The sequence below is a fragment of the Diabrotica virgifera genome, chromosome 5, assembly GCF_917563875.1.
Source record: "Diabrotica virgifera virgifera chromosome 5, PGI_DIABVI_V3a".
Taxonomy (NCBI): domain Eukaryota; kingdom Metazoa; phylum Arthropoda; class Insecta; order Coleoptera; family Chrysomelidae; genus Diabrotica; species Diabrotica virgifera.
Window position 1 is genome coordinate 148,269,986 of NC_065447.1, and position 72,089 is coordinate 148,342,074.

Consider the following 72,089-nt stretch of genomic DNA (forward strand, 5'->3'; position numbering starts at 1 on the left):
GTTCCATATACAGTTTTGTTTTTCACTAAGTCAATATTTTTCGAGTTATTTGCGAGTGAGTATGTTTATTTTTCAACATAAAAACCACGGCTTTAGATGGTTTTTCGCAAATAACACAAAAAGTGTGTATTTTACTGAAAAAAAGTTCTTAGCAAAAATATAACTTATAAAAAAGTAAAAACCTTGTGCACGCATGAAGTCTGTAGATCTAGTAGAGGAAGAGTTGTAGCTCGAGAAAAGTGAGTTATTTTTCGTCAAATTCCAAATCGAATATTACAACGTGAAATAACCAAAAAATGAAGCACTTTTCGGGCAAAACTATAACTTTTTTAAAGTCTTTAGAAAAAGCTTTATTTTTGTTTTTTTTTTAGTCTCTAGCAGCAAAAGTAAGCCAGTAACGCTGAAAATAAAATTGGTCTTTTTTTTTGGTAAAAAACATCGTAAAAATATCCGTTTACTTACAATCCCAAATGAAATTAATCGTTACAGCTTTACAATTTACTTTACTTATGTATATTTATACAGTGCGCTGGAATAAGTGTTACTCCCCCCTTATTAACTTATTTATATTTAGTACATAAACAAAACGCTCGGGCAGGTCGATTTTCAAAATAGTCATAATATATTATAGCATCAATGTTTCGAACTGTACGCGATCCCTCTTCAGGTGACAGCCATAACTTTGATTTTTTTAAATGGGAAAGTACATCATGTAATACCTCATTTAAAAGCTTTTGAAATACTGATTACAAAAATGTATAATTCTTTCTAAATGCAATAATTTTTGTCGAATCATGAAAAAACTAATAAATATTTTTGAAAAATTTAAACGCGGAATGAAATATTCTATTATTCTCGATAGATAGTCGAAAGTCCCTGAGAACTCCTATAATGTTTATTAAGTCACAGGGGTGAAAAAAAAAAGAGAAAATTTAGTCTGATTTTTAATTTCAAATATATCATTCAAAAAAAACTTTTTGTTTATTCTAAGGGACTCTCAGCCCTCGGTAATAATGCCCTTGGTAATCATTCTGCGTTTAAATTTTTCAAAAATACTTATGAATTTTCTCAGGATTCGAAGAAAATAAATGCGTTTAAAAAGAGTTCGACGACCGAAATTTTGCGCCTACGCTCTCAAAAACAATTAAAGTATTATACATTTTTGTAATCAGTATTTCAAATGCTTTTAAATGAGGTGTCAACATGATGTACTTTCCCATTTAAAAAAATCTCAAAGTTATGCCTGTGACCTGAACAGGGATCGCTTAAAGTTCGAAACATTAATGCTATAATATACTTTAAATAATTTAAAATCGACCTGTCTGAGCGTTTTGCTTATGTACAAATGATAAATAGGTTAATAGGGGGGGGGGGGGGGTAACACGTATTCCAGGGCACTGTATGATCTGCAAGTTTCACCATTTCAAAGTGCTTATTAAAAAAATTGGTTTTAAATTAAAAAATAATAATTTGAAATTTTCGCATTGGCAATGGCAAAAAAAAGCAATGCCTTTTTTTTCAAAATTTTGCCTAAGAATATATTTTTGATCAAATACTTTTTGAGTTTACTTTTTGCAAAAAACCGTCTAAAAACGGTTTGTTTGTTTTTATTGTGGATTTTTTGTTGAAAAATGAACATATTCTTTCGCAAATAACTCGAAAAGTAACTCGAAAAAACACTTAAGTAATATAAAAACTTTATAGAAGAACTTAACTTTATAGTTACTTACAATTAGTCAGCTTATCCACTTCCGTACTTATTTTGAACGTATATTTTTTCACCCCTGTGAAGGAGTGCTACTCTCCTAGGGCAAAAGCACACGTCGACACAATATCATTTTCTTCTTTGACATGTTAGCTATGTGTATGCCAAATTTCATGTTAATCCGAGCTGTTCTTTAAAATTCAGAGGTTTTGCAATATTTTACCGTGAGTGAATGGAGTTATAGTTCGGTTAATGAGATAAATAACGGTTCGTAAACTTAGGGGATCAATATAATAATAATTGCTATTTTACTTTATCGTACTACATACGCAGTATGAGTATAATTTTCAGGTGCAATTAGAAGTTATATAACATATAGATCTATATCATATATGTGTATATATATATATATGTATTTTCTTTTGTTATTGTTAGTCTGTTGTTTTGTTTGTTAGTTTGTAAGTTGCCATCACCTGTGATTACCATTGTAACATTTTTTGTTTATTACTGGTGTTTGTGATGTGTACCAATAAATAAATAAATAAAATAAATAATAGATAAAGTTATAGGATCGTGCAAAAAAAAATTTTTCAGATTTCACTTTTTTTCGACGTTTTGAGTCCCCCTGAGTCTAAAAAGCAAATAAAAAAACATGTCGGAAGTATGTACGTATGTACGTACGTATGTCGCCACCGCCCAGCAAAAACTACTGGACCGATTTTGATGAAATTCGGTATGAGTAAGTTTAAGAGAATTTTGTCGAGAAACTAAGCTTTTGAAAAAAACCTCTCAAAGGGGGGCCGAAATAGGGGGGTTATTTGGGGTCCATTTTTGCAAATTTTGACCGAAACGAATGAAATTTAACTTAAAGTTAGCTCATCGATAGGTAAATACAAATACGGAATTTGACATTTCCAAATCCAAAATGGCGGCATGGCCGACCGCCCACCCGATACATTTCCCTACCAATCTAAAAACTTGTTTAAGATAAATTTAATTTGAAAAAACATTTATATAGCCTAAAGATGGGGCTATAACAAGAATATTATCGTTTTTCAGAAAAAGTTATGGGTTGCCTATATTTAAGGGGTCAAAATTTGACATAAATTTGAACTAAATTTTCTCAAAAATGACTCCAAGGAATTTGTTTATTTTTTAATATATTTTTGATATCCTATCGGTAAATTGAATAACATTGGTCAGATTTCTTAACTCCTCATAGGAGGGGAGTTCCGAATTTCTTATAAAAAAATATTCGAGGGCCCGTAACTACCTCTGTAATAGAAACTAAAATTTGAAATTTGGCAGACATATATAGTGCTTTGTTATCTATTAGTGCAATAAATTTTACCCACAATATGGCTTCCGGTTTAACCGGAAATGAAAAAAAATCTTAATTTTTTACATACCCTGTATATTTTACATATTTTGAAATAATGTAAAATTATCTTTCCAATGACATAAAACTCGTTGCTGTAACTCAAAAACTCGAAAAGTTACAGAAAATTGAAATTTTGCTAGAATCTTGTGTGTGTGTCCCCTCTCACGCGATCATAGCAGAGCATTATTATAGGGCAGTCAATGAGGGTATTTGGCTCCGAATTCCATCCTACTACATCGATGTACTTGATATTTTCACAGTAAGTAGGGAATAGCTCAAGAAACAAAATCTACCCTATATACTATGGCGCATTTATCTTGGGGCAATTCCCACCCCTTCAAGGGGGTGGAAAATTTATTGGTCAAAATAAGCATGGAAGTGGCTAGAGAATCTATTTTTAAGCAAAAGCTGATCTATACTTTTTTTTGAAAACTCAATACTTTTTGAGTTATGCGTAGTTGAAAATTGGCCATTTTCATTTAAAAATGACACGTTTTCGGACGGTTTTTTGTGAATACCTTAAAAACTATGCATTAAACTAAAAACACTATATAATTATTTTTTTTAATTATAAATAACAAAGAGATTCGTTCCTTCGTAAATTTTCTATTTATAATACAAAAGAGATATGGTAGGTAAAAAGAGTTTGTTTTTTGGTGCATGCTCAAAGTGCTCATGCTTTTGTAGTGTTTGAAAAGGCCTTTAAAACGAGCACCGTTAAATGTCGGTTACATTCAAACTAAGCGAGATATGGTGCAAAAAAATATATGACTAATGTACTTTAAGGAAAAATGAGAAGTACATACATTTAACCCCTCATTCACCAGAATTTAAGTACATTGTTTTTCTTTTGCAATACCTCTTAATATAGTGTTATTTCTACTTTCAATAAGTTGGACGGGTGAAAAAAATAAGATCAAATTATAGAGCGCATTTTTAAATTTTCTTAAAATTCTTCCTTTTGCTCCATGCAATTCGAAAATAAAAATGTTCTATCCCCGAAAAGTAGTGAGAACCGCCCCCATGATAAAAGCGCCATAATATATAGGATATACTTTGAATTAGGAGATTGGGCTTTGGGCTACTCCCAAAATTTCATTACAATCCATGCAGTAAAATGCAAATATTGTAAACTATTAATTTTTCAGAAAAATGGACTAATTTGAAATGAAATTATGACTAATATTCTATTGATTTATGCAATAATCTATAGTGTGTCCCCGAACATTTTCTCAAATGCGGGAATTAATGATGCGTAGAACCATAAAATATTTTCAAGTATACAAGGTGTTTCTAAAATATCAAAATAACGAGTAACTTTGTTATTTTTATAGAATGCCAGTATCCAGTACGATAACGATAATAGATCGGTACGATAAAGTTCTCGGGCGGCCCTTCCGTCCAGCGTTTTACTTATCTACATAAAATCCTTTATAAAAGGTATATTTGTTAAAATCCCTATACAGGGCTACATCAAAGACAGAACTAGTTTTCGATCGGTTGACCGATCATCATCAGTGCAATCTTAGAATCTACATGCAAGCCACCAAAGTAAAAATAACAGGGTAAAAACCCTTTACAATTGATCCGTCATCGGAACATATGACAAAGATGTGAATTATAACATGGATGATTAAGATATCCAATGTTTTTCGCCCGATGTACCAATGAGCTCTATCTGACAAGTTCACATCATGACTGTATGGAAGCAAGTATGTTCCGATGACGGATCAATTGTAAAGGGTTTTTACCCTGTTATTTTTACTTTGGAGGCTTGCATGTAGATTCTAAGATTGCACGGATGATGATCGGTCAACCGATCGAAAACTAATTCTGTCTTTGATGTAGCCCTGTATAAGGATTTTAACAAATATACCTTTTATAAAGGATTTTATGTTTTTGTACTGGTATACAGCCAACTACAGGAAATTTTTCCTCGTGGATTTTTATATCTACCTACGATTGGTAAATTTTCAATTTTACAAAATAATAAAATATTACTAATATTTCTGGTAATTTTATTGTCAAATTTTTTTTCGGCACCTACCGGCGCCTTTGTGGTTCGGCGCCGGGGGACATCGCCCTTCTCCGCCCTTATGGATGGCGCGGGCCTGGTTGCCACCCCATCTCGGGGGTGGAAATTCGTTCTTATATTTTAAACGAAAAAGTTGGTAAAAACGTTCATTCTAAGTAAAAAACGTTCTATACATTTTTTTGATAAAATTGATAGTTTTCGATTTATTCGCTAGTGAAAGTATTAGTTTTATATCGAAAAAATCAATGTTTTTAAAAGTTTTCTGCTAATAATTCAAAAAGTTTTCGTTTTATCAAAACAACTTTACTTAACAAAAATGTACCTTTTGAAAAAATAAACACAACCGTTTTTTAAAATTTTCTTTAAGACCAATAGTAATCGAGCTATACTTTATTATATGATAGCTCTTCTTCGTCAAATGCTAAATATTGTAGTTTCAAAGTCAAAAGTCGGGAAAACTATGCATTTTTACAGAACAACTTGTTGAAACTAATTTAAAGTACTTAAAAATATCTATCTGCAGAAATAAAAAAGTCTCTAGCTTAAAAATTAAGTGACTTATAATGAAAAGAATGTCAGTCCATATTTTTTCATCAAAAAAGTGATCGCAAGCAACCCCGTAATCACCACCCTAATTAAAATTGGTCATTGACCTTATTTGACCTTTTTCATTTATGTATTATTAATACGTTCTAGAAGTTTGACTGGCTTAGAATGATTAGTTTTTAAAAAACTGGAGTTAAAAGTGAATGACGAATTTTTGTAGTTTAGAAAAAAATGGATTTTCTTCAGAATAGCAAGATTAGCATCAGAGATGCGAAAAAATGTTTAAATATGAAATTGTAGTTTATTTAATTCTCAAGAATATGGTTTGCAAAAATTTTTTCTACGGTAAAAATTGAGTGAGCTATTAACAATTAAAGCTTGTAATAACATGCAAAAACCACCTTTACCAACCCTTTCAAAGTCACCTCTTTTTGCGATTGAGGATTTTAAAAAGATTTAATATTAACAGTCTTATAGATCTTGTAAATACCTATCAAATTGTTTTCACCAAACTTTCTAAGATAAAAAATAAAAAAGTTACGGTTAAAATTTTTTTATAATTTTCTGAAAAAAAAAGGAGAAATCCAATTGGAAACACAATAATGTAAGTTAGAGGTGTTTTTAGTCATTGGCGTTATTCATTCTTATTTATTTATGTATTATTAATAGATTCTAAAGGTTTGACTGGCTTACAATGATTAGTTTTTAAAAAACTGGAGTTAAAAGCGAATAACGAATTTTTGTAGTTTGGTAAAAAATGCCATTTTCTTCAGAATAGAAAGATTAGCATCAGAGATAGGAAAAAATGTTTTAATATAAAATTGTAGGTTATTTAATTCCCAAGAACTTGGTTTGAAAAAAAAATTTTCTACGGCAAAATTCAGTGAATCATAAATAAGTAAGTACATCGAAAAACATTGATTTTTTCTATACAAAATTAACACTTTCGATAGCGAATAAATCGATAACTATTAATTTTATCAAAAAAATATATAGAATATTTTTTGCTTAGAATGAATGATTTTATCAACTTTTGCGGTCAAAATATAATAAAAAATTTCCACCCCCGATATGGGGTGGCAACCACCCCCATGGTAAAAGCGCCTTTCGGCATCATATAGATTTTGATCGTTGGACTATCCACTACTTATTCTCAAATTTTCAAGCAAATCGATCCATTCTGTAAAAATTGCGAGGTGAAAAGCTTCGGTTCCTGGCCTATATGTGACGTGATCTAAGCCAGGAGCTGAATTATTTGATTTTTTTATAGCAAATTCTAGTTCTTTGTAGCTAATTGGATTATCGAAAAGTGAATTGGGAGATTGGTTAATGCTACATAATTCTACAAAATTATTACATACAATGGGTGCAATTTTTTGAAAAAAAAAAGGTTCTTGCCAATCGAAGAATTCGGTAAGATTATTTCATGAATAAAACTGTCTTTTTAAATAATTTTAACCACTATTTTATTGATATCTTCGCCTGAATATTTGCTAAACCTGTTTCTTGTTGTTTTCTGTGACAAGTTGTAAAACATTAATTGACGACGAGAAATTATCAAAAATTATCAGTAGTAATTGCACAAGAGCTCTAAAATTATCGATTTGTTTCCCGAGTGACACTGACAGTTTTAATTTCAAGGCCCGAAGGGGAGTGAAATTATGTCAAAGTGGCACGGGGGCAACAAGTCAATAAAAATTTTAGAGATCGAGGGTAATTACTACTGATAATTTCTCGTCTTCAACTGTTTTACAACTTGTCACAAAGAACAACAAGAAACAGGTTTAGCAAATATTCAAGAGAAGATATCAATAAAATAGTAGTTAAAATTATTTAAAAAGACAGTTTTATTCATGAAATAATCTTACCGAATTACTCTCGAGCTCGAATTATCGATTTATTTTGCCCTCGTGACACTTTGACATAACAAAACTGTCTTTTTAAATCATTTTAACTAAATTTTATCGATATCTTCACCTGAATATTTGCTAAACGTGTTTCTTGGTGTTCTCTGTGACAAGTTGTAAAACATTAATTGTCATTAATGTCACTGAATGTTCATTTTTGCATAATAACGAAGGGAATTTGACGTAATGCTTGACGACGAGATATTATCAAAAATTATCACTTTAATTTTTATTTCTGTAGCTTTCAAAATCTCATATGAATGAAATAATCGCTGTAATTTTTATTCTTGTACGTAAGTTTCTATTGGTCAGAATCTGTATGAATGAAACAATCTGCGTTATTTCTTTAATTTTTAGTCTACTTTTATACAGGGTGTCCCTAAACTCTACCGACAAACGAAGACAGAAGATTCCTCATATAATTTTAAGACAGTTTAACCCAATTCATCTAGTCCGAAAATGCTTCCTAAGGGAGCTAGAGCTCTTTGAAGATGACGTCTTGTCATTAGTTTTTCTTAAATACCTCCAGAACGCTTCTATTTAGAAAAACAAAAATTGGTACACATATTTATCTTCCAGAGATAAATCGATTTCATCCATTATGAATTTCTAGTACCGGTCATAGGCATCCGTTTTGGGCATGGCAACGCTTATTTTATCGCATAACTTTTTTGTCTTTAACTTTTAAGCATTTTTGATACTGGATTATTATATTGTGAGATATTCTAGTACCTACTAGAAGATATTCTTGATTTAAGTCGGTAGGACACACAGTTTTCTAGAAAAATCGATTTTAAAATTTTTCGATTTTTGAATTTGAGAAAAAATTGAAAATTTTTTCAAAAGAAACGGTGTATTTTAACATCTTATAGCAAGAGTAACTTTTAGTGCTAATATACCTCACAATTTAATAATCTAAAGTAAAAATTCTTAGAAATTAAAGACAAAAAAGACATAAAATAACCTTTCACCTACCCAAAACGGACGCATATGACCGGTACTAGAAATTCGCAATTAATGAAATCGATTCGTCTCTGGAATATAAATAAACGTACCAGTTTTCGTTTTTCTAATTGGTTTTTTTTGAAATTTTTTTTGGAAATTCAAAAAACGAAACATTTTCAAATCAATTTTTCTAGAAAACGGTGTGTTTTCGACTTAAAAGCAAGAGTACCTTTTAGTACAAGCATACCTCATAATTTAATAATCCAGTGTCAAAAATGCTTAAAAGTTACATAAAATTTATGCGATAAAAAAATAACCGTTGCCCTACCCAAAACGGACGCATACGACCGGTACTGGAAATTCAAAATAAATGTAATCGATTTATCTCTAGAAGATAAATATGCGTACCAATTTTTATTTTTCTAAATAAACGCGTTCTGGAGTTATTTAAGAAAAACTAATTACAAGACGCGATCTTCAAAGAGCTCTAGCTCTCTTAGGAAGCATTTTCGGACTAGAAGAATTGGGTTAAAATGTCTTAAATTTATCTGAGGAATCTCCTGTCTTTGTTTGTCGGTAGAGTTTCTGGACACCCTGTATAAAAAACAGTTGTTTGTAGAACTTTTTAGCGACGTATTAGTATATGTATGGGGTCTATTGAATAAAAATAAGTATTTGCTTTTACTTCCTCGTATTAAGTATTTACTTAATAGTAATTGAATAATGTATTAAAGAAATGACTTTATTCAATTAGTATTAAGTAAATACTTAAATACTTGTAAGTAAAAGCAAATACTTCTTTTTATTCAATAGACTCATTGATTACCGCTGAAGGCCGATATGATCAATCAAAAAAGATGTATTTAGTGATTTTTCTAGTGACTTTCTTGGGTATGAATCTGTCTTTTTAGTTTACTCCTCTTGGTTTAAAAACAAACCATAGACCTGTAAAAGCTAATACAGAGTTTCAGAATTCTAGAATGGGCATCACGAATAGGGGAACTTGCATAAAATTTTAAATTCGAAAAAAAATGTTATAAATTATGACAGAACACAATTTAAAACATGTATCAAAGATAAAAAAGTTTTGTTTTTCTTTCGTTTAGCCCCTAAAGACGATTAAAAATTCAAATTATACCAGCCAGCTCAAAACGCGTCGTGACGTCATCCGGTTATATATATGTTTACATTCTGCTCCGACAAAGTAAACAAAATTGTATATAATTTTAAATTAGACATTATAAACGTCAGTAGAAAATACAGTTATGTGACGTCACAAGTGTTTTTGATCGTTTGAACTATTCATAGAAAACTTGTACTTTTACAAAATGGTTTTATTTTCCATAGTAAACCTTCTTCCCTTTCCTTCAAAAACTGTATCAAACTCCAATCTCAACAAACTGGTATATATTATTACAATGACATACGATAAATGTCATTAGAATATAAATATTTTTCTCTTATTCCGCGACGATAAGCTGGCCAAATACCCAAGTAGGTGGAAGCCAATAAACTAAAGAAGGAGAAGAAGAATATACCTAAATATAACCATAATCATAACTATATAATAAAACTATGTGAAGAAGACTACTACCGCAGAAGACTTTAAATTTGTATTTCTAAGTTATCACGAGTTTTTGAAGCGTGAAATTTTGGAAATCTCATTTTTAAACAAAACTGAACATTAATATGTAATAAAAAATGTGCAAGTTCCCTATTAATGAATTGGTTGAAGTACGACCGGTTAAACAGATGACATCCGAAAAGTCTTAACAAATAAAAACAATAAAAAATGATGAAAAAACTTGAGAAACATTCTTTTTACAAATAAATAAATTTATTATAAATTGTTCACACATATAAAGTCTTTGACATTCTTATTATTAAAAAGTATAATTTTTGTATATGACTGAAGAAACTTATTTTATTTACCAATTGGTTATAATTTACAGGATTGGAACGATTTAATTTGTAACTTACAATCTAATAATTATGACATGTACATATAAAACATTACTCAAAATACTTATATCTTATAGGTTGCCCTTTAGAGCCTCTTGTAACTTCTTCCTCGCTAATGCAACTCTCTCCTCTTGACGTTTGATATCATCCTCTGATATATTTACAGCGTGTACTAATGGTTGTTTGGGATCGAGAAATACTCCTGGATTTTTTTCAAGTAGTGTTTTTGTACTTGTCTGGCCTGTCACTGGTTGAGAAGAAACATGGAGTGCTGTAGCAACACTCTGGATAATGGTGTCTTCAGTTACATTAGGTCCCACTGGTTTTAAACCTAGGAAATAAAAAACAAACTTAATAGAATGTCAATAAAGGATAAATAATAATAGTAACGTTTAGTATTAATCTATAATATGTAATGCCTGCACTAAAGAGTATTTAAAAGCTCCTTAATAACCTGATCTCAACAAACTATACTATGTGGGGTCTATTATTAATATCTTAGAGTAGGGAGAATTTCACACTTCCCAGGAGAAGTGACATGCTATATTCCCTTCGATTAAAAGTGAGGCTTATTTTGATCGGTCCGCCATTCGTTTGGTGGGCGTTTGAGGTTTGACACCACTTGTTTTATTAGTGATTTTTGTGCGATTTCTGAGTGAAAACTAGCAATTTTTTTAACTTTTTAAAATAGTGACGTGTCCGGCTTACGGTTGTAAAAGCGACAGCAGAAGGAAATAAGTGGGAGTTACATTTCACAGGTAAATAAATATTTCTGTTATGTGTGCGTAGATGAAAATTCAATAAATACTCCTTTATTCTTAGATATTGCCTCTTAAACGGTTAATAATTTGAAAATTAACACTTCAATGTACCTTACTACATACAGTGGAACCTCGATTATCCGTCTCTCTATTAACCGTCACCTCTGTTAACCGTCAGGGTCCATACCTACATAAAATATATTGACTACATAAATAAAAATTTAGTCATCAATTTATTTTTTTTGAGCATTGCGATAAGCCAAACGAAATTCGTTGAAATGTACACGTGCAGTTATGCCATCACCGCATTTTTTATGTAAATAATTTTTGTTCTTATTCAGGGCTCTGGATTAGATTTCAATTTAAATAGGTGATAAATGATACCGTGCTGTTAGAGTTCTATTTTTAGAATCACAAGCCGAAAATAAAAATGCACAGCACAATAATTATTATTACAGTCAATATCTGTGTGTCACCATAATTAAATTTGATTCAAATTCGAACATTGATTGTGTCACTTAGTCGTTTGATCAATTAAGTTTTGTTAATGTTCTGTTAACCGTCTTTTCGATTATCCGTCATACCCTTGGTCCAGTGCCCTGACGGATAATCGAGGTTCCACTGTCATTAATATTACATGTTTAAGTTATAAAATAAGAAAAATTTACATGTAAAATTAAAAGTAACATAAAGAATCACCATTTTACCAATGGTGTAGGTATGAAATACATGAAATTATAAAATATACTGTGGCAACTACGGAAATGGAATTAATAGCGTTTACTTTTTATATAGGTTTCCAAAACACGAACCAAAAAGAAGTCTTTGAATTGAAAATATGAAAATTAAAAACTTTATACCCACAAAAAAATAATTATTAAAAATAGTTAATAATTACTATACAGAGAGAGTCTGTAAAGTGGAAAAAATTCAATATCTCAAATACTAATTGTTTTTTTGGAAAATGCTTAGACCCGTCGATTAGTATTTCAAACTGTCCTTTTTGACATTCAATAAAAATGTATACAGGGTGTCCCAATTTAGAGATATGACGTCATCGTCGATTTTCTTAAATGGCAACACTGTCATTTTGATAGCTTCTTTGATAGGGTTTGTAAAGTTATACATAACTGCAAAATATCAAATTTTTATTCTCTACCATTTACAAGATAATAGAAAATAACAAAGTTATATCTGTAATTTGGAATATATTCAATAATTAAAATACTAACTGTTTTTTTGAAAAATGCTCAGACCCGTCGATTAGTATATCAAATTGTCATTTTTGACATATAATAATAATGTATACAGGGTGTCCCAATTTAAAGATATGACGTCATCGTTGATTTTCTTAAATGGCAACACTATCATTTTGATAGCTATTTTGATAGCGTGTGTAAAGTTATACACATCTGAAAAATTTCAAAATTTTATTCCCTACCATTTACAAGATAATAAAAAATAACAAAGTTATGAAGAACAAGAAGTAATCAAATAATAATTGAATTTATTTATTTCAATTAAGCAAATGCTCATAACGTTGCCCATTGACAATTTGACAATAATTGAGGGCAACATTATGAGTTTTTGCTTAATTTATTGAAATAATTAAATTCAATTATTAGTTGATTACTTCTTTTTCATAACTTGGTTATTTTTTATTATCATCTAAATGGTAGAGAATACAAATTTGAAATTTTGCAGTTGTGTATAACTTTACACACCCTATCAAAATAGCTATCAAAATGACAGTGTTGCCATTTAAGAAAATCAACGATGACGTCATATCTCTAAATTGGGACACCCTGTATACATTATTATGTCAAAAAGGACAATTTGATATACTAATCGACGGGTCTGAGCATTTTTCAAAAAAACAGTTAGTATTTTAATTATTGAATATATTCCAAATTACAGATATAACTTTGTTATTTTCTATTATCTTGTAAATGGTAGAGAATAAAAATTTGATATTTTGCAGTTATGTATAACTTTACAAACCCTATCAAATTAGCTATCAAAATGACAGTGTTGCCATTTAAGAAAATCGACGATGACGTCATATCTCTAAATTGGGACACCCTGTATACATTATTATTGAATGTCAAAAAGGACAATTTGAAATACTAATCGACGGGTCTGAGTATTTTCCAAAAAAAACAATTAGTATTTGAGATATTGAATTTATTCCACTTTACAGACTCTCTCTGTATAGTTAGTAATTTTGCCATTTTTGGAAAAAATTGGCCAAAAACAAAAAAATTACTGACTAAAATCACTAGCCAGTTGTGTCTGAGTTTAGCGAACCGACTATAGTAAAATTTTCACTGGTATGGATACGTACATAAACATTACTTGACAATGACATTGTCACCATTAACTTAGAGATGACTTTTGAATGTTCTTGGATAACTGTTACTTGTATCATCGCTTAAATTATTAATTCACTTAATTAATATGATAATTTTTCACTAACTATGTATTCAGTGATTATAATAATTTATATACTATGCAATAATTATAATACTTAATCGAGAAAAGAGGAAAAGTGATTTTTTTAATAATATATTGTTACTATGGAACGCTTAGATAAATTTTGAATATCTTTAACAACAAAATGCTTATATCACATTAAATATCCTGGTGTAGTCTCTGCTTGGGATCTTCCTTAAATAATAAACAATAAATAACTTTTTCTTAATTTCACGTCTTAAATCAATTATTTATCAAATACACTATCAATAGTTTTTTAATAAACAACTCAAGATATTTTAATTATTAATAAAGCCGTGTCAAATATCTAAAATTGTCACTGTCTTGTCAGCACATTCTGTTCGACTGAGTGCTTTGTATGACAAAGATAGCGAATGTTCGATTTGGAAAATATTACGACTGACATGGTGTTCATTTTTTTCCAATCCTGAAAAAAGTAATACTTTTGAAAATTTTAAACGCAGTATGAAAGACTAAATTAGTACCGAGGGCCGAAAGTCCCTTAGAATAAATGAAATAGTTTTTTATGAAACAGTTCGTGAAGTACGCTTTTTGCGAACGCACGCGATGTTTAGAGCACAAGCGACAGCGGAGCGAGTGCTATACATCGCGTAAGTACGCAAAAAGTACTTCACGCACAGTTTCATGCAATATTTTATCTACGATAAACAAATAAAAAAACTGTAACTCTTCGTCACTGGAAATCATTTCTATTCTACAATTTTTAGAACATTGACATTTAAAAATTCTAACTTCTCTCAAACCACAAAACTGTCAAAACTTTTGTTGTAATTTATTGCTCACATGTATCACCATGACAAAGCGAAAGTCAAGGATATTTGATTATATGAAAGTGTGCCAAAAAACAGTGCGAAAAAGTAAATCCCATTTAAAATACATTGTTACTTCACGCCTTCACCCACACTTTAAATCCTTCACGCACTGCGATCTATAATGACAGTTTTCATAAACTAAAAACTTATACTTTGCTTATACATAATATGAGATAGAGTAGATAAAGTTTCTTTTGAATGAGATATTTGCAATAAAAAATCACACTAAATTGTCTCTTAGTTTTTCACCCCTGTAACTTTTTTCTCAGAATTAGAAAAAATAAATACCATTTAAATAGTATTGGAGCCGAAATTTTGCGCCTATCCCCGTAAGTTAGAATGTTTTTGTATACTAGGTAATAATATACCTATTTGAAATAAAGATATGTATCTATCATAAATCAATAATTCAAAAAGTTGTTTGCTTTCGTCACATCCCCAAATTCCTAATCCTGTTTTATTTTGAGTGGGTATAAAAGTTCAACATACTAAAATACTGTTTTTTGTTTATTAAATATTTCTATGTAAGCCATGCATAATATTATGTAATTAATAAAAATAGAAAATTGAACTAAAACTACGAGCAATATTATTTAATTATGTAGTTTCATATGGTTTCTTCTGGCCTACGCGATACTAATATACTGTTTTTTGTTTAAATATTTCTATGTAAGCCATGTATAATATTATGTAATTAATAAAAATAGAAAATTGAACTAAAACTACGAGCAATATTATTTAATTATGTAGTTTTATATAGTTTCTTCTGGCCTACGCGATACGACACTGGCACTCGTGTTTGGTGTGCATTTCGCTTGTTATCGTTGCGGTCATTCCTGGGGAAGTGTGAAATTCTCCCTACTCTAAGATTAATATAACAGGGTGAAATTTTGACATTACACAGTGTCAAAACCGCTTATGAAATAAAAGTGTTTCGAGTCCTTATTTGAGAAAATAAAAAAAAACGCTGGTACATGTCACCTTTTCTGGTTTTAAAAGCTCCTTAATAACCCGATCTTAAAAAAACTACATTATGTAGGGTCTATTATGAATAATACAAGGTGAAATTTTGAAATTATGTATAAAATTTTTGTCAAGACATCATTGAATTTAAAAAATTTTGAAATTATTAGGTAATTTGTCAAACTGTAAATAATGGGATTTTTTAAAATTAGCTAAATATAGACTTCAATTTTTTAAATTAAGTATCAATATATTGTATTGTACCTATCAGTTTTGTATTTAACTTCTAGACGAAAATTATACATAAGTTCACCTTTCATAGGTATTATTTTTATAATAGACCGTACATAATATAGTTTAAGATCGGGTTACTAAGGAGCTTTTAAAAATAGAAAAATATACAGGGTGTTCCATTCAAAATGCAGCTTATGGACTATATTAGTATTATGTGAATCACTTTGTATATTTAATCTTATATTTAAAAAGAGCCGGTTTATATTTCAAAATCGATGGGTCTCAGAATATTTTCTAATTTATTAAAACAACGACGGCAATAATTTTATTCCATAGCTGAGTTCCACGCTCTACAGGCAGTCATTTGAAATTTTGATTGCGGGGGGAAAGTATTATACAGGGTGTAACAAAAATACAGGTCATAAATTAAATCACATATTCTGGGATCAAAAATAGTTCGAATAAACCTAACTTACCTTAGTACAAATATGCACATAAAAAAAGTTACAGCCCTTTGAAATTACAAAATGAAAATCGATTTTTTCGAATATATCGAAAACTATTGGAGATTTTTTATTGAAAATAGACATGTGGCTTTCTTACGGCAGGAACATCTTAAAGAAAAATTATAGTGACATTTGTGCACCCCATACAAATTTTATGGGGGTTTTGTTCCCTTAAACCCCCCCCAAACTTTTGTGTACGTCTCAATTAAATTATTATTGTGGTACCATTAGTTAAATTCAATATTATTAAAATTTTTTTGCCTCTTAATATTTTTTCGATAAGGCAGTTTTTATCGAGTTGAGGCTTATTCTTTAATATGTTTACAAAAAAATTTTATGGGGGTTTTGTTCTTTTCAAACCCCCAAATGTTTGTGTACGTTCCAATTAAAATATTACTGTTGTTCTGAAGCTATTTCCTTGTGGCATTTTTATAATTAACTATTTTCTATGGGAAATAAGCCACAATTTTACTAAAAAAAAAAATTCAAAACAACAAACACATTGAGATCTATTCTATCTAAAACTAAACCTAACAATGAACAAGAAAGAACAAATAATTGCATTTATAAAATACTTTGTGAATGCGAACAATTTTATTTAGGTGAAACATCAAGACCATTAAACGTTAGAATAAGTGAACATCAGTCTTATATTAAAAATAGAGAATTTGATAGATCTCAAATATGTCAACACGCATGGGATAATAAAAATAGAGTTCAGTGGAGAGATTCAAGTATAGTCCTGAAAGAATCAGATAGTCAAAAGAGAAAAATCAAAGAAGCGGCTCTAATTATGCCAAATGAAACCAATTGTGTCGCAAATTCCTCGGTAGAATGCAGTAGGATGTGGTTACCCATACTGAAAGAGGAAGTCAATAGAAAGAAAATACCACGATTAGTAAGTCAATAACATATCGAGTTAGTACAAATTTTATATTTTAGTATTACTTATTGTATATCTATGTATTATTAATATTATTTATAATTTAAACATATTAAAGTCAGAATTTGATATTAGTTTTTTGAAGGTAAATTAAATGTAAGACCAAATACTTACGAGGTCGGGATAGTATCACGAGGTTTTTTCCTGGTTTTTCCCTCGTGATTTACTATGTGATCTCTAACGCGAGAATTTTACTGTCATCGTTTCATTTGGTTGTCTTTTTAAAGACAGATCACATGCTATGATTTTCTTGCGACGGATATTCTTGAGTTGGGATTGATTTCATGTAATCGAATGAACTATCTTTTAGTAAAGTCGTCCCAGGAACGCAACTCATAAATATTGGCGATATCATTTTAAAGTCTTCTACTTTAAAATGTATAATATACGTCTGAACTGTCAATATAAATGAGTCAGATTAAATAAATTATTAGAAGAATTTTTTTACTTAGCAACAACATTTTTGTTTATTTTAGAAGTATTTTGTATTTTGACAACGAAACCCGATTTGGGCTTCGAAACGTTAATAAATTCATTTTTTTAGTAAAATTGTGGCTTATTTCCCATAGAAAATAGTTAATTATAAAATATTACTGCGGTACCATTAGTTAAACACAGTTAGACCAGGGCGCATCTGTAAAAATATTAGTACATTTGGACGTTGAGAGGTGACTCAAATTTTTTTTGCAGAAATTGCTTGAAAATAAATCAAATAATAATATTTGAGTTATCCTCCCTCTCAAAAAGGTCCGGAACATTGTTTAAATAATCAAAATGTCAAAAAATTAAGGAAAAATTCGATTTTTTTCTTGGTTTTTTGATTATAACTTTAAAAGTATTCATTTTCGAGAAAAGTTGTACTGACATAAAAGTTGCGTAATTAAATTTCCTATAATATAGAATTAGTTAAAAATTTAAAAAATAGTCACCCTTGTTGCAAAATAGCAATAATTGTGAAAAAAACATACAAAAACAAGTATTCGCATTATACGCTTTTCAACCATTTATGCTACACTTAGGACCTTCATATTTCACCCTGAAAAACTATATGATACAGTAAAACAATACTGTATATTTCATTAAGATCGGTTCAATAGAATTTGCAAAATAAATTTTGCAATCCAGCTTTCGTAAAAAAAAATTATTTTTTCAAAATGTTACAGGACTGAAAATAAAGCAGATAGCAAGTTGAAAATTTTTTTGCTTATAGAAGTGTACTGTACCTTTCATTTGCAATTTTGCAAAATTAAAATTGATTAACACCACGGCGTCAGGAATTTTTTTAAATAAACATTAATTATTGGTGCTACACGCAGGACAGCGGATAGTTTGTTTTGATTGGGCATTCCAATGACCTTTGATAATGATTGATACATTTTAATTTTTATTACATTTCGATATAAATAAATAAATTGTTTATTGCAAAATAAAAACACATACTCTATCCTTTGAAATAACACTTTTATTAGCAAAAACTTTCTTTGTTAATATATTTTAACTTAAATAATAAAAGTTTATTATTTTTAAACATATGCAATTGTTTAAACAATATTTCACAAACAATAATAAAATTAGTTTGATTTTTGTGGAATTAAAATATTAAAATACAACAAAATATAGAGTAAGAAAATAATATATTAGATAAAGATTGGAAGAAATTTTGGTGGAAATCAACTTGTGTGAATCGAGCACCGCTGTCATGCGCGTAGCACCAAAAATTATTGTTTATTTCAAAAATTTTCTGACGCCGTGGTAATTAATCGATTTTAATTTTGAAAATTTCAAATGAAAGGTACAGTACACTTCTATAAGCAAAAAAAATTCAACTTGCTATCTGCTTTATTTTCAGTCCTGTAACATTTTGAAAAAATGAATTTTTTTTGCGAAAGCTGGATTGCAAAATTTATTTTGCAAAATCTATTGAACCGATCTTAATGAAATTTACAGTATTACTTTACTGTATCATAAAGTTTTTCTGGGTGAAATATGAAGGTCCTAAGTGTAGCAAAAATGGTTGAAAAACGTAAAATGCGAAGACTTGTTTTTGTATGGTTTTTTCGCAATTATTGCTATTTTGCAACTAGGGTGACTATTTTTTAAAGTTTTAACCAATTCTATATTGTAGGAAATTTAATTACGCAACTTTTATGTCAGTACAACTTTTCTTGGAAATGAATACTTTTAAAGTTATAATCAAAAAACGAAGAAAAAAATGAATTTTTCCTTCAATTTTTGACATTTTGATTATTTAAACAATGTTCCGGACCTTTTTGAGAGGGAGGATAACTCAAATATTATTATTTGATTTATTTTCAAGCAATTTCTGCAAAAAAATTTGAGTCACCTCTCAACGTCCATCTCAAAACAGATGCGCCCTGGACTAAGTGTTTTTAAAACTTTTTTGCCTCTTTGTATTTTTCGAGAAGGCACCTTTTATCGAGATGTGGCTTCTTTTTTAATATGGTTCAAAATATACCTAAAAATGCAAATCATAAATAAATTTTCATATTATTACCAAGTCTCCGTAATCGTACTTAACCATATACCTACAAATAATATGTGGTGGATTTGACAAATATTCAAAATATCTCGATAAAAACTGACTTTTCGAAAAAGTACTAAGAGGCAAAAAAAAAGTCTTAAAAACAGTGTGTGTAACTATTGGTACTACAATAATAATTTAATTGGAACGTACACAAAAGTTTGGGGGGGGGGGGTTTAAAGGAACAAACCCCCCATAAAATTTTTATGGGGTGTCCAAATTTCACTATAATTTTTTCTTAAGATGCTACTGCCATAAGAATGCCACATGTCAATTTTCAATAAAAAATCTCTAATAGTTTTCGATATATTGGAAAAAATCAATTTTCATTTTGTAACTTCAAAGGGCTGTAACTTTTTTTATGTACACATTTGTACTAAGGTAAGTTACGTTCAATCGAACTATTTTTGGTCCCAGAATATGTGATTAAATTTATGACCTGTATTTTTGTTACACCCTGTATATAGGGTGAGGCAGATAACTGGCCTATTAGAAATATTTAGAGAACTAAAGGCAACAGAATAATGAAAATTGGAATGAAGGGGTTTTGAAGGGTGATCTATTTAATGAAAATATTTTCATCAATTTGCCACTTCCGGTTATACCGGAAGTTGCTTAAAACTTCGTTTTTTTTAATGGGACACCCTGTATATTTTTACATTTTTGGATTCTCCTCGATGTCTTCTTTGTTAAAATATGCGGTTTTGTAATTTTATACAGGGTAGTTTAAAAGCTAATTACGTTTTTTTATTAATTTCGTAGCAACTTTCACACCCTGTAGAATTGTAGTAGTTGGATAGCAAAAACTCTATTTATGTTAAAATGATTTTTAATATAGTCTACTATTATTAAAAATTATTAATATAGCAAAATATTAAATTTTAGTATACAGGGTTGGTCGAAACTCGGAATGAGGATTTTCTGAATTTTCTTAAATGGAACTCCCTATATTTTAGTATTGCGATGAAAAGACATTTTATGGTACTTTTTAATTTCTTAAGCATTCCCTATACCTAAATGCTTTAATTTGTGCTTAATTGTTAATCGCGCCAAGAATGTTAACTACGTAGGTATTTTGATAGCTCAACCATTATTGGCAATTTTAAAGATCAGTCTAGATTAATATGTATTTATTTCCGAAAAATTATTTGTGGTTGAATATTTTCACGGCCAACCTAATAAAATTTCACGTATTTTTTGTTGAAATTAATGTTTGGCTTGAATCACCAATAACTCACAAATTAAAGTAGTTAGGTATAGGGAATGCTTAAGAAATAAAAAAGTAGCATAAAATTTCATTTCATTACAATAATAAAATATAGGGTGTTCCATTTAAGAAAACTCAGAAAATACTCTTTTCGAGTTTCGACCAACCCTGTATAGTACAATTCAACATTTAACTATACTAACAATTTTTAACAATAGTAGACTATATTAAAAATTATTTGAACATAAATAAAGTTTTTGATGTCAAACTACTACAATTCTACAGGGTGTGAACGTTGCTAGGAAATTAAGAAGAAAAAAAAACGTAATTATCTTTTATACTACCCTCTATAACATTACAAAGCCTCATATTTTAAGAAAGAAGACATCCAGGAGAATCCAAAAATGTAAAAATATACAGGGTGTCCCATTAAAAAAAACGAAGTTATAAGCCACTTCCGGTATAACCGGAAGTAGCAAATCGATGAAAATATTTTCATCAAAGATATCACTCTTCAAAACCCCTTCACTCCAATTTTCATGATTCTGTTTCCTTTATTCACGAGATATTTCTAATAGGACTTTTATCTGCCTCACCCTGTATATACAATACATTATACAATACCATAGTAATAAAATTGATGTATTTTTTGTAAATTTCAGTCATTTTCAGGGCAGGGGGGCAAATGCCCCCCTGCCTGACCTTGTCAAATGACGCCCCTGTCTACAGGGTGTTTCATTGCGAAATGGAAATACACTAATCACAAAAAGTATTTCATAATTTTTGAAACAGAAAAAAAGTTTAAAAATAATTTTTAGCAGAATGTTATAATACTCGTCTATCGTCTCCTTAAGGTGTCTACTAGTGATGTAACGAATGTAATTTTATATGTAATATGTAATATATGTAATACAAATATCTGCTGCCGACATTCGCGAATGCAGGTGCGAATGTGAATATTCGGTTTTTTTTAATTTGTTTCTATTTTTGTAATATTTTCTAAATTTATAATAAGAAGTTAATTGATATTTAGTGTAAATCAAGCTGAATATAGTTTTATTACATAATACCAAATAATAAACTTCTCCAAAGAAATAACGTGCCACCTTAAAAATGGGTAATTTTTGATGTCTCGAATTGCTTAAATCTGTTGTCCAATTTAAGCTATTTTTTTTTTAATATGTTATAGCCTTATTCTTTAACAATGTCGATGTAATAATATTGTTGCTAGACAGGTAAATTGTCAGGTAGTATATACCGGGTGTAGCAATCAAACTGTTTTTCCCCAAAATTCGCAACACCCTGTGGAATATTCTAGCATTTATAAAGTACTGAAATTTAAAACTAACTATAGCCTCAGGTTTCCTTAACATCTTTTTTTTTATTGATTCGCATGTTAGATAAATAATAAAGAAGTTAAGTACTTTAGCAACTAGACATGTTTTTCAGCAATACAGGGTGTTTTTAAATAAGTATGACAAATTTTAAGGGGTAATTCTACACGAAAAGATAATGACAGTTTGCTTTATAAACGTATGTCTGAAAATGCTTAATTTCTGAGATAAAATAAAGTGAAGGCTAATAATGTGATTATACCAGGTTAAGTTACCTTTTCTTAATAAAAAAAAGATGAGAGGTGAATAGATTTCGATTTTATTAACCTAATATTATCTTTAAATTATTTTTTTTCCTGATATTCATATTCACATAACATTATCACACATAGAAATACGAATATTCTTTACATCACTAGTGTTACAAACCCATTACATTTCCAGTTAAAGCGTGTTTTTACAAAATAAAAACAGTAAACAAAAAAAAAAGAAAGAGAGAAAAAAGATAATATTTATTTGGGACATTTGTGTTCGAGAATTAAGTCTGTGCATTATACAGGGTGTTAGTAAATAAGTATGAAAAACTTTAAGGGATAATTCTACATGAAAAAATAATGGCAGTTTGTTCTATAAATGTATGTCCGCAAATGCTTTGTTTCCGAGATACAGGGTGTTGAAATTTTTATTTCAAACTGCCAATTATTTTATTGCTCTAAGACCGGTTGAGATATGAAATTTACATTTGGTGGGTTTCAAGAGGTAGTTATTGCGCATTTTTTGGCAAACAAATAACAATTTTATATTCATCATTGGCGCGCCTACGGGTAATGGTATGAATTTTTTAAAGAAAATAATGGTACGCCGCTGAGATATTTCAAATTAAAAATTATTTTTGTATTCCATGTTTAATTTATGAAAAAGAGCCTTTCTTGTATTTTTTTTTCTATTGTGCGTGTTATTTTGGACCAAAAAGGCATATGATCCCAACCACCAACATATTTATTTATCACACCATGAAGTACTAATCCTGTCGCCAGGGGGGGTACAACGGCCTCGTTAATTCAGATGGACTTACCCAAATTTTTTTTATGTATTTTGACCCGTAGAACACGAATTTTTTGGGTAACAGTTGATCCGGATGTCGATAAGATTGTTATAGACCAAGAACTTGAGGAATCAAATAACAGCGATTTTTGGCAAAACAAAACAATATTTTGTATTTTTTGGGTCATTTTAAGCAAAAAATATTTCTACAAGTTTTTTAGTAGGATGCACAGTTTTCGAGATAAACGCGGTTGAACTTTCAAAAAATCGAAAAACTGCAATTTTTAAACCCGAATAACTTTTGATTAAAAAATAAAATAGCAATTCTGCTTAGCGCCTTTGAAAGTTCAAGTCAAATTATGTCGGTTTTGATTATTTGCATTGCTAAAAATTTATTGTGTTATTGCTAAACAAAGCTACAAACAACTAGTGCGTGAGTGATGTTTCTATGATTTCTCATTTAAAATCGAACGAGTAGGTAGAATAGGTACTAGTGCAATCAAGACTATTTCTACGTTACATGCGTTAAAACGCATGTAAAAGCACGGGAAACCCTACGTGTTTATAGCTTTGTTAAACAATAAAAAAATAAATTTTTACCAATGCAAATAATCAAAACCGATATAATTTGACTTAAACTTTCAAATGCGGTAAGCAGACTTGCTATTTTATTTTTTAATCAAAAGTTATTCGGGTTCAAAAATTGCAATTTTTCGATTTTTTTAAAGTTCAACCGCGTTTATCTCGAAAACTGTGCATCCTACGAAAAAACTTGTAGAAATATTTTTTACTTAAAATGGCCCAAAAAATACAAAATATTGTTTTGTTTTGCCAAAAATCGCTGTTATTTGATTCCTCAAGTTCTTGGTCTATAACAATCTTATCGACATCCGGATCAACTGTTACCCAAAAAATTCGTGTTCTACGGGTCAAAATACATAAAAAAAACTTGAGTAAGTCCATCTGAATTAACGAGGCCGTTGTACCCCCCCTGGCGACAGGACTATACAGACTGAAATGAACAAGGATAAGTTTGTGCCTACCAGTGACCACATGGATTGAACAGGAAACTTAGTGTGCCCATGGGACGATGGGAGCTAAAGTGTTAACCTATTCACTGCCCTTGTAAAATTTTAATAGAAAACTACTGGTGCTATCATCTACTACTTCAAAACATCATTGTCCACAAACCTGTACACCACTCCACTATGGTGTAGAGAACCGAGCACACCACATTGGTGTGGTGTGCAGTAAATGATTTAAATATGAGATACAGATTAATTATAAGTATTGGAATATATTTTAGTAATGTTGTTCATATAAACCAAGCTTTAGAATGTTTACATAAAAAAATTAAGTAGGTTGTTGTTGATAAAATGAATGAATGAATGTGAATGAATGAAAAGAGAGTAACACATCAGGTGCTCCTGAAAGAAAGTCAAATTAGTGGTGAAATAGTTTGTTTTCTAAATTGAAAGTGGTATCAAATTAATTCTTGAAGGGTAGTACACAATTTTCCAATAAAAGAAAGTGAAAATGGTGACGATTTAACCTAATTATATACGTTTTTCATCAAATTACAGCAAATTTAATTAAAAGTTGTTTGTGTTAAATGCATTAAAATCCCATTAGCCAGTACTATTCTTATCTGGGACCCATATTTCAAATTGCTTTATCAGCTTTTTATTAACTTTTTTTCTATCAGATACAAAAAAGTTAAAGGAAGATATTAAATCAGCTGTTGTTAAAAGTGTTCCTTAGAATCCAGTGGTGTACAGTTTTGTTTTTGAATAGGGGTCGCTGTTGCAAAAATGCCAAGCAAAGGAAAATGTGCAACATGTGATGTTGTTTTCAGCGAAAAGGAAAAATTAGTTGTCTGTGATAGCTGTTTTGAATCTGTTCATTCTACAGAAACCTGTACTAAATTGACTGCTTCTGAATATCGTGCAGTCATTATTCAAAATAGATCCCTGGCCTATTACAGTATGGAGTGTCGAGAGGCGATTAAAAGGGTGCCTAAACTTTTGATAGAAATGAGTAAGTTGAAGCAAGATCTTGAAAAGCTTACTAATAATATGAAAAATTTGTCGTCTGAAGTTGAGTTAGTAAAACAGGAAAATGTTGAATTAAAAAAGGAAATTCAATCGTTTAAATCAATCCAAACAAACTTAGTAAATCCAGAAAAAGAAGAGGATATTATTTATGAAGTGATGGATCGACAAAATAGGACATCTAATATTATTGTCTTTAACATAAATGAATTGAATAAACCGATTCAAGCAGATCGTACTAAAGAAGACAGTGAAACAATAACAAACATTTTGAAGGACTTCCCAGTGGACTCAAATAATTTAAAATTGTTTACGTTGGGTAAGTTTGATAACAAAAAACTCGTCCCATCAAAGTTATCCTCCAATCAAGTGAAGATGCCTTAAAGGTCCTAAAAAATAAAGCATCAATAAACATTCCTGGAATCAAGATTTTTGCTGATCAAACCAAAAGACAAAGAGATTATTATTTTACTGTAAAGAATCAACTTGATGAATTGATTAGAACAGGTGACTCAACAAAAACTATTAAATATATTAACAATAGGCCTACCATTGTCCCTAAATTTATAAATAATAAACCAAATACTGTTAGCAATTCAACTTCAATTGATGAAAAAAACTAAATGCATACCCTAATTTACTTTTCGTACTTCCGGGCCTAAAGTGACAACTTCACTCCCTTGTGACAGGTACTAAAGTGTCACATTTAATCCCTCCGGGATTAAATATTGACGAAACTCCCGGAACGATTAAATCACAAACAAACGAATTTAAGGGATATTTTATTGAAAAATATAATTAATTAGAATGGTAATTAACGTTAATATTCAAATTAATATTGTGACAGTTCGTCATATTGACCAGTCTTTCCTGGGTTAATGCAGCAGGTAACTGACGAGTAACAGATAGGTCCTTTTCATATTGAACTGGTGTTTGTTTCGAAGATCCTGCGGAAACAGGAAGCGAGAATGAGGACTGTGGCATAACTATAGTGGACGAATCGGCGACTTGACCAAATATTTTATCTGAAATTTTTTGTTTATTTTTAATAGACGATTCAATATATCCCTCGGCCACGTTGGAGGATTTCCATCCTCCATGTCTCTTCAGCACGTCTATTGTTGCTCCCGAATCAGCTAACAAAGACGCAGATGTGCGTCTAAAACAATGTCCCGTATAAGACGTCGCATTTTCTAATTTCAAGAAAGCTGCTATTTGCCGTGGAATTGTACCAAACATGTTTTTTCCTACTACTCGCGTAGTACATTCTTTGTTGATGTATTGAACAAAAAATTTTGAATGAGTTGTCCCTGTCTTTCGCAATGCCACATATTTCCGAAATATCGCCACAAAACTGATGGCACTGTTTTCTGAATTTTTGATCACAAAATTTCGGTCAATTTTATTTTTGGTGTTTCTAATCGCAATTAGGAAGGAATCGCCCAAATCTCTCACATCGTCGATTTCTAAATCAACCAACTCTTTTCCACGACAAGCTCCCGCAACGCCCAAAATAAGTGCAACCTACAAAAAAATTGATTTCTTAAAATTTCTGAATATAAACAAATTTCCAAATTTACCTTAAGCATTAAATATTTATCATCCGGAGCCTCCCGTAAGAACTGATCTACCTGCTCAGACGTGAGAATTCTTGACTTCTTTGGCTTAAATCCCTCATTTCTTCTCTTCAAAAAAGCTAATAATTTTGGAAATTTACTTATATCAATATCTTCTCTAATGTTAATAACCGATTTCAGCATTGAGTAATGTGCCCAGAGAGTTGAGGCACAAACCGCTTTTGATTTATCATCGAAGTAGACTAACAGCGCATTTTCAGTAGGTTGTCTCACATTTTTTAAGCGGCACCACTTTTTAAAAGCATCGTACTGCTGCTCGTATAGTTTTCTAGATTTCGGTGGTAACAATTCTTCACCTACTTCGGCTGCTCTTTTATCAATATCAGATACACCTTCTTCACTGATGATACCAATAATTATCAATAACAATGTTTCTTTACAATGACACTAGTAATGACAATGTTTCTAAATTATAACTGTCACAACGCAATGTTACTATGGTAACTTATTTTAAAGACAGTTTATTAAATGAGTTGAAGAGAGAAAAAACTGATTGAAATTATTGAAATAAATAATAAAATCATACCGGAAGTACGAAAAGTATCGTATATACCTTGCGACTGAAGTACATTTAATCCTTCAGGTAAATTATGGCCCTCCCTGCGGTCGGGCCATAAACTTTACCTTCAGGATTAAATGTACTACTTCAGTCCCGCGGTATATAATGTACTATTTTAATACCGATATTATATATTTAAATGCACAGAGCGTTTTAAAAAATATTGATCAAATAAGAACAAGCATTGCAAACTATAACCCAAAATTAATTTTGTTAAGTGAAGCAAGAACCACGCAAGATACAATATATATGATAAAGAGATCATGATAGAAAATTATAAATGTATTAGATGTGATGCAAATAGTAGGTACACTGGTGGTGTATTGTTATATATTCAGAATAATTATGAATTTTCTTATGTTAAGTCATTTGTCTTACATGGTAATTACTGGTGTAGATTTATAAGGATAAATTTAATTTCTTCCACTTGGATTGTTGGATGTCTTTACCACTCGCCGTCAAGTTCAGATGCGAAATTTTTGGAAGATTTTGAAGAAATATGCGATAGTGTATTGTCTAGGAATAATAAGTGTGTATTAGTAGGTGATTTTAATCTTGATTTTCTTAGTGATAGTTTTTATACTATAAAGTTTAAAAATCTAGTTTCAATATATGGCTTAAATCAGCTTGTAACAAAACCAACTCGCATTACCGAAACCAGTAAAACATTAGTCGACTTTGTTTTAACAAACCAAAATAATATTTCAGTGAATGTGCATGATTGTCCAAAAGTAACTGACCATTCTATTATTTCTCTCAATTTATTTAATACAACAGCTACTGACAGTATCATAAAAAAAATATAGAAATATAAATGAAAACAATTTAAACACTATTAAAACTAACTTAATGATGGTTAATTGGAACTTAAATAGGTACAACAAATATTGACACTATCTTTCATGATATTATAACTAATTGCGAAGAAGAAATTAATAATACTGCGCCTATTCAATCGTGTAAATATAAATCCAATATACCATGGTTTGATAATGAGGTGTTTAATCAAATTAGAATTCGTGATAAAACATATAAGGAGTTCAAAAATTGCCGGGAAAATGAGAAACAAAATAAATGGTCATTGTTTAAAACTCATAGAAACCATGTCGTTAATTTATTAAAAGCTAAAAAAGATAAGTATTATCTGGAGAAAATTGATAGGTTTAAAAATGATCCAAACAAAATGTGGAAAACATTAAAAAGTTTAATTAATGTTAAAAACTTTGATATTCCTAGCTGTATATGTTTTGATATAGATGCGGAGCATAATGTATTAAGAGAACGTTTGGAGATTGCAGAAAATTTTAACAAATATTTTGTCAGGAGTATAACAAATATTGTCGAAAATATTGATTCAATAAATTCCTGGACCAATACCAATAATAATTTATATTTAAATTTGAGTGAATTTAAACCACTGTCAATGTTGGACTTACGTAAAATAGTTTATAGTATGGACAACAAGTTCTCCATACATGAAATATTAAATCCAAGGATGGTAAGGGGAATTTTTGAATCAATTGGTCACATTATACTGAATTTTATAAACACTTCTCTAATGACAGGTAGAATTCCTACACTTTTGAAAGTGAGTACAATTGTTCCTATTCAGAAGATTTTGAATACAAATATAGTTGAGTCCGCGAGTCTTTACCCGTGCGTCATTAATACCTGGCGAGAAAAAACACATACTTTTTATCTAGCATCATTCTCTCCCACGCACGAAACTCATGACAAACCAGCTGCCGTTTGTTATTAAGTAAAAACACATGTTATTTTTATGAACCATCTAGACTCAGTGCATTGAAAAGAGATAGGTACAAAAAAAGACGATTCGGTATGTTTTCATATTTTAAGCACAATTTGTTTGACGTTTCTGCAGTCTTTACTTTTGTGGCTGTCAGTCAGTTGAATTTTTTGCGGTTTTTGTCGAATTTTTGCGTTTTGAAGTTTCTTTATATTACACAAACTGTTGTTTTCACAACTAATTTTATATTGGGCTTTGAAATTTTAAGGTAAATACATAATTATATTTTGGCAATTAATATTTAAAACATACAAAGCTAACGTCATTCACACAGTACAGAAATGATTGTGTTTAGATATCTGTCAAAGTGAATAAAATAACATGCATAAAATATGTTATGGAATTTTTTTATAAATTGTTTATTTATTTATTAATCAATAATAATAAAAGAATTTATTAAGCTACTTCAAATGTAGCTGTAATTCTGCACAAAAATTTTGAAGCAAAACTTACATTTGACATTCTATATATTTGATAACGTCAAATTTTATAATAAAACCCGTAATCGGAAAAGTAGCCACTTTCTGTCAGTTGTTGTTGCGTGAAATAGATTTCCGACTTATTTCGTATGCTTTAAATAATGACGCACGGGTAAAAACTCGCGGACTCAACCTAGTGAATTTAGGCCCATTAACACATTACCCCCAATTGAAAAAATATTGGAGATAGCAGTTTATGACCAACTACTAGAACACGTGGGAAAAATTCAATTTTAATAGATACTCAGTCCGTTTTCGACAGAAACATTCATGTGAGTCAGCTTTACAATTGACTCTCTATAAACTTAAAAACGATATTGATAAAAACCGATACGTAGTAGGTGTTTTTCTTAATTTTAAAAGAGCTTTTGAAACCATTGATCGCCAAATACTCCTGACAAAACTACAAAATTATGGGTTTGTAGGTAAAGTACACAAATGACTAAGTGATTATCTGAATGATAGGAAGCAGATAGTATGTTTTGATGGGGCATTATCCTCTGAACATTATATCAATGTTGGGGTACCACAAGGCAGCGTATTGGGCCTCTCTTATTTATATTGTATCTAAATGACATATACCTATATGTACAAAGTGAATTTATTAATCTTTTTGCAGATGATACTTTTGTAGCTTGTAGTGATACTAACCTTGAAGTAGCGATTCAAAAAATGAATAATACATTAAAAAAAATGGCTAAATACTTGGCATCAAATAAATTAAAATTAAATATTTCCAAAACTAAAGCAATGATCTTTACAACAAAACACAAATATAGCCAATTAAATACCGATAACATTCTGCTACAAGTAGAAAATGAAAAGATTGGTATTGTAAGATGTGTTAAATATTTGGGGTTTCAAATTGATAGTTGTTTGAATTTTGATCATCATTTTGATTATATTGTCCGGAAAATAACAAAAAAACTATATTTTTTTAGCCGAATATCACAAAATATATCGACTCAAGCTAAAATTACAGTTTTTAATTCAATTATTCAATGATTTTGGTTTATAAAATACTTAATAATGTAGCTCCAGATTACTTTAAGCAGTGTATAGTGTACAATAAAAATGTGCATGATTATTCTACAAGAAATATGGGGAATATTTACATAGCAAAAACAAATTATAGAATGACGATGAACTCATTAGTATTCAGGGGTTTTAATGAGTTTAACGCTCTACCGGGTGAATTAAAAAATACGATGTCACTAAAATCTTTTAAAACCAAACTTAAGCTGTATATTAGAAACAAGTGATGTAATACTTTACTATGTTAATTTTATGGGTGGGTATTGTATGGTATTATATCGTCGGGATACTACGAAAACCAGGTAAATGTCGAAATACCGAAATCGAGAAAAAACGTTTTTAAAGTTTAGTGCTTTATTTTGAATTAAGCGGACCAGTTGTGTTTGATATTCGATATGCTAGTGAAAGATGCATATATCAGAAATAATATTCTATCATTAGTTTGAAAAAGTTAAGAGACCTAGCTGATTAAACCTAAATTTAAGATCCAGGTGGAATCACTTACCTGGTTTTACCTGTAAATCAAAATAAATCACACTGTATTAAAGACACTTATCACCTTTTTACTGAATATGGTAGATATACAGCAGTAGAAATATATTGTTGTCCGGCTAATATAAATGTGCGCTTAGTTGGTTTTACATGCAACAGAACTTTGATTTTATGGAAGTAAGTAGCGATATATTGTTTTATTTGAAAATGAAAAATTGGTTAGGTGTAACTTATTTGTTTATTACACAAATTATCTGCTGAATGGTAAGTCGTATCATTTATTGAGTTTTACGTGTGTGTAGAGCGTAAAAAGCTGAGAGTTTTGGTATACTTAACTCAATATTTTAAAATTTGTCATTTATCTGGTTTTCGCAGTATACCGACGATATGTTGTGAAATTTATTTAAAGTTTGTTTCATTTGATTTCATTTGATGTTGCTTAGTTATATTCGATTTTGTAAATTATTTGTAATATCTATTCTCTACATTGATTGTATATTAGGGTAACCTATTTAAATGAATAAATATCTATCTATCTATAAAAATGAAAGGTGTAGTTGTTGAATAAAAAAAGCAGTTTTTATGAAAAGTCAAATCTCTAGTTCTTTCTTAAATTAAATATATAAAATCTAATAGGTTATGTGGCCCCAGGTCATACTTAACTACTGCATATATTTAGTTTAAATGTATCGGTGTGTCCGAAAAGCAAGAAAGTATATTTAAGGACGTTTCTGGTGTGTCTGAGTATAAGGGTTTGTCCCAGTGAAAGAAAGAACTAGAGTGGCGTGTGTCGCCGTGAAATTTGAAACTGAAAAAAAAATGGGTGACAAAATAGATTTAACCACAGTTAGTAAATTTGATGGCGTTAACTTTCAACAGTGGAAGTTCCTACTAAAATGTGCCTTAAGAGCAAAAGGTATTTATGGAGTTATTGATGGCTTGTTAATCAAACCAGCAGCAGCAGGAGATGAATTGCAGGCATGGTTTAAAAAGGATGCACAGGCTATGTTCACTTTAACATCTGCAGTGAGTTTAAATCAAGTATTTAGAACAAGAAGGTATAGAGTCAGAAACCACAGCACCATATACTCCAGAGCAATATGGCAGATCTGAACGCCATAACAGATTAATTGTAGAAATGGTTCGATGTATGTTACACCAATCTGGAGTAGATAAGAGACTATGGGCAGAGGCAGTTAACACGTTAAACGGCGCGCGAATCATATATGATTCACGCTTATTTTACTGACAGGGCCGCGCGAATCACACTTGCTTAGCAGTGATTGCTATACTGTATGGGCCACGGTTAAGTTAGCCTAGAGAGCTGTAATATTATATATATATATTGCGGCATTCAACGTGTTAATACTGCCACCTACATTTGCAACAGAATTACAAGCAAACAGACACCAGGTTCTACAGCTTATGAACAGTGGACAGGGTAGAAACCTGTATTTGAGCACATGAAAGTGTTTGGGTGTGATGCATATGTACATATTCCTGACCAGAAAAGAAGGAAACTAGATGCAAATAGTGAGAAGGTTATATTTGTTGGATATGATAAAAACTCCACAAATTATAGATTATTCAACCAAACAAGACAGAAAATAGTAATCTCTAGAAATGTGTTTTTCAATGAGAAAATGACCAGTGCAAAGAAAGACAATGTGATCAAGATAACAGCGGAAAATGATGTGACAATTTTTGAAATACAAGAAAATGAACTTGAAGAGAGACAAAAAGAACAAATGAACGTTAATAATGAAATAGAAGTTTTACAAGGTGTTGACAATATACCCAACTTTAGTCGGCGCACACAGTGGAGGCAGTTTCCGCTTACGGTTAAACCGCGCAGACCCGCTTTTAAACGTTTTCAAAAAGAATGCACGTCTTTAAATGTACACGAACACAGTCAAAGCAGGTCCGCTCGGGCCAACCGCTTCAACCCGCCTGACCGCTTTTGCTAGAATGATAATTTAGTTTTTTCCGCGTGGTTTTAATGTTTACTCGAATGAGAATTTAGTTTATTCCCTCTTTTTGTCGCGCGAGTTCAGTGATTTTACAATGAATAAGGAGGAAATGGATTAATTTTATAAATTGTACATTATAATAAACAAAAGTAATAAAGTCAATCTTATTGAAACCGTAATTTTGTGTGATTTAGGTATTCCCAAAATAAATTTACAACAAATCTAATTACCTCAATGTTATAACAAGCCTTTCTTCCGGAAGGATAGCTTGCTTATGTAAATTACACCAGTTTTTAGTTAAGATCAAACAGTAGCGATCAACAGGTAGCGAAAACGCGTTCCAATATTGTGGCTGTAATTTTGAATATTTTTTCGAGATATTTGGCACACGTATTCGTAATATAATAAAGAATGGCAGTACAGGGCAAGTAATGAAATCAAAAATTTTAGTAGTTCCAAAATGACACAAAATCTAGGCATCGGATAAAAAAGTTTATTTGAAGAAAGTGTATTTTTTTGTCCTTCTTAATGACGGTGCAGGCTCGTTTTTTTAATATTGTATTTAATTACAGAGTAATTTCCACATATTAATATATTTTCAAATTGGGCTCTGTACCGCCATTCTTCATTATATTACGAATACGTGTGCCAAATATCTCGAAAAAATATTCAAAATTACAGCCGCAATCTTGGAACGCGTTTTTGCTACCTGTTTATCGCTACTGTATCACCTTAAATGATACTCCACTTTCTCCAAAATATAAATAAAAGTCTCTTGAGTCATTCCCATATACCTACTGGAAGAATCGTTCATTATCTTCTTTTAATTTTTGAAATACATGATGATATTCTCCATAAATTAATTATTCTCGATTAATAGGATGTACACGAACTCTCTTTCTTTTCAGTTTAGACAAAACAGAATCTAAAGCAATTATATCGTCATCGGAAGACGACATTTTGCTACAAGTAGTAGACGCAACTGACAGATTTGAACGACCTCTCTCGCTTTTACCTGTCTTCACTGTGTTACCATAACCGCGTGCGAGAACCGCGTGGTTTGCCCGTAAGCGGAAACCGCTTCCACTATGTGTGCCGCCTTAGACCACAACGAAATAGACGTTTACCAGCCAGATTAAATGATTTTGAGGTAAATTTTACTGAAATGGATATACCACAGACATATGAAGAAGCAGTGTCAAGTAGTGACAAAGAAAAATGGAAAACTGCCATAAATGAAGAGTTTGATGCACTAGTGAAAAATGAAACATGGACTATGGTTAAGAAGCCAGACATGAAGTTCGATATACAAACTGCATTTTTATATGGACATCTTGACGAAGACATGTTTATGTCACCAATTCTTCATTGTATGCTGGTTACTTTCCTGATCCATGGAAATTAAGTTTTTTAACGCCAATACATAAAGCTGGTAGTAGATCTGACATTACAAATTATAGACCGAATTCTATATTAAGTACCATTCCTAAGTTATTTGAAAGCTTAGTGTCCGACTGCCTCTCGGTATGTTTCAAATTGTTTCCAGTAGATGAGCAATATGGTTTTCAGAAACACAAATCATCGGAATTAAATCTTCTTTGCTATTTGGATGCGTTGTCAAGTGCTTTGGAGGGTGGGTATCAAATTGATTCTATTTATACAGACTTCTCCAAGGCATTTGACAGGGTAAATCATAACATCCTATTGTCTAAATTAGAAGCTGCTGGAGTAGATGGGAAACTGCTTGAATGGCTGGAGAGCTACCTAATAGGAAGGCGCCAAGCAGTAAGGATCCAGGATTGTCTATCTCAGGATGTAGTTGTCAGTTCTGGGGTCCCTCAGGGTTCACATCTGGGTCCGCTATTATTTATTATATTTATAAATGATATTGCAGATATAAACTGTGATAAGCTTTTGTTTGCGGATGATTTAAAAATCTTTTCGAAAATATCTAGTCCTGACGATTCCGAAAATCTGCAATTTCAATTAAATAAAATACAGAATTGGTGTAAAGAAAATGAAATGGAGCTAAATGTCAAAAAGTGTCATAAAATTAGTTTTTATCAAGGTAGAACGTGTATTCCGTTTGAATATAAACTTGATAACACACCACTAGATTGTGTTAATACAATAAGAGATCTTGGAATACTGTTTGACAAATCGCTAAAATTCGCAGATCATATTGATTCTATTATTTCAAAGGCTTTACAGATGCTTGGCTTCATGAAACGAAACTGCTATGATTTTAAAAATCCCAATACCCTGAAATTGTTATACTGTTCTCTTGTTAGACCTTACTTGGAATACTGTTGTAGTATTTGGTCACCTTACTATAATGTTTACGCAGAAAAAAATGAAAAGGTCCAAAACAAATTCCTTAGGTTTTTGGGATTTAAAATTAGAGCTATTACTGGGAGTAACAGGTTTTACAGTTATGACGAAATTAGAGCATTTATAAATATCAATACCCTGGAAGAACGTCGTTATCACCATGATTTGAAAATTCTATATAGTTTGTTAAATGGTACAGCAAATAGTCATTATTTATTGTCTAAGGTTGGTTTTAAAGTTCCTTCATACAGTACTCGAAATGCAGTCGAAACCACTTTTCATGTACCATTTCATCGATGTAATTATGGCCTCAATGAACCTATAACTAGAATGTTACGTCTAGCAAATCAAAATACGGAGAGGCTTAATTTTAGTTCCACACCCAACCAATTTATACGCGACTTACAACAAATTAATATTGCCTCTTAATTGTTTTGTTATGTCCACCTTTACCAGTCTGTTTCTAATTTGTTCTGTATGTAATTTATATTATTTATGTTCACTCTATTTTAACTATTATATTTTATGTGTTATATATATGACTTATATTTAGTATACTAAATTGTTCCAAAATTTGTAAACAATTGTAACTTTATTGGGCTTGTCCCGTGGAAATAAAAAAACAAAAAACAAAACAAAACCACCTCAGGGGCTAAAGTGTGAAAACGGACTAGTGTGCAAGTTAGATAAGTCATTGTACAGTTTAAAACAATCACCACTCTGTTAGAATCGAAAATTCCGCTCTTTCTTGGCTTACAGTTCTCAAAAATCATCAGCAGATCAGTGTGTTTATATTGGATATGTAGACAATATTAAAGTGATCTTAATCATTTACGTTGATGACGGTTTGTTATTTTCTGAGAAAAAGTTAGCAATAGAGACAGTTTTGTGCTTTTGTGGCACGTTTTACTTCAAACTTAGCAAATCTTACGGAAAAAATCTTTCAAAATAAAACTAGAATTTTATTTTCCATCAAAATGAAAATAAATTTTTGCACCACGTAATATTCATATCAGCTCTTTTGTAGCTGGAATATTATATGCGCCACTCATTTTTACGGCGTTTAGCTGTTTTTTATTTTTGTCAACAACTATTATTCATGAACATGCTCTACATTAACCTATTAAAATATAATGAGACAGAAAGCACTTATGTTGAAAAGAATTACAAAAGAGCATAAGTAACCTCAAATACAGTGGAACCTCGATTATCCGTCTCTTGATTAACCGTCACCTCTGTTAACCGTCAGGGTAGATACAGACATTGTATTGACTATATAAGCAAACATTTTAATGTGAAAAAATAAAAAAAAAGTTAAATTGATTTGTGATGAGGAAACAAACGGCTATCCATTGCTGACAGATAAAGAAATCGTTGAAATGGCAACAAAGGCGGACCAAACAGATTTAGAAGCTGACACAGACTTGGAATTTGACTGTAGATGTTGATGAACCTATTGTAACTGACAAAGATTTGCGTAAATAATGTAGAGAAGCTGCATCGCACATGCAATAATTCATCGAGTGGTATTCTCAACAAGAAGAAGCCAATAAAGTAGATTGATGAGTAGATTGCATGATCTTATGCCGATTAAGAAATTCAGCTGTGGCAAAATGGGAAGCAACAGTAAAACAAACAAAGATTTCAGAATATTTTAAATTGATTAGATTGTACGAACACAAATTCCTCTTATATTGTCAAACAAAACATACAAATGAAATTTGAGAGTTGTACTATGAATTTTTTATTTTTTTTAATGTTCTGTTAACCGTCTTTTCGATTATCCGTCATACCCTTGGTCTGGTGCCCTGACGGATAATCGAGGTTCTCCTGTATATTATTAAGTTGACTGTGAATATTTACTGCATTCCAGTTTCACCAACCTTTTGGCAGTTCCATAGCTTCGAACTCAAAGCCATCCATATCACAAGCCCTTAAACCTTCCAATCTTTTCTCCCAAATTAGTTGCTTTGGTTTCTCTTGATTCCCGTTTTTATAATCATTTTTTACTTTACTCTCTTGTAGCTTATAGACAGTTACGGGCTGTTTAAAAATACTTGCAGTTTGTCTAATCGGGGGTACAAGAGATCCATCATTTCGGACGCCTCTTCCATAATATAAATCTACCTTTCCAACAGTCAGACCGGTCTTACGTAAAACATCATCTCTCTGGCAACGTTTTGAGACTGGAGCACATTCATATTTTGTTTTTTCTATTGTAATATTTGCCATTTAATTTTGGACTGGTTATTTTTTATTTTTGTTTATTTTCAATTTCAATTTGTTTCTTCTCCCACTCCCACTACAAAAATGTCGAATGTCAAACGTTGAAACGTCAACGTATGACGTATGAACGAAATGTCATCATTACAAATGACAGCGAGCTAGCGTGTATTCATCCACTATCAAGACATTACGACTCTGAGCCATGGCCGTCGTATTAGATGTGGCAACATTGTGGAGCTATCAAATAGAGGGCCTATTTATAAGTGATGAGCGCCCTAATAACTGGCAAAATAACGCAAAAGATGAAAAACATATTAAGTTGTGAGATAAAAAGAAATAAAACTAGTAGAGTTCGGAAATTTAGCGATAAAAACGTATAAATTTACATTCTATTTATTGGTTCTCACCTTTAGGCGTACCTATCAAAGGAGTATGTCAACTAAAATTGTTACAGTGGCAGTTGCTAAACTCGTCCGATACGTATAAACATAGAAAACAATGTAAATTTATAGGTTTTTACCGCTAAATTTCCCACATATTAAATTGTGAGATAAAAAAGAATTGAAACTAGTGAAGGTGGGAAATTTAGCGATGTGTGTGTGTTAGTGCCAATAAAACACAAACACACACATATCGTTAAATTTCCCATCTCCATTAGTTTCATTTCTTTTTATCTCACAACTTAATATGTTTTTCATCTTCTGCGTTATTTTGCCGGTTATTAGCGCGCTCATCACTATATAGCGGAAAGAATACAATTTTAAAAAGTGAGATTTTTAGATTGATTAAATTAACACAAAATATTTGTTTTACTTACGTAATAGACACAGTAATAATATACCAAATACACTTCCCAGCAAACAGGTTTGAGCCCAGTTACGTGATGATTACGTTAAATTTACGGCAAATTTCAACGAATACGTAACTCGGTGATTTATGACGGGAAAAAAACGTATTTCAGTGCCAAATCATTCACCTATATATTAGTGCTTCCTTTATACATGTTTGACATTAGAATAATATAAAATCATAATGACGAATATAGTACATGTTTTGTATAGTATGTCGGTTACATCGCAAAGGTACGTTTATTTCACGTAATAATCACGAAACAAAAATAACTTCCTTTGGTTAAATTTTGAAAAATATTTTGGAAAATAAAATTTTACAACGGTGTTGGTTAAATACGTATCGCTTGAATTTTAATCACTGTATTTTATGGACGTCGAAAAATTAGATGTATTTCACGTAAAAGTAATGTAAATAATATCAATATTTAAACAAAAGTTTATGATTTCGCTTTTAAAATCATTTAGCATAAATATTTCAGTCCAACTTTGATTTGAAGCGATTTTTGCTATTTTTTTCTTTAAAAATATCACAAGGAGCTAAAATGATGTTGAGTCTAATTTTCAAATCGCGCGCGGTGATGACGTACTACCAAGCCTTTCTCCTCCTTTAAATACTATCACGTGACCACGGTACGTGACTAACATAGTTGGTTCGAAAACTAAATTAATCGATTTATCGAATAATAGATAGGTTTCGATAGGATTATTTTTTAATATTATTCTGGTATTGAAATAGATTTTTAGTAATAGACATTTTCCTGTAAAAATTAGATTTTCCCAAAAAATAAAAATAGGGTTTTGCGATGAATTTCTAAGTCCTGTCATATCCGTAGATAGACAGGATACTATCGATTTTATGAAGAAAATTTTTTGGGCAGGAGGGTTGCAAACGGGGTAACGGAGTATACCGGGTGTCCACTTATATTTTCCCCCATTTTAACTGCCTATAACTTCTAAACGGCTCAAGATAGAAATATGCGGTTTTCACTGAAATGTTTTATTTTAGTAAAAGTTTTGTCTGAATGGATGGAATTTTTTATATCGCTTTCAAATACGAAATAAAGAATGGCGGATTTTTGAAAAGAACTTTGTTGACTTTTTTTAATGGAACACCAAGTATATTCTTTTGTAAATTGAAAGAAAGGTCATTCACCTATCTAGCGATATAAAGTTTTTTAAAATCGGTTGTCAAATCACTGAGTAATTAATTTTTAAAATGAGAGGTGCAACGTGGATATCACATACCTAAATAACATAACTAAACAAGTTATGTGATTTCCACATTGCATCTCTCATTTTAAAAATTAATTACTCAGTCATTTGACAACCGATATTAAAAATTTTTATATCACTGGATAGATAAGTGACCGTTTTTTCAAGTTTTTAGGTAAATGACCATTTTTTATATCGCTTTTAAATAAAAAATGGCGGATTTTTGAAAAAAAGAAACGTTGTTGACTTTTTTTATTAAAACACCCAGTATATTTTTTTGTGTATTGAAAAAACGATCATTTACCTATCTAGCAATATAAAATTTTTTTAAATCGGTTGCGAAATGACTGAGGAATTAATTTTTAAAATGAGAGATGCAATGTGGAAATCACATAACATAATATCATTTTGCTCAGTTATGTTATTTAGGTATGTGATATCCACGTTGCACCCCTCATTTTAAAAATTAATTACTCAGTGATTTGACAACCGATTTTGAAAAACTTTATATCGCTGGATAGGTGAATGATCTTTCTTTCAACTTACAAAAAATATACTGGGTGTTTCATTAAAAAAAAGTCAACAAAGTTTTTTTTTAAAATCCGCCATTTTTTATTTCGTATTTGAAAGCGATTTAAAAAATTCAATACATTCGGACAAAACTTTTACTATAATAAAACATTTCGGCGAAAACCGCATATTTCTATCTTGAACCGTTTAGAAGTTATAGGCAGTTAAAATGGGGGAAAATATAAGTGGACACCCGGTATATGTATACAAACATGTAAGGAAAATAATAAAATTTTCATGATTTTCTAGGTCCTGCCAACTAAATAAACTAAACATATTTATTTCAAAATGATCAAAAAAAATATTGGCATGACGTCTCCTAATGTTTAAGTATACTTGTCCCTTGGAAAATTCTGCGGAAAATTTTCACCCTGATTCCGTGATTTTCTTAGTCCTGCCTTTAAAAAGTTATAATACTCAAATACAATCAATACCTTTTCGGTACTCGGCAGGAAGGTTAAACGGTTCTTGTAAGGCGGCAGGAGTCCTAGATTTGTAAGAAAATTCGTGAAAAAGTCAACGATTTTCTAAGTCATGTCATTTTGCACATGTTTCAAGAATCTTAATATAAGTCTATTTACAAAGAGGCAGGATGGTTTTATGGTTATTTTGTATACAGGGTGGGGCATTAGTGTGACAAAGTCCAATTACTCGTTTGTCGTAAGATATACGAAAAAAGTTATTTAGGTAAAACATGGGCCACAGATAGGACTATGCTTTAACAGTATTTTTTAATATACAGGGCTACCCGTTTTCACAGGGTGACACAAATTTATGTTTTTTTTTAATGGAATACCCTGTATATTTTTACATTTTTGGATTCTACTCGATGTTCTCTTTAATAAAATATAGTCTTTTGAAATATTATACGAGGTAGTTTAAAATATAATTACGTTTTTTTGTTAATTTTGTAGGAACATTCAAACCCTATACATATTGTTAGTGATTTGATATCCAAACTTCTATTAATTTATGTTTAAACGATTTTTAATATAGTCTACTATTGTCAGTTATTAATAGTATACCAAAATGTTTAATTTTAGTATACGGGGTTGGTTGAAACTCGGAATGAGTATTTTCTGAGTTTTCTTAAATGGGACACCCTGTATTTTAGTATTATAATAAAATGATATTTTATGGTACCTTTTTATTTGTTAAGCATTTTCTATACCATATTTATATATTAATTTCGGCAGTAAATTGATACAGACAGATTACTCAGGTGGTTGTTGGGGTTTCTGAACAAGAATGTCACATTAGAACAGATTTTTACCTAGTGCTCGGTTTATTTAGTTTACTTTCAGGCACATGAATCACACTCGTTTCATTGGTGGGCTGACTTCTACTATTTATTTAGCAGGGTTTTATTTTCCTGAAACGTGTTTTACGTTTCACGTTTCATCTTTTACGTTTCATCTTTCTTTGGTGTGCGGCTTCCCTAAGGCGAGCCGCACACCAACGAAACATGAAACGTAAAACATTAAACATGAAACGTAAAATACATTTCATGAAAATAAAACACGGCTAAACAAATCTTAAAGTCCGCCTACCAATGAAACGAGTGTGATTCATGCTCATAAAACATTTTTATTTTCGGAGACTCGCATAAATGGCCCGACGTCTATTTGTTTAGTAGTGTTTTATTTCCGTGAAACGTGATTTACGTTTCATGTTTCTTTGATGTGCGGCCTGTTTAAGGGAGCTAAAGCTCTTTACAGATGGCGCGTTGTAATTAGTTTTTTATATCTCCAGAACGCTTCCAATTCGAAAGACAAAAACTGGTCCGCCTTTTTTCCTTCCAGAGATAAATCGATTCCATCAATTGCGAATCTCTAGTACCGGTCATAGGAATATTTTTTGTCTTTCCCTTTTAGGTATTTTTGACACTAGATTATTAAATTGTGAAGTATTCTAGTACTAAAAGGTACTCCTGCTTTAAGTCAGTGGGATGCACGGTTTTCTGGAAAAATCCATTTAAAAATTTTTCGTTTGTTGAATTTGACAAAAATTTTAAAAAAATTAAAAAAAAACGATGTATTTGCCGACTTAAAGCAAGAATAACTTTTAGTACTAGAATACCTCATAATTTAATACTCCACTCTCAAAAATGTCTAAAAATTTAAAGACCAATAAGTTATGAGATAAAATATCCGTTGATCTACCCAAGACGGATGCCTATGACCAGTACTAAAAATTCACAATTGATAAAATCGATTCATCTCTGGAAGAGAAATAAACGTAGCAGTTTTCGGTTTCCTAAATAGAATTTTTCTAAATTCTTTTAAACTCAAAAAACCAAAAAACGAAAAAATTTTCAAATCGATTTTTCTAGAACACTGCGTATTCTTCTGAGTTAAAGCAAAAGTACCTTTTAGTACAAAACTATCCCAGAATTTAATAATCCAGTGTCAGAAATGCTTAAAAGTTAGACAGAAAAGTTATTCGATAAAATATCCGTTTCCGTACCCAAAACAGACCCCTATGACCGGTACTAAAAATTGACAATTGATAATTGACATTTGACAATTGACCTCTGGAAGATAAATAAGTGTACCAGTTTTCGTTTTTCCCAATAAAAGCGTTCTGCAGCTATTTTAAAGAAACTAATTACAAGACTTCGATATGCTTCATCTAGACGAAGCATATCGAAGTAGAGGTCGTCCGCCAACCAGATGGTCTGATGACATCAAACGGATCGACAAAAACTTGATGCAGACAGAACAGGACAGAAATGCATGGAGAAGACTGAGGGAGACCTATATCCAGTATTGGATAGATCCGGGTTGAATTATGACGATGATGAATTACAAGCCGCCATCTTTAAAGAGCTCTAGCTTTCCACGGAAGCATTTTTGAACTAGATGAATTGAGTTAAATTTTCTTAAAATTATCTGAGTACTCTCCGGTTTTCGTTTGTTATGAGAGCTTCTGGACACCCTGTATAATATAATGGGTAGGTAAATTCCCTACTATAACCAATAAATTGTAAAAATTGTTTATTTTCTTTTATTGCGTTTACTTAGATAAAAATATGATCTAATCACTTAAAATAAAGATGTTACAGTTTGCTATTAGATTTGAAAAGTGTGTAAAAATTCCGAGACATTATTCAGGAAAATAATATTTAATAGGATACGATTGTTTTAATGATATACAAATTAATTTTTTGTATTATTCATATTTGCGGTTATCCTGCCAAGTTGTAAACGTCTAGATTAGTGTTTTTTAAGCATACTCGACATGGTATGACTCAGAAAATTGTGGTGATATGAATATGTTTGTATAACACCCTGAAATAATTTTACAGACACACAATTTAATTTTTTTATACGAAATAACTATACAACCATCCTGCCCGTTAGAAAATAGATTTATATTAACCTTCTTGAGATATGTGCGAAATGGCATGACTTAGAAAATCGTGCAATTTTCCACGAATTTTCTTACAAATTTTTTAACTATATATAGTAAAAAAGGCGTATCTAAACATCCTGCCATTTTGAATAATGTCTACTGAAATTATTTATTTTATAACAAAATTTATTTTATGACTTACTGGAACCAGAGTGAAAATTTTATACAGAATTTTCCAAGAAACAAGTGCAGTTAAACATTATGTGACGTCATGCCAACATTTTTTTTGGTCATTTTGAAATAAATATGATTAATTTATTAAGTTGGCAGGACTTAGAAAATTATGAAAATTTCATTATTTTCATTACATGTTTGTATATCTGTATACTCCCTTAGTCCTTTTGCAACCGTCCTGCCCAAAAAATTTTCTTCATAAAATAGATAGCATTCTGTTATTCTATGGATATGGCAGGACTTAAAAATTCATCGCAACTCCCCATTTTTTTTCATGGAAATTCTAATTTTCACAGGAAAATGTCACAGGAAACCCGTGGATTTTCCCACAAATTGTAAGTACCTTCTCTAACCTTCCAGTATTGCAAAGGGCAGGACTTAGAAAATCGTGGTTGAACTTCTGTTAATATCTCCCGGTTTATAAGACCAATTAGTTAATAGTAGAAGAAATTTAAAAACAAAAAGAAAATACGTAATACTAATTTAAAGTAAGTAGAATAGTTTAACTGTAATTTAAAAATAATCGATTTTTATATTCAATGATCATAACCTCTAATATTAGCTTCTCCTTCTCACATTTCTCACAACAAAAAGTGAAACGTGAAGAGCTTTATTTCCCTCGTTTTATTTTAGGCGGGTTTATTTATAATAATGTCTTTCGTATTAACGTTTACCTCACTGCTCGAGGGTTGAAGTGCCGATGATGCAATTAGAAAAAAACAAGAAAGTGTCGAAGTGTCCTCCTCGAAATAAAAAGTGACCTGTGTTGTGTTTTGTGTTGGCAAATTTTTTAATGTCTTTAGGTCGGTACCATTTTTGGTTCATTATCTGATATAGTAATAATTATAATTATAAAAGACAAATTATGTTTTAAAGTCTCTAAATTCTACTAAATAAATACATTGTTAATACTTTATATTATGATTATTTTATTTATATCATATGATGATAATAATTACGTGATTCATAAGTTAATTAAGGTCGAATTGTTTACGTGAACCGAGGACGTATCTTTTACGTGAATACTAATACATACATTCCCTAAAAGATACGTTAATCAACACGTATTTGCAACGTGAATTTCCCGAAACATTTTATTGGTATTTAAGGTAAATAACACGTCTATTGAAGACGAGTTATTCACGTAATTTAAAGACGTATTTTCAATGTGACATTCCAACCAAATTTTCACGTGAAATTCACGTAAGCAATTTACGTATATTGGTGACAAATGTACCCAAAATTCACGTAATTAACACGTCGGTCTGTTTGCTGGGTTATTGTAAACATTCCATACAGTATGCCTTTGGACGATATAATGCTGATTACTCGACAGTTTTCGCAGTTTTTTCTACTTCCTTTCTTACATACATGTATGCTTGAGTCCATTCTGCTGGTAAGTTTTCTTCATTCAGTGCTCTCTCAAACATTGTGTGTATCATGCGGAAAAGCTTTTCCGATCCGTTTTTATTAATTTATTTGGTATTACGGCGGGGCCTTCTGACTTTTTGTTCTTTAGAGTTTTGACCGTTCTTTTCACCTCACCTAGGCTTAATTCGATTTCATTATGGGTATAGATTTCTATTCCGTCTATTTCTGTTTCTTTGAATTGGGGAGTTTTCGGTTAGCAATTATTTTATACTATTCTTATTATTCGTTTTCTTCGATTTGGCCGATTTTGATTTTCTTTGTTTTATTTCTTTGGAGCGACTTTAAGATACGCCATTACTCGTGAATTCCTCGTTTCTTCTATGTTATGTTCTATCTCTGTGCATGTTTTTTCCCATCTTTAATTTTTTTCATTTGCTACTTTATTCTTTTTACTTCTTTATTCTTTCCCTGTATAGTTCCAAGCCCTCATAGTTTTTTGTGTCCAGGTATTTTATATGGAGTTCGTTTTTCTCTTTTATGCATTTCAGTGTATCTTCGTTTAATTTCGTATTTTGATGGATGTGCATACTTTTGGTCCTCTTCTCCAAGAGCTTCTAGGGCTGCTGTCTTCATGCAGGTTTTTGTGTTCGTACGTTTGTTCTAGTGATTCATATCTAAACTCTTAAAGCTTCTTCGGCTTCAATTATATTGTTAAAAAATTTATCTACCATTTTTAATAAAAACAGGGAGATTATTTGCAGGAAGAATTAAAAACTTACATATACAATAGACTTTTTATTTTCTAACATTTACAAACGTTCATACAAATAAGTACCTACTTATAGAATATTTAGAACATATCTACTTCGTTTTCATTGGAGATGTGTTCATTGCAACTGAAATTGTATAAGTAAAGTTGAAATTTATGCCTATGGCTTGTTTATTAACTGAGAATAGCAATACTATTTACACCAGGTTTGTTTCAGCAAACATTTAAAATTGTACAAAGTGGTTTACATAGTAATATGTGAAAAATTATTTTATAAATTGCAGCAGATTCTTTATAAAGCGTCAAGAGGGTCTTTTTTATTTCATTTAATTTAACCGCATCAACTACTAAAAGTAGGCTAAAAATACCTTTTTAAGTTGACATTTACCCACGAAAAAGATAGGATAGAGAAAACACTCCACTTACACTGCGGAGTTATACCTGCTACATAGATAGACGGGTCTAAAACTGCAGAAGAGTCGGATGCAGGAATATCCAGTACCTAGTGGTGGAAATATATACATTACTCTTCCACTAGGAGCATGGTTTTGCAGTTAAATCAAGAGAATTTAATATGAAGGCCTTCTACGCTAGTGTATGTATGCCATCCCATATTGGCGGAACATAATAGTCACTTGTGTGGGTTGTAGATAATCGGAGAATATTTTTGCTGGGGAGATCCTTTCGGATTGTTCCGACGCCAATTGCGTCTTTATCCCTGCTTCAATTAGCTAGTGTTGATGCACACTAGCCCAGGAGGACCGACGGCTTTACGTGTCTTCCGAAGCACGGTGAACGCCTTGTATCATTTTTAGAAAAAATAAAAATGTCATTGTTGCTGCCGAGGTTCGAACTCGTGCGTACTGGCTTAGAAGGCCAGTATCTTGCCGTTGAGCTACGGACGTCCACTACACGGCAATGAAAGAGCTGATTAAATTGCAAGAATAGGAACTATATTGAAAAATCAAACTTCAAAGCAAGGAAATCGATAAATAGACATATAAATATAAAATACGAATAGAATTAGGTACAAAACATTATTTCTGTATTAATTTAAGTTTCGACTAAAGACATAATAAACTGCAGATATTACGGTGGGCAGGGCACGTGGTCTGCATGTATGAGAATATAATCCCCAGAAAATTGCTAAATGCAAGTATGTAAGGAAAAAGACCTGTTAGACTAAAAAAGAGATGGGGAGACAAAGTAGATGAGTATGCCAAAATCCTCCTGAAAACGCGTTCATGGAAAAGAACAGCAGTAAATCGAACTGATTTGAGAAGCTTGCTAAAGGAGGCCAAGGCCCGGTTTGGGTTGTAGTACCATTGGTTGGATGGAAACTAAGAATTTTGATCTTGTTCTTAAGGTGCCTTCTCCATTACTAAAGGTTGGCTATAACCACAGCAAATTGTTCTCTATATTGAGCAGTTCTTAGTATTGAATAATGTATGTCCATGCCTGTCCAGTCTCTTACGTTCTTCAGCCAGGAGCATTTTCTTCTTCCTGGACCACTTCTTACTTAAACTTTGCCTCTCATTATGAGTTGTAAAAAGTTGTATTTTCCTCCCATGTAAATATGTCCTAGATAACTTGTTTTTCTGCTTTTTATAATATTTAGGAGTTCTCTCTCAGTCCCCATTCTTCTCAGCATTTCATTGTTAGTCACGTTTTCTGTCCAAGAGATCTTCAGCATTCTTTGAAAAACCCACATCTCAAAGGCTTCTATACGCCTCATACTTGTAATCCCGAGAGTCCATGTTTCCACTCGGTATAATAGCAATATGGGATAAATGAATATATTTACAAATTGATATCGGATATCCAACGATAAGGTAAAGTTTATTAGGAATTTTTTCATTCTTTTGAAAAGCGGACTTAGCATAATCTACACGAGCACATTTTTTGACCTAAGATCGTTTTTAATCCAGCAACCAAGATACCGGAATCTTTGTACGGATTCTATCTGTTTGTTATTTTTGAATATTGATAAGATAAGAAAAGGCTAGTTAATGTACTCGTCTATTCTGATGTCTATACTAAGCACAAATTACTATCGTTTTGATTACTTCTGACAAGCAGAACAGAATCTGCTTTTGAAAAAAGTAACTACACAGAGAAATGTTCAGTAATACTTTAGGTATTTTTTTAAATTACTCCTATTAACTTTTATTAAACAAGCTATATACAAAACATTTTCTGCCACCATTGTATTTATAAAAGAAATTAGGAATCATACATTCAACCAACACGTCAAATACAAATTAGTTATTAAAAAACAATCACTTCGATATTGAAACAAAAACAAAACAAAAATGTACCTACCATCCTTAGCTTATATTATATTATATTATATATATATATATATATATATATATATATATATATAATATATTATATTATATTATATTATATTATATTATATTATATATATATATATATATATATATATATATATATATATATATATATATATATATATATATATATATATTGTTATATTTCTATTTGATATGAAAATTAAATTTTGATAATTATAAACAAAATTCAATTTAATATAAAATATTTTCAATTTTCTCAACCACGGGCATATAAATTTAGAACAACCTGTATACAACAAATTGTTATATTTAATTTTAAGAAGTGATTAAACGAAACTCGGGACAATGCGCTTAGAACAAACAAAGTGAATGGCGCGTACCATTATCGTTGTTCGCGGAAGGTTCGATCATTAGCCTATGCTAAATAAAACTCAAGTGAAATCGATAATAGGTCATTATCGTTGTTCGCGGAAGGTTCGATCATTAGCTTATGCTAAATAAGACTCAGTTGAAGTAGATAATAGATCATTAAATTTTGTAAATAGTAGAAAGTAATTTTAGAATGGGAATTAACTATTTTTCTTTTGAAATCCATTAAGCATATTTAGAAAGATTAAAAATTGGTTTTGAGGAATACTGCGAATGAGAGTTGGTGGTGGAAGTTTGATTTGTGAATCTGGAAGGGATATTTAGAAAGTAGGGGAATGAATGACAAATAGAGATCAGAATGTTTTGAGCTGTCGAGAAGTGAAGTCCAGTAGTAGACGGTAGTGTACGGAGAGTGAGAAAGCCGGTGTTGTTCCGTGAGTGTGGAGTATCTATCGTGGAACGAGAGGTAGGCCAGGTTGAGAGTAAAAGAACCCCCTTGAGCCAAGAGTGTCCCGGTAGCTGATTGCAGTTTCGAAAAAGGTAGAATACAGCATCACGACAGAAGCAGGAACGGGAGCTATACGAGCTAGTTTTCAAAGGAGAACATTACTGGAAACCAGGACGAGGTGTTGATCGCAGCCAAGGATAGCAGGAAACGGGTATTGTGTGAAGACATTCTCAGTTCACCAGAAAAAGGTCAGTCTCATTTGTTTGGACATGAATGTATGGGTTTTTCGTATTAAATACCACCTTTAAAATTGAAGAACATAATCAATAATATCAGAAAAGCTTCATCAAACTTAAATAGAATTGTTGCTAATAAATCATAATAGTTAAATGTTAATAAAAACTTTCAATTGGAAACCAAAAGGAAATAAGATTCCCATGTGTAAATGGTTATGTTTAAGAATAATAAGATATAGCAAATATTAAGCAGTGATTGCCATTTAAATAAAATAAACAATATTTTGATTATAATTGTAACCCATATGTGTGTATTATTTTACTCTTTTCTTTCCTATCCCGATTAGGAACCATTGAGAAATACTTAGAAGCCACGTAAGTAAGTAATTAATTTTATAATTCGCCCTGAGATTGAAAACATATTGATATGTGATCTGGTTAATTAATTAAATTATTATTAATGCATTGATTAAATTAAATGACAAATAAGAATATTATCTCATATCAATAATCAAGATCACATCAACTGTCGTCCAACGTGGAAAGCATGGAAAAGTATTTCTAGTGGCAAATTTGAAGGATAGAAAGAGTAAAGCCGGTATTTGAAAATTTATATGCCTGTGGTAAAAAGTGAGATACTTACATTTGATAACATAAAATTTTAGATCTCTTTAGGTACAAATTTTACATAACTGATTTAATATTTTATTTTTACGATATTTACATTTGATATATTTATTGACAATTTATAATATTTGGGTGAGAAAAAGTCGTCTTGGTAACATACTAGTAAAATTTCATATTTGGCGGGGACAGTACTTCTTGAAAACAAATGTCTGTGACAAGAAGCCAAAGCAAAGACAACAAAAAACAAAAAGAACATTCAAATCAAGAGAATAATTCAGACCAAGAAGATATTTTAGACACGACAAACATGGCATCAGAACAGCAAGAATTATCAGGAATAGATAAATTATTACAAATGATGCAACTCCAGTCACAAAGAATGGAACAAAAACTGGATGACAATCAAAGAGAAACAAAACAAGCAATGGATGAAGCAAAACGAACAATGGACAAAAATCAGGATGAAACACAAAAAAAAATGGATGAAAATCAACGTGAAATGAAACAAGCCATGGAAGAAACATCAAAGAAAATGGATAAAGTGGATCAAAAAATGGATGAAACACAACAAAAAATGGAGGAAACACAACAAAAATTGGATCAAAAAATGGATCAAACACAACAAAAAATGAAACAAGCAATAGAAGAGAACAACAAGAAAATGGAGGAACGCATAGGAAAGTATGAAAAGGAAGTAAAAGGATGTTTGACAATGATCAAGAACGATATGGGACAACAAGAGACAGAGATTAAAGAAATCAAAAGCAAAATAAAGGAGATAACGAATTGCCAGAAAAAAGAAATGGAAAGTTTGGAAAACAAGTTGCAAAACGCTATTCAAGCAGACATAGAAGAAGTGGAAAGAAAGATTGCGGAAATCAATACGCAACAGAATGTCGGAGAAAGAAGAGAAATGGTTATACATAGCACAGATGACGTGAAGATAAGGTTTGGCGGTGATGTAAGAAGATTACACCCAGTGCCGTTCATAAATAGCCTGAAAAAGAAAATACAGCACATCGGAAATTTCGAAACAGCAAAAGAAACTATCAGAAACCATCTCAAATATGAAGCAAGCCTATGGTTCGATAGCAAAGAAGAAGAATTCGGCAATTGGCAACAATTTGAACAAAAATTTTTGAATTATTTCTGGGGAAAGGTCCAACAATTGGAAATTAACAAGGAATTGCAAAATGGGAAATATAATGATAGTATGGGTGTATCAGAAAGGACATATGCTTTGCAAATTTACAATAATGCAAAACATTTACAATATAATTACTCATCGGAACAATTAGTCGAACTGATTGCAAGACATTTCGAGGAAACGCTGGAAGACCATATCACATTGCAAAATTACAAAGACATAGATAGTTTATGCCAATTCCTACAAATAAGAGAATCACGTCTAAGAGAAAGAAAATCAAGAAGGTCGCGAGAAGATTACAGGCCCCGAGAAACACAAGATTACAGAGATAGAAATCAAAATAGGAGGGACTATACAAGACGAGATTTTAATCCCAGAAGGGAAAACGAAAATAGAGACAACGGAAGAGGAAATTATGAACAAAGAAATAGGCAATGGAATGAGGACAGAAATCGAGAATACCAGAGTAGAAACATCACACGCTCAAATCAAGAAAACAGAAATAATGGTAGACAAAATGAACAGGGATATCGAGAAAACCGAAACAGATCCGACAGACCAAGAGAAAATAGAAGAGAGGTAAATAATACCCAGACAGAAGAATATGACGGAGAGAGAAATTATGACGAAAATATAAAGAACAATGAGCAACCGGCGTCTTTTCACGACGGCGCTCACTAAAAACAAAAAAACAAACAGGAATCTTTTGTCACCCCAAGGAGTTTATTAAATTGGCAGGAAACAACGAAAAGAAAAATGGAATTAATTTAAAATTTGTGGATGGATTTATCAACGAGACACCAATTAAAATTATGATAGATACTGGATCGGAAATAACATTGGTCAACAGAAAACTAATAGAAGAAGTTAACTTAACAAATTTAATTTACAAAATACCTAGGGTAAATTTAGTGGGCGCAAACAAACGGACATTGGCAACTATAAATGAAGGCATACGAGTAATGGTACGACTGGGTAAGAATATGTATGCACTACAATGTGTAATAATGCCAAATATGTCACATGACATGATAGTAGGAGTTGACGAATTGGCAGAAAAACATGTAGTGATAGATTTTAAAAATAATACGATGAAACTAACAGAAGAAAAAGAAAAGGAACAGGACAAGGAACAGGAGAAACAAAATACGGACGAATCAGGTAAAGAACAAACAGTGGAAATGAATTTGGCAACGAAGCAAGGACAAAGAAGAAAAGGGAGAAAAAGTCAGAAAAGGATAAAAGAAAATGAAACCTGTGGCTCCTCAAAAGAAGAGTTGAGCCCAGAAGAAGAAAATTTGGGAGTATCAGAAACAAAGGAAACCTGGGATTCCTCAAAAGAAGAGACGAGCTCAGGAGAAGAAGAAATAAAGCTAAAAAATGAAAGTGAAAAGAATATGATTGAAACAGTGGTATTTGAAGAGGAGGTATATGCAAACGAGGATGCAGAATGCACGGTAAACATGTGTGAAGAATCTGAAAAAAAAGACAGAAAATTGATATGTGGAGAAGGGAAAGAAAAAGAATTGCGGTTGATGTTAAGAAACTACGAAAATTTGATCAATGAGGAAAACAGAGTGGCTAAAAAGTACGAACATTCATTTGAGGTGAAAAACTTGGGAAATTTTCGATCAAAGACTTACCCGATTCCATACAAGTATCGACAAGAGGTGAAAGAAGAAATAAATAAAATGTTGGAAGATCAAATCATCGAAAGATGTGATTCACCGTATGTTAACCCGATTGTGATAGTAAAGAAAAGCAATGGAGAATTGAGATTATGTTTAGATACCAGGAATATCAACCAGCACACTGTATCACAATATCTCTAATTCACCTCTAAACATCGAGGCCATTTTTGGAAGAATCACCGGGTCACACATATTTTCGAAAATTGACTTAAAACACAGTTTTTGGTTGATACCGTTAGCTGAAAAGTGTAGAAACTACACCGCTTTTTCTATTGATGATATTGTCTACCGGTTTAAGGTAGTGCCATTTGGATTGCAGAGTGCTTGTGCTGCACTCGTCCGAGCTCTACATACCATTTTGAATCGCCATGAAGATTTCATAGTTCATTATATCGATGATTTATTAATTTTTTCACAAGATACTCAGAGTCATCTGGAACACATAGAAATAATTCTGAAAGAATTGGACACAGCGGGATTGAAATTAAACATTGAACAATGTCAATTTTTTCAAAAAGAAGTCATTTATTTGGGTTTTCAATTGGACACCAAAACAGTAAGATTAGCCGAAGACAGAGTCAAGCTCATAGATGAATACCCAAGACCAACGAATTTGAAAACATTGAGAGGTTTTCTTGGCACGATAAATTATTTTAAAAAGCTGATTCCCGATTTGAGCCAAAAGGAAATCCCTCTGATAAAATTGCTTAAAAAAGGAATAAAATGGAATTGGAAAGAAGAACAGGAGGAAGCTTTCGAAACATTAAAACGAGAATTCGCAAAAGGAACGAAAATATACCACCCCATTTACAATTTACCTTTTATACTCCGAACTGATGCGTCCATACAAAAATTTGCAGGAGTTCTGTCTCAAATACAAAACGACCAAGAAGTGCCGATATGTTTTATATCTCGAGTGACTAAAACACATGAGAAAAAATATAGTGTTACAGAATTGGAGTTTGCCAGTGTACTATATTGCGTAAACAAATTGAGGTTTTACTTATTGGGAGCAAAATTCACAATCGAAACAGACCATGCAGCTTTAATACATATCATGAAGAATAGATTAGTAAATAATAGAATACATAGAGGCATTCTATTATTACAGGAGTATGATTTTGAGTTCCGATATATAAAAGGGAAAGACAACATAATAGCCGACGCTCTAACACGGGATGAGGACACCGGAAAAAAGGAAACAATTACTCTACAGGTGGGACTAAATAGATTAATACAAGAAGAAGGGATATATTCGTTAAATGAGATAAGGACAAACCAGGAAGACCTAGAGGAAAGAGAAAAAAGAAGAGCGGAAGTAGAAAATAACATATATTTTAAGAGAATAGACGGAAAGGAACTATATTTAGTGACACAGACATTGGCCGAAAAGGTAATAAAGAAATTACATGAGGACAATGGGCATATCGGTAGCAGAAAAGTTTGGCTCGTTTTTAGGGAAAATTACATCAGCCGACATTCTGTCAATGCTTTTAAAATCAAAGCATTGACAGAATGCCGAATAGACCATCGCTACATTAACATGATCAAATATATCTACCAAACGGCAACGGCTAGCGTAAGACTGTCTGAACAACAAACAAATACATTCTGTATACAGCGAGGAGTACGGCAGGGAGACACCATCTCACCAAAGCTGTTCACAACCCTTTTAGAACACACATTTAAGAAGGCAGATCTAAACGAATATGGTATCAATATAAATGGAGAGAAGCTCAGTCATTTGAGATTCGCAGATGACATTGTCCTTATAGCCGATCGTATGGATGATGCAATAATAATGTTGAACAAATTATATTACGCTTCCTTAGAGGTCGGACTAAAGATTAATATCAACAAGACGCAAATAATGACTAATCTGGTGCTAAATCGTAATATTGTTGTTGATGGAATGGATATTGAGCAGACTACATCTTATAAGTACTTAGGACATGAAATTCGGTTGGGACGAGATAACCAGACGTGCGAACTCCCACGTCGCATAGGATTAGCCTGGGCAGCGTTTGGTAAACTTAACTATGTATTTAAATCGGACTTGCCCATATGCCTCAAAAGGAAAATCTTTGACCAATGTGTGTTGCCTGTACTCACTTATGGAGCCGAAACATTAACACTAACAAAAAAGGTAGTGAACAAGATTCGCGTAACTCAGAGGGCTATGGAGCGCCAGATGTTGGGTGTCTCCCTGAGAGACCGAATCCCAAACGAAGAAATACGCCGTAGAACAAAAACAACAGACGCTGTCGAAAAAATCGCGTCGCTTAAGTGGAATTGGGCAGGACACGTCGCCAGATTGCCAGACAACCGATGGACAAAACGTATTGTCGAGTGGAGGCCGCGAGAAGAAGCACTACGGAGCAGAGGACGCCCACTAACCAGATGGGCCGATGATTTGAAACATGTTGTCGGTAACTGGATGCAAGCCGCACAAAATAGAGATGAATGGAAAGAGCTGAGGGAGACCTATGTCCAGCAGTGGACGCGTACGGGTTGATGATGATGATGATGACATCAGCCGACAGGATTACCGCATTGCAAAGGAAATTACCCAGAAGTGCGATTTATGTCAAAAGTATAAGAGTCGGAATTTCAAAAACGAAAATGTTGCCAAAAATATTGAAGCCCGAAACAAACTAGACATTGTAGCAATAGATATGTTAAGCGATCTAATTATGACCACTAAAAGGAACAAACATATTCTGGTAATGGTGGATGTGTTTTCAAAATACGTAAAATTATATAGTTGCCGCACCACAAAGGGGGAAGAAATATTAAGAAAAATCGACAATTTTATAGCCATAGTAGGAACACCAAAAAAGATTCTACTGGACAATGCAACGTATTTCCGAAATGATCGTTTCAAGGGACAACTTCGAGAACGAGGAATAGAGACAAATTTTGTCAGCATCAGGCATCCACAGAGTAATCCGTCGGAACGATTCATACAGGAAGTGACGAAATTTCTTCGCATTGCAACATATGGTCAACATCGCCACTGGGACAGGAAAATGGCGGAAATAGAAAGGTATCTAAATACATTTCCGAGCACAGTAACAAAAGAGACCCCAGAATACATCATGAAGGGTGTACTGCCGATAAGGCCATGGGAAGACCAAGAGCCAAAAGAATATCAACAGGTGATTGAAACCGTACAGAGAAGGTTACGGCGAAGCAACGAAAAATATATCCAAAGACAGGAACAAAATAGAAAAAGAAGACCAGTGACTTTCCAAAAGGGTGAAAAAGTACTCGTGAGGGCATTACGAGTATCAAATCTTCCTGGGGGCATTTGCGCAAAGTTGATGCCTGTTTTCGAAGGCCCGTACATCGTAAATAATGAAAATGGGATAAATAGTTATGAGTTGAGGCACAGGAACTCGGAAAAGATCCGAGGAATTTATAATATTCACGATGTATACAAATATCACGAATAAAAGACAGAATTACATGAAGTAGATAGTAAGTTAGGATATAAGACGTAGATTAAAGTAAGGAAATATACAGGGAGTTGGTGTTGCCTCGAGAAAATTTATTTAAAAATGCAGATAAATTTTATCGAATACAAGGCGGGGATTTGTTATATTTCTATTTGATATGAAAATTAAATTTTGATAATTATAAACAAAATTCAATTTAATATAAAATATTTTCAATTTTCTCAACCACGGGCATATAAATTTAGAACAACCTGTATACAACAAATTGTTATATTTAATTTTAAGAAGTGATTAAACGAAACTCGGGACAATGCGCTTAGAACAAACAAAGTGAATGGCGCGTACCATTATCGTTGTTCGCGGAAGGTTCGATCATTAGCCTATGCTAAATAAAACTCAAGTGAAATCGATAATAGGTCATTATCGTTGTTCGCGGAAGGTTCGATCATTAGCTTATGCTAAATAAGACTCAGTTGAAGTAGATAATAGATCATTAAATTTTGTAAATAGTAGAAAGTAATTTTAGAATGGGAATTAACTATTTTTCTTTTGAAATCCATTAAGCATATTTAGAAAGATTAAAAATTGGTTTTGAGGAATACTGCGAATGAGAGTTGGTGGTGGAAGTTTGATTTGTGAATCTGGAAGAGATATTTAGAAAGTAGGGGAATGAATGACAAATAGAGATCAGAATGTTTTGAGCTGTCGAGAAGTGAAGTCCAGTAGTAGACGGTAGTGTACGGAGAGTGAGAAAGCCGGTGTAGTTCCGTGAGTGTGGAGTATCTATCGTGGAACGAGAGGTAGGCCAGGTTGAGAGTAAAAGAACCCCCTTGAGCCAAGAGTGTCCCGGTAGCTGATTGCAGTTTCGAAAAAGGTAGAATACAGCATCACGACAGAAGCAGGAACGGGAGCTATACGAGCTAGTTTTCAAAGGAGAACATTACTGGAAACCAGGACGAGGTGTTGATCGCAGCCAAGGATAGCAGGAAACGGGTATTGTGTGAAGACATTCTCAGTTCACCAGAAAAAGGTCAGTCTCATTTGTTTGGACATGAATGTATGGGTTTTTCGTATTAAATACCACCTTTAAAATTGAAGAACATAATCAATAATATCAGAAAAGCTTCATCAAACTTAAATAGAATTGTTGCTAATAAATCATAATAGTTAAATGTTAATAAAAACTTTCAATTGGAAACCAAAAGGAAATAAGATTCCCATGTGTAAATGTTATGTTTAAGAATAATAAGATATAGCAAATATTAAGCAGTGATTGCCATTTAAATAAAATAAACAATATTTTGATTATAATTGTAACCCATATGTGTGTATTATTTTACTCTTTTCTTTCCTATCCCGATTAGGAACCATTGAGAAATACTTAGAAGCCACGTAAGTAAGTAATTAATTTTATAATTCGCCCTGAGATTGAAAACATATTGATATGTGATCTGGTTAATTAATTAAATTATTATTAATGCATTGATTAAATTAAATGACAAATAAGAATATTATCTCATATCAATAATCAAGATCACATCAATATATATATATATATATATATATATATATATATATATATATATATATATATATATATATATATATATATAATATTATATTGTATACAAAATATTTGTAATTTTTTTGGCTGTGGATTGCTTGATTCATTCAGCCACGGTAGATATTGGTAGGGGAGCAAAGTATGATAAATGTGCAGTCACTCGAGCGCTTTGGGGACCTATTGGGTTGTGAAGAGTAGCTCCTAAAACCAAAAAAGTTAAGTAAAGGTTTTCATTTTAGTGAGGACTTTCCATTTTTAATTTAATTTTCCTTTTCCAACAATCGTTTTTTTTAGATTATAGCGCCATCTATCCATAATTCAAAAAAATGTCTCGAATAAAAGTTACTTATTTTTACGTAGGGAATCCAAATATGCAATAAAAATGGGGGTCCCATTTAAGATTTTAAAGTAACCCCTCACCCCACCTCTGTGTGTGGGGGGGGAGGGTGATGTTTGGTGTCATTCGATAGATTTTTCAAAAATATTGAGTATGTATTTTTTAGTTTTTCGATCTGTCATTTATTTCGCGAAATATTCGCTTTTTTCTTGTAAAACTTTGGGACTCACCCATTTCCTTACGCCCCGCTCAAATCGTCAGATTTTTTAAATATACACTGTTTTGTATGTTCTTAACTTACCTTATCTTAATCTGACGATTTCGAGTTTTTCTAATGATAGATTTTTTTCGCTCCCCCCCCCCCCCCTTAACGCATTAAGAGCCAATATATGGTTGAGGTGCATTTTCAGGGTACAAAATTCTCCCCATGTAATAATCTGACGCGCTCGAGTAACTGCAAAAATCACCGCTTGGGCTCCCCTACCATAAGAAATACTGTTTGTTACAATAATATTAAATATAGGTAAGGACATTATGTACATATGAGCACATACAGTGAGCACGTAAAGGTTGAAATAAATTAATTCTTTCATGATTGGGGGATTTTGGAAATAAATCCCGAAACAGGTCGATTTTTATTTTTAAATTACGACTTTTTGGCAGATATATCATACTAGTGACGTCATCCATCTGGGCGAAATGACGTAATCGATGATTTTTTTTAAACGAGAATAGGGGTCGAGTGATAGCTCATTTGAAAGGTTATTCAAACCTCTATTAAGTAATATAAACATAAAATCAATATTTACACACAGATTTATGTGGGATATGTGAGTGTAAGAGTTTTATATGGATATGTCCTAACATTATATAATAATAATAATAAGATTAGGACACAGGAAGAAAATTTTTGTAATATATTAGCCATTTTTGTTTTGTATTTGTTTTAACAGTAATAGAAAGAAAATACTAAATAACCGGTTTTATATTGGGCTTATCAAAGACAAATTCCTTGTATTGTTATCGCATAATTAACCTTATCGGAAACCTGACGATGAGCAGAAAATTGTAGTGCTCGAAATCGGTCGTCCAAATTACTATGGAAATGATTGAGTACCACAAACGGTCGTACGACCGTTTGTCGTAACGACGAAAGTCGTATTGTGTGAAAGGAGCGTAAGAGTTTTCTTTTCTTTATATTAACCAATTTAGATATCTAAAACATGTGCAAACATTTCATCATTTGAATAATTTTTAATTTAGGTTAGACTCTGTTCGTTAGACCTGATGGCAGTAAACGTGTTAAAGTTCTTAAAAAATGATAGACAAGATTTCATTGTTAATACTCTATAATGTTATTATACTGGAAGGACGTGTCATTAAAATGTTAAATTGTATAGGTTTCTAAAAATTTTACACCCTATGATCACAAGAATATAGTAACCTAGGTACAATTTTATGTATACATCTTAGAGTCTATCAGTATATATTCCCTAAAAAGTCGACTATCAGTAAAGATTTTCAGTCACAATGATATTGTCTTAAGTACAAAAGTTGGTAATTTGGCACATAAAAGAGACTGACATTAGTACCTATACTTACTTTTGAAACAGAAGATGACTGCTAATTTATTAAAATATTTCCATGATTAAATGTAACAGACAATTTGCTTAAAAACTGTTTACAATAGGTAATAATCCATGAATTTGTTCTTAAGGTTCCATTGTTCTATAGAAGATTGGATATCGACATGACAATTCTTATTTTACTTACAGCAGCTCTAAATAGTTGGTTAGAGCTCAGACTAAACCATTCCGTTAGATTTCGTAACCAGGAAGTTTGTGTTCTTCCTACATCTCTTTTGCCTTATTTTACCTTCCACAATCAAATCAATTTCTTCCCTCTTATTAACCCTAAAAATGAGTTCAATATATATTTAGTCTACTTAACGCCGCGTTTTTCCTGTTTTGTTTTAACGTTTTTTACTATTCTGATTGCGAAATATGTCACAATTTAAATTGAAAAATGATTTTATTGACGTTTCCACTTCCACTTCGGAGGTCGTTATATCAATACCTCCGAAGTGGAAGTCGAAACGTCAATAAAGGCATGTTTTAAGTTAAATTGTGGCTTATTTCCCAATTAGAATAATAAATTATGTAAATACCAGAAATAAATAAACTGTGATCCAAAATTATTGTCACCATAGGTGGCTCTGAACGACAGAGATAGCTATACAGTGCATGTCTATTCTTAATTCAGATATACTTTCCAGTGTACGTCAACTTTGTAGTGTACGTCAACTTAACAAGAAAAGTTAGGTTATGTAAAGATGTTGGTGGTGGACATACACAGCATCTTGTTTGATTTTATTTATTATTGATACAGTGGAACCTCGATAACTCTGATTAATCGGGACCGCGGCCGATCCGGGTTATCGAAAATCCGGGTTAGCCGGAGAGCATGGTAAAAATTAATAAAATACGGTATACTTATAAATAAAGTCCTTTATAAGCAAAATAATATGAAATATATATGCACAGTTACCTATGGTTGTATAGAGTTTAGTATAGACAATATAGAGTATTATTAATTTCTAAGTAAAAAAACTCAGTCAGTTTGGTTGTGTCAATAATTTCGTCTGGTCTGCTTATGTAATTTAAGAACAGTGACTCTTTCATTGTTTAAAAGACCACTGTTTAAAAAACAAGTTTTTAAAAGACAGTTGAAAATAAATAAAGGAATAACAGGTGCCTGTTGTTTGCGATAATGAATGTCGCTATGCCGCCGCCGTGTGCATGAGTCATTTTTACTATCATATAGTTCAAATTACACAGATACCCATTATCTCTCAAATATTATATTATGATTGAAGGGAAGTTTTATCAATGAAATTCGATATTTTTAAGACATTCCAGAAGCGGCTGCAGATAAAATGTTTTAACATAATACATACATTTTTATTGTTGAAATGTTTGTCCGACGAAAATCGGTCCGGGTTAGCCGGACTTCTGGGTTATCGGGGGCCGACTTATCGAGGTTCCACTGTACTTATAATTTTGTTAATTCTTTTTATTTTTGATTTAAGTCCTGTGTTAAAGGTTTTGACTGATTTTTTATGTTTTATAATGTTAATCAAAATTAATTGATAAACCAATGATATAAATTCAGATTAAAACAAGACATACGTAATTTTTTGCACGGCTAGCTTTGATCCCAATAATTGTGGATCGTTCGTTAGCTTCAGAATAACGTTAAACGTTTTGTTTAACAGGTTACCAGGGGTCTTATCAGGTAAAACGCTACGTTAAGCGCTGTCATGTGTACAGGCCGTTAGATCCATTGTTAGGTTCTATTACACAATATTTTTTCATTTTCATTTTCATTTTCACAAATTTTATGCTTGCTATTTCTATACGGCTTTCAATCTCTTGTGTTTGTTCTGCGTTTTGACTAAGCAATGTTCCTAGTAGTCCAGAGAAATAAGATCTTTCTCGTGGCACATCCCCCTCCAGGCCGAAACCAAATTTTTTGAGTAGTATGGACATCTATATTAAAAACCTTTATGTTTCCTGCAGCCGATTTTGATGATATATGTTATAAACAAATGAAGATCAAAAAACAGTAAATTTTCGCCTTTTTCGTCTATAACCAAAAAGTTAAGCATTTTAAACAAATTTAAGAGTAAGAAACTCATAAATCGTCTAAAAAATTTCAATATGGCGTTCGCTGAATATGTCTATCCTTATTGGTTGCTTAGAAAATTGCAAATAAATCATAAATTTTGAGATTTTATAAATATTCATAACTTATGTAAAAATTAACTTAGAACCTTCTTATTACACGAATTGCTGAGCCTTCTGGTGCCTAAATTACATTTTAAATTTCAAAGCAATTGCTCAAATAGTTTAAAAGATATTTAATGTGTTTATCCCAAATTAATTTTTTTTGCAACACTATAAGTCAGAAAATTATGAGGTTACAGTAAGACTTCTGACAGTTTATGGAAGAGGAACATTTATACTATTGACTTAATTAAAAAAAATGACAAAAAGTAATTTTAAACAGTGTAAAATTATTTTGCAAAAACACGTCGATTTTTTGCTTACTTATAAACAATTAGAATAACTTTTTAACCGTTACTCGTAGAATAATTATTTTTTCATATCTGGAAAGACTGAATTTTTATACACATTTAGAAAGAAAAACATTTGTCCTAGGACAATTAGGGACGAAGTTGGCCCCCCTTTTTTTAATTCTCATGTTTTTGCAAAATAATTTTGCAGTATTTAGAATTATGTTTTGTCATTTTTTTTAATTAAATTAATAGTATAAATCTTCTTCTTTCATAAACTATCCAAAGTATTAGTGTAACTTCATCATTTTCTGACTTCTTCTTCTTCAGGTGCCATCTCCGCTACGGAGGTTGGCAATCATCATAGCTATTTTAATTTTTGAGGCAGTAGCTCTAAATAGTTGTTTTGAGCTGCATCCAAACCACTCTCTCAGGTTCCTCAACCATGAAATTCGTCTTCTTCCGATGCTTCTTCTGCCATCTATCTTTCCCTGCATTATGAGTCGTAGGATGCCATACTTCTCGCCTGCGCATCACATGTCCGAGATACTGTAGCTTCTTTTCTTTAACTGTAAGTTCAACTTCTTTTTCTTTACCTATTCTTCTCAGTACTTCATTGTTTGTAACTCTATCTACCCAGGAAACCCTCATAATTTTTCTATAGGTCCACATTTCAAAGGCGTTAAGTCGTCTCATTGTCTCTACATTTAACGTCCATGATTCCACTCCATAGTATAGAACACTGTAGACGTAACATTTTGTTAGGCGTACTTTAAGAGCTAATGTTAAATCTTTGCTACATAGGACCTTTTTCATTTTTCATTTTCTGACTTATATAGCGTTGTAAAAAAAAATAATTTGGGATAAACAAATAAATACCTTTTAAACTATTTGACCAATTGCTTTGAAATTTAGGGTATGATTTAAGCACCAGCAGTCTCAGCATTCCGTGTAATAAGAATGTTCTAAGCTAATTTTTACATAAGTTATGAATATTTATAAAAACTCAAAATTTATGATTTATTTTGCAATTTTCTAAGCAACCGATAAGGATAGACATATTCAGCGAACGCCATATTGAAGTTTTTTATACGATTTATGAGTTTCTCACTCTAAAATTTGTCTCAAATACGTAACTTTTTGGTTATAGATGGAAAAAGCGAAAATTTACCGTTCTTTGATCTTCATTTGTTTATAACTATGTATATCATCAAAATCGGCTGCAGGAAACATATAGGTTATTAATACAGATGTCCATATTACTCAAAAAATTTGGTTTTGGCCTGGAGGGGGTTGTGTCACCAACATGATATTTTTTTTCCTTATTTCTCTGAACTATAGATATTTGTATTTGTCTACCCTTTCTATTTGCATATTATTCATGTGGAGTGCCTCGTTGTCTTTTGGATGTTTTTTAATGAAGATGAATTTTGTTTTCTTTAGATTCATTTTAATATCATATTATATGGTACACTTTTCGTTCAGCCGTTCCAGTACGTTTGTCAGACTTTGTAGAGTTGAAGTAAATATGACAGTATCATCGGCATATAGGTATTATATTATTGAAGATTTCACCAATTATGATCTTCACATCCTTACACTCTCCTAAAGCTTCTTGGAAGATGGCTTCACTATATGTAAAGCAGCAGTGGTGACAATACACAGCCCTGTCTTACACCCTGAAGAATTTATATGTGTTCCGACATTTGATCCTAAATTCTTATTTTGACTTTCTGGTTCCAGTAGAAGCTTGAAATTACTCTGATGTCACGGCTGTCAGTATTTTTCAGTTTTAAGATTAATTACACTAAGCATCAAAATTAACGCACCACCTTAAAAATGGGACTTTTTGATGTCTCGTATTTCCTAAACCTGTTGTCCGATTTGAGTAATTTTTTTAGTATATTATAGCTTTATTCTTCAATTATATCGGTGTAATAATATAATTGCTAAAGAGGTAAGTGTCATTGTATACCGGGTGTAACAACGATAGTGTGTTTTTTCCTCAAAGTTTGGAACACCCTGTGTTATTCATCAATACAAGGTGTTTCTAAATAAATGCGACAAACTTTAAAGGGTAATTCCCGTTTAATGACCGTTTGCTTTATAAACAAATATCCGCAAATGCTCTGTTTCCGAGATACCGGATGTTGAATTTTTTCTTGCAAACTGACGATTTATTTATTGCTCTAAAATTGGTTGAGATATGCAAATGAAATTTCTTAGTTTTTAAGAGGTAGTTATTGCGCATTTTTTGACATACAATTAAGAATTTTATATTCACCATTGGCGTGCATACATGTATCTAAAATATTTATACCCGTATGCATGCCAATGGTGAATATAAAATTCTTAATTTTATGTCAAAAATGCGCAATAACTACCTCTTAAAAACTACCAAATTTCATTTGCATATCTCAACCAGTTTTAGAGCAATAAATAAATCGTCAGTTTGTAAGAAAAAGTTCAACATCCCGTATCTCGGAAACAGAGCATTTGCGGACATATGTTTATAAATCAAATGGTCATTATTTTTTCATGCAAAATTACCCCTTAGAGTTTGTCGAACTTATTTAGAAACACCCTGTATTGATGAATAGCCTAGCTAGTTGTTAAAGTGCCTAACTTTTTTATTATCCCAAATAAGCGAATGAAGTAAAAAGCATAATGTTAAGAAAGTCGTAGGCTATAGTTGAGTTTTAATTTTAATATTTTATATGCGCTAGAATATTTCACAGGGTGTTCCAAACTTTGAGGAAAAAACACACTATCATTTTTACACCCGCTATACAATGACACTTACCTGTTTAGTGATATTATTACATCGATATTCTTGAAGAATAAAGCTATAATATACTTTTAGGAAATACTAGACATCAAAAATGTCCCATTTTTAAGGTGGTGCGTTAATTTTAATGCTTAGTGTAGTTTATCATGTTGGACCGTGTCAAATGCTTGTTCCTTTGGGTCTTTGGCTGATTTTAATATTTCTTTAATTGTCTCGGATCATTTGAAGATATACCTGACGCCATATTTTTTTAAGGTTTCGATGCCTCATATTTTTAAACTACAGCAAGAAAGCTTTATCTTTTGGTTCTGGTTGTCAACAATCAACTGCTGTTGATTGTTGACAACCAGTTGTTGACATGCAAAGAAGAGTTCTTCTTCTTCCGGCGCCTATCCGTTACGAATGTTGACAATCATTCTGTAGTGGATGTCGCAAACCAGGTCCTCAACTTTCTGAGCCAAGATATTCTTCTTCTTCCGACGCCTCTTTTATCATTCACCTTTCCCTGCAAAATGCATTTTAACAGTTTATATTTTGTTTCATTTCTTGTGATGTAGCCAAAATATTCTAATTTTCTTCTTTTCACCGTGCACATTATTTCCTTCTCTTTTTTAAGTTTTTGGAGTATTTTGGCGTTTGATATTTTGTCCATCCATGACATCTTAAGAATTCTTCTATATGTCCACATTTCGAACGCTTCCAGTTTATTCGTTGTTGCTTCCGTTAGAGTCCAAGACTCTACTCCATATAATAAGATGGAGAATATATAACATCGGAGGAGTCTGAGTTTCTAAATTCAAATTGTGTGATTTGAACAGCTTGGTCATTTGGGAGTGGTCCCAATGCTCATTTAATGTCATGCCAAGGTACGTGCATTTTGGCACACGTTCTACTACTTTTTGGTTGATGGTAAACTGAACCCTCTCAATTCTTTCTTTGCTGATTATCATGACTTTAGTTTTAAAAGTTTTAATTTTTAGTCCATATTTGCTGATAACATCTTCTACTTTGTTCATTAAAAGTTGTAGCCCTTGTGCAGTGTCAACGAAAGAAGAGTTAATAATTTTTTATTAAATGGTGTTTATTTGAAACTTTTTGAAAATTTCAATTTTAAAAATTCCAATAATAATTTTTGTATATAAGAAAACATTATCTTAAGATCCAGAGTTTAAAATGTTTAGTCATTATTGCTGCATTGACCTTAATCAACTAATATTTAACAGCATTTAAGAATTGTTATTATAGTAAATTGGGAACATTAAGAAATATGTTGGGAGGATTATATAAATCTAAATATTTGTTAGCAGTCATTCTGATAGAAAATTATATACACAGGTGATACAGAATATTTATACTTTTAGAAAATAATTTATTTTCCTTAAATTATTTAACAGAAAACACGAATTAATTCATTTTTAAATCCCTTTTCTATTCATTTATGATAAAAGTTACGTTAGAATTTATGATAAAGTTTTAAAATGTGTAGGTACTTAGTCATCGATCATATCACTTTTTTTTATTAAATATACCCTCTTATTTATACACGTTTTTTTAATTTAACTTAAGATTTGTATTGACCTAGATCCTAGATCTATTGGCTTGATTCAATTTGGAGAAATATAAAATGATCCCCAAGAAAATAAGACCCCTCAGAAATATGTACGGTTTTAGAGATGCATCTACATATCTATCGGTTTGTGTCTACATTGTGTAATATAATTACCTAACTTGGGTAAATTGTCACATGCATAAAAATATTTGCTTATGACATGGATGTAGAGAAAATAAAAATCGATAGACATGCTTCATTCAAACATGACATGCTACATGCTATATAAAAAGTGGCAAGAGACCAGATCCGACACAGATCTTCAAAGCTATATGGAAGCGAAAACGAAAAAGGAAGCGAAAACAGCAGTAGCAAAAGCCAAAGCAGACGCGCATTCAAACCTATACGATCCCAGAACTTGATACCAGGGAAGGCGAAACAATGATATATAAAATAGCCAAACAGAGAGCAAAGAAAGCAAAAGATTTTAATCAGATTAGATGTGTCCGAGATGAAAATAATAAAATACTATTTGACGAAAAGGATGTCAAAAAGAGATGGAGAAAGTACTTTGACAGCTTATTAAATGAAGAATTTGACAGACAGCCTGTGGAGTCAACGGAGACAGTAGCAGCAATGGTCACCAAAATAACAAACGGGGAAGTGGCTCAAGCGCTTCAAAAGATAAAGAAAGGAAAAGCGGTAGGACCAGATGATATTCCTGGGGAAGTATGGAGAGCATTGGGAGAGACAGGAACAAGGTGGCTAGCAGGTTTATTTAATAGAATTATGGAAGTTGGACAAATGCCAGACGAGTGGAGAAGCAGTATACTACTATCTGTCTACAAAAACAAGGGAGATATACAACAATGTACAAACTACAGGGCTAACTGCTTAGCCACACCATGAAAATATGGGAAAGAGTAATTGATAGACGGATACGTGAAGAGACCGAAATATCCGAGAATCAATTTGGCTTTATGCAGGGCAGATCAACAACAGATGCAATTTTCATTATAAGGCAGTTGATGGAAAAATGCAGGAGTAAAGAAACAAACGCTCATAATATGGTATTCATTGATCTTGAGAAAGCATATGATAGAGTTCCTCGAGAGATTCTGTGGTGAGCACTCAATAAGAAAGGAGTCCCTGGTGAATATGTAAAGATTGTGAGGGATATGTATGACGGAGTAACGACTAGTGTTAGGACAGGTGTGGGATTGCACCAAGGCTCGGTGCTTAGTCCGTATTTATTCTCATTAGTTTTGGACCAGATAACAGCGAAACTACAGAGTAACATTCCATGGTGCTTAATGTATGCTGATGATGTCGTTTTAGTAGGAAATAGTGAAAGAGACTTAGAACAAAAACTGGAACAGTGGAGACAAGCTCTCGAGGAAAAACGTTTAAAACTTAGTAAGACAAAGATAGAGTATTTGGAATGCTCATTTAAAGATGGAGTTACTACAAATAAAATTGTATCTTTGGATGGTGAACTGATTGTAAAAAGCAATAGTTTTAAGTACCTGGGATCGGTATTACAGAGTAATGGAGAAATAGATGGAAATGCATGCAGTAGAATTAGGGCTGGATGGATGAAGTGAAAGGAAGCGAGTGGTGTGCTGTGTGACAGAAAAATTCCAATGAAGCTGAAGGGAAAATTCTATAAAACAGCCATAAGACCGGCTATGATGCACGGAACTGAATGTTGGGCAGTGAAAAAGAAAGAGGAACAACGAATGCATGTGGCGGAAATGAGAATGCTTAGATGGATGAGTGGAGTGACAAAAAAGGATAAAATTAAAAATGAGTATATTAGGGGATGTCTAGGTGTGGCACCAATTGATGCCAAAATGAGAGAGCATAGGTTGATATGGTTTGGCCATTTTCAACGTCGAGAAGTTAATCACCCAATATGAAGAATTGCTGAAGTACAGATTCCTGGAAGGCGTAGGAGAGGAAGACCAAAGAAGACGTGGGGGGAGACGATTAGGCAGGACATGTTGGTAAAGGGGATTAATATTGATATGACCCAAGATAGAATTGTGTGGAGAAATGCAATTAGGAAAGCCTACCCCGCATAGGGATAAGGCAAAGAGAACGATGAGACATGCTACATTCAAACAAACTGATGAAACTGCAAGATAGACCCATAACAGTTGCAGTTTTTATTATAATCGAGCTAATGGAGAAATGCGGGATTGATCAAGTAAACGATAATTCTCTAGACATTGACTTTAAGAAATTATCGTTTAATGTCTTCTTTTTCATGTACCTGATCCACTAAGGACATTGGCGATCATCACGGCCCATTTTAGTATGTCTGCAGATGTTCTGAAGAGTTCTATTGTTGGTTGTCCACTCCACTGCTTTAAAATTTTCAACCAGGACGTGTATCGTCTCCCCGTCCTCTTTTTTCTTCCAATTTCCCTTGTATAACCAATTGCATCATCTCATATTTTTCATTTCTTAGTATGTGACCAAAGTAGCTCATTTTTCTTTCCGTCATAGTGTTAAGTATTTCTTTTTTTTTCATATTTCTTACGTGTTTCCGTGTTTGTTACGTGTTCTGTCCATGATATTTTCCACATTCTTCGATAACACCACATCTCGAAGCCAGCAAGTATTTTTTCAGTTGCGTTCGTAATTGTCCAGGCTTCAACTCCATATAAAAGAACAGAGAATACGTATACGTAACATCTCAATACTCTGGTTCTAATTTCTATTCCCATCTTTTCATTGCATAATACTATTTTAATCTTATTGAAAGCGCTTCTGACCATCTCAATTATTCTCAATGTGTTATTTTATTTCAAGGCTGTGGTTTTATTGGTCATTTAGCTCACATCTCAAGTTGTTTAGTGTACTCGAGGTATATTATGGACGACGCAAAAAAAAGTTTCTTTCTATTATTTGAAAGTTATAGAAGAAACATTTTTGACTAAAGAAACATTTTTGACTAATGTTTGTGTGTAATGTTTATTTTTAGAAGAGATTCACAAGAACTGTACAGAGTGCCAGGGCTGTATCATACTTATTTTCGCTACAGGAAAACAGTAAAGCCACGCTATTCTCGCTACAAGAAAACAGTGAAGCCAATCTTGCCAAGGAAAAGCATTTTTCTTAGTAAGTTAAAGACAAATTATCAAGAATTCTTCCCAAAAGGATGGTTACTATTCCCAAAGAGACGGTAATATCTAACGTTGTAGTAATATATACGGTATTAGTAGTTAAATAGTAGTTCTTCTTCTTCTTCTTTTTGAATAGACATTGTATGTCTTATTTTTCAATGTGCCTCTAGTAAGTTGTCATTCCATCGTTTTCGTTGTCTTCCCACTGATCGTCTTCCTATTGGGGAAGCGGCTCTCGCTGTCCTTACTACTCTATTTGTTGTCATTCGGCTTATGTGGCCATTCCATTCTATTCTTCTGTTTCTTACCAAGTTATTAATATCGTCCACCTTGCACCTTCGTCTTATATCTGTACTACTAGCTCTCTCCCATAGAGTCTTACCATCGATTTTTCGAAGGGTTTTCATCTCCGCTGTTTCGAGCAATCTTTTTTCCTCTCTGTGTCGGGTCGTGTTTCTGCCGCGTAGGGAAGAGTTGGATAAAACGGGATAGTCGGATAAAACGGGATACCTAGCCTAGAGTAGTGCTGCTATCAATTGGACAACGACGAATACTTATTCTCAGTCGTCATTTTAACATTCTCAGTTCGTTTTACCTCGATGCCATTATTTGATGAAAAGTTGTTGTGTTTAGAATTGTTTGACTCTATTTTTTTGGTACTTTGTACTTTTAAGTGCGTTGTTTTCTACATTATATTGCCTACATATCTAAACATATAATTCCGGTCACTATTACATTTAATTAAGCACTCATTAACGAATATTCTCATGTGTAGTCTATCTAATTTTACTTTTACGTTTAGGCAGGAGCCATTTTTGTTTTGAAAAATGTCTGAGTTGGACAAAACGGGACACTTATAAGTTGGATAAAATGGGATACAGTTTTTATGTCCCGTTTTATCCACCTTTTAATTTGTTGGCCTAATAATTTTTTAAATAGCGATAAAGCGTGTTCTCATACGGCAGAAAAGAACAACATATTTTTATGTGACTTTTGTTCTGATATTCGTACCTAGTCCTAAATAAAAGGTCTTATTTCCCATTTTTCAATAAAACATAAAAAATGCCTATTTTTAAGTTTCTGACTACTAAAGATATTGTTTTTTTAAAGGTAAATTTTGCTTTGCAGTCTTATATCTACTTAAATATACTTTTTAGATAATTTTATGCAAAACATTAAATATTGTGAATCTATCCCGTTTTATCCAAGCGTGGTATGCTAAAACGGGATCTACAGGACTTAAATAAATATTTTTTTTACTATTTTCCAGTCATTGAAAATAGCTAAAAATATGTTTTTTGTGTGTTTCAATAAATGTTATATATATAAAAAATGATAATATGATAATTTCTTTAACATTTTTTCCGTAATAAATATAAATAAGAATGGTATCCCGTTTTGTCCAACTCTCCCCTATGTCATTATTGGTCTGATGACTGTTTTGTAAATTCTGCCTTTCATTTCTTTTCCGATATTTTTATTTCTCCATATTGTGTCATTCACGCAACCTGCGACTCTGTTTGCTCTATTCACTTGATCTTCCACTTCTGTTTCGAGCCTTCCGTAGCTAGATTGCTAGATAGTGTGATGCCTAGATATTTATACACCATCACTTGTTCTATTATCTGACCCTCCAGCAGAATTTACAAAACAGTCATCAGACCAATAATGACATAGGCGGCAGAAACACGACCTGATACAGAAAGGACAAAAAGAATGCTAGAAACAGCAGAGATGCAAGGTGGACAACATTGATAACAGGGTTAAAAACAGAATAGGAGAATGGAACGACCACATAAGCTGAATGACAACAAACAGAGTAGTAAGGACGACGAGAGACGGTTCCCCAATAGGAAGACGATCAGTGGGAAGACCACGAAAACGATGGAATGACAACTTACTGGAGGCACATTGAAAAACAGACAGAGTCACGTCTACATAAAAAGAAGAAGAATAATAATAATTTTATCTGAAATAGAAAACAGAGCCATAGAAAAAGGATTTAGTAGCAAAATACGTAGACTAAGTACCTAGATTAAAGAAATTTACATTCTGTCACACC

The 72,089-nt window shown here is 31.9% G+C and overlaps 1 protein-coding gene across 1 annotated transcript; it reads right to left on the reverse strand.

The window, feature by feature from the left end:
• Positions 1 to 10,334: 10,334 nt before the first annotated feature.
• Positions 10,335 to 38,018, reverse strand: LOC126884500 (methyl-CpG-binding domain protein 2). Its single transcript, XM_050650440.1, has 2 exons — positions 37,586 to 38,018; positions 10,335 to 10,812 (listed from the first exon to the last, which is right to left on the reverse strand). The coding sequence occupies exons 1-2, from the start codon at positions 37,932 to 37,934 to the stop codon at positions 10,553 to 10,555; spliced, it is 609 nt and encodes a 202-aa protein (XP_050506397.1). The 5' UTR covers positions 37,935 to 38,018; the 3' UTR covers positions 10,335 to 10,552.
• Positions 38,019 to 72,089: the final 34,071 nt, after the last annotated feature.

Excerpts from the sequence above, each read along its gene's own strand:
- LOC126884500 (XM_050650440.1), bottom strand. The coding sequence starts at position 37,934 with ATGGCAAATATTACAATAGAAAAAACAAAATATGAATGTGCTCCAGTC. Across the intron at positions 10,813-37,585 it reads AGCTATGGAACTGCCAAAAG|GTTTAAAACCAGTGGGACCT; the intron begins GTTGGTGAAACT and ends TTTATTTCCTAG.